Source organism: Physella acuta, unplaced genomic scaffold (genome assembly GCF_028476545.2).
Source record: "Physella acuta isolate Inbredline_101_S28 unplaced genomic scaffold, ASM2847654v3 ptg000131l, whole genome shotgun sequence".
Lineage (NCBI taxonomy): Eukaryota > Metazoa > Mollusca > Gastropoda > Physidae > Physella > Physella acuta.
Window position 1 is genome coordinate 12,859 of NW_026731650.1, and position 60,948 is coordinate 73,806.

General features: G+C 40.5%; 2 protein-coding genes across 5 annotated transcripts; one reads left to right on the forward strand and one right to left on the reverse strand.

Annotated features, from left to right (window-relative positions):
* Positions 1-7,957: 7,957 nt before the first annotated feature.
* On the forward strand, positions 7,958-33,102 carry LOC131935089 (ceramide phosphoethanolamine synthase). 4 transcript variants are annotated; one of them, XM_059291391.1, is made up of 6 exons: positions 7,958-8,203; positions 12,441-12,506; positions 29,486-30,401; positions 31,211-31,333; positions 32,204-32,284; positions 32,795-33,102. In XM_059291391.1, the coding sequence occupies exons 2-6, from the start codon at positions 12,451-12,453 to the stop codon at positions 32,816-32,818; spliced, it is 1,200 nt and encodes a 399-aa protein (XP_059147374.1). In that variant the 5' UTR covers positions 7,958-8,203; positions 12,441-12,450; the 3' UTR covers positions 32,819-33,102. The 4 variants fall into 4 exon arrangements, with proteins under 4 accessions (XP_059147374.1, XP_059147376.1, XP_059147375.1 ...); XM_059291393.1 differs by lacking the exons at positions 7,958-8,203; positions 12,441-12,506 and adding an exon at positions 17,117-17,515; XM_059291392.1 differs by lacking the exons at positions 7,958-8,203; positions 12,441-12,506 and adding an exon at positions 24,879-25,181.
* A 5,980-nt stretch (positions 33,103-39,082) lies between these two features.
* On the reverse strand, positions 39,083-56,997 carry LOC131935056 (ceramide phosphoethanolamine synthase-like). The gene is made up of 5 exons (XM_059291341.1): positions 56,893-56,997; positions 52,254-53,145; positions 41,872-41,994; positions 41,263-41,343; positions 39,083-40,446 (listed from the first exon to the last, which is right to left on the reverse strand). Exons 1-5 carry the CDS (start codon positions 56,931-56,933, stop codon positions 40,423-40,425), a joined length of 1,161 nt encoding a protein of 386 aa, XP_059147324.1. The 5' UTR covers positions 56,934-56,997; the 3' UTR covers positions 39,083-40,422.
* Between the last annotated feature and the right edge of the window lie 3,951 nt (positions 56,998-60,948).

Sequence of the window (60,948 nt, forward strand, 5' to 3'; positions counted from 1 at the left end):
CTCGACAGCTCGTATCTCAAAATCATGTATGTTGGGGCACTGGTATGTTGGGGAACTCGTATGTTTGGGCACTCGTATGTTGGGGCACTCGTATGTTAAGGCACGCAAATGTTGGGGCACTCGTATGTTAGGGCACTCGTATGTTGGGGCACTCGCATGTTAAGCCACGCAAATGTTGGGGCACTCGTATGTTAGGGCACTCGTATGTTGGGGCACTCGTATGTCGGGGCACTCGTATGTCGGGGCACTCGTATGTTGGGGCACTCGTATGTCGGGGCACTCGTATGTTGGGGCACTTGTATTTTGGGACACTCGTATGTTGGGGGACTCGTATTTTGGGGCACTCGTATGTTGGGGCACTCGTATGTTGGGACACTTGTATGTTGGGGCACTTGCATGATAGGGCATTCGTATGTTAGGGTGCAAGTATATTGGGGCACTCGTATGTTGGGGGACTCGTATGTTGGGACACTAGTATGTTGGGGCATCGTGTGTTGAGGTGTAAAAACCCTTTTTTTCCTAAGGACTATAAATGAATGACATATAAACCAAACCTCTCCCTGCCAGAGAACTTCCCAAACTTCCCATTGGCTCCCCTGAAAATCAATAGCCAACATCTGGTGTTTGAGTTGAAAGTGGTACAAACGATGTTCGATAACTCTCGCTTTACTCAGTTCAAGCAGGTTACGTCAACATTTTAAAAAAAATTGCGACTGTAGTTACCATCTCCAACATATAGAACATTTCTAGAAATTCCCTCCCTTCGAGAACGACGATAAAATTAATATAGTATTTTTTAAATGTTACGATTTTAAAAGAAAGAATGGCAATCACACGACTTAAGAGAAAATAGCGTATTATGTGTATAGGGTAGTCTATGATAATGTATGGACTGAAAATCCCGGGGGGGGGGGGGGGGCAGAGGCGTAGCGACCCTTCCCGGCGCCCGGGGACAAACTTTCGATTTGCACCCCCCCTCGAACTTTTCATTTTGCACCCCCCCTCTCAAACTTTCGATTGCACCCCCCCCCCTCTCAAACTTTCGATTTGCACCCCCCCCTCGAGCTTTTCATTTGCGACCCCCCCTCGAACTTTTCATTTGCACCCCACCCCCTCAAACTTTCAATTTGGCGCCCCCCTCAGGTCGGCGCCCGGGGACATGCCCCCCCGCCCCCCCTCGCTACGCCTCTTGGGGGGGGGGGGGGGTTCCAGCAAAACCGTGCTGCAGTAATAGTCATATTGACATTAAGAGTTTTTAAAAACAATGTGTTAGCATTTATCCTTTTTACCATCTCCATCACTTCATAACTATACGGTAAATAAAATTCACTTTGAAGGGGAAAAATTCACAAGGAAAATTTCAATCGAGAGTTAGGGCCCCTTTGAAAATTTCCCGGGCCTCATGGCAGAGGCGTAGCGAGGGGGGGGCGGGGGGAGGGGACATATGTCCCCGGGAGCCGACCTTAGGGGGGCGCCAAATTGAAAGTTTGAGGGGGGTGCAAATGAAAAGTTCGAGGGGGGGTGCAAATCGAAAGTTTGTCCCCGGGCGCCGGGAAGGGTCGCTACGCCTCTGCCTCTTGGACACAGCCAGTCCGCCCCTGTCTATGAACGTGGGTGAATATTAAACTAAAAGAAAAAAATCTGTAGTATGAGCTAGCTGCTAAGTATATACAGTCCGATCCCATCCCTTTTCTGATTTCTATGGCGAGACGATGTCGCAATCGGGCTGGCGTTCAGTAAACAAAGTTTATAAGGTCAAACATTTAAAGCGATCATGAGCCATTAGAACGGTTGTTAAGGGAAGGGATGGGGGTTAAAGCTGTATCTTCAGTAGCGTCACAGGGCGGGGGCAGAGGGTGCGGACCACAGCGGAGTGACATCATCCAATCATGTGACAACCTACACGAAAAGTGGCTAAATTTTAATATGAAGGTCTGCTTTTTATTCAAGTTAGTTTAATAACTTATTGAAGTTATATCAATTATAAGAAACACTTCAAACAGGGCGACCCCCGACATACTGTCCGCAGACTCGTGGGTAGGGAAGGTTAGTTATTTATGAGTCTCAAGCAATACAAAATACTAAAGTGTGACAAATTTGTATGTGATGTCATGTGCGAGCGGAGATTATGGAATGTATCACGTCAGTTGCGGGTTAGCAAATTATGTCGTTATTGTCAATGTATATTTCATCCCCCCTCCCCCCACCTCTAGCTGGTCCCTGAAGGAACAATCCCCTGCACATCTTGCTTTGATACCGTGAAGAAGCTGGCATTAATACATCAACGGCGGAGAGGGGTTGTACCCTGAGCTACTGCACAGGGGTCGTCCATAAATGACGTCACACTCGGAGGGGGGAGGGGGGGTAATTTTGTGACGATGTGTGATGAGGGGACAGAGTTTCTTCCAGGCATCTTTCCACCCCCCGAAGAAAGTCTACCGCCCCCACGAACGAAATGAAATTTATATAGAAAATATATACTTTTAACAGTGTCCGCCCCCCGAAAAAAGTCTACCGCCCCCCCCCCCCGAAAATTTCAAGTGCCTCCCCAGAGAAAAAAGTCTGGAAGAAACACTGTGTGGGGGAGGGGGTTCAGATGGTGCGACGTCACACTTTTTTCATTATAAAAAAAGAAATGTTGGAAAACGAATTTTAGACGTTATTTCGCGTTTTAGAAAACCGTTTTAATAAATTGTAGTAGAAATTGATTAAAATACTCTATTTTGTGAGAGTTCAGACAAGAGTTTGGAAAAATATCGATGTTTTAAAAAAAAATTCAACTGCAATTTTGAGGGGGGGGGGGTTGTAGGCTGAGGTGTGAGGTTATTTTAGAGGGGGGGGGGGTCTGGCTTTTTGTGACGACGTGTGACGGAGGGGAGGGGGAGGTAAAAATCGTCCAAAAAAGCGTGATGTCATTTATGGATGACCCCCACAGGTTTTTAAAATGTGACGTCATCTTTGGTGTGATGACGCAAGATTACGTCAGACATGTTTAGCAGATATAGGTTAGCAGAAACAGACTATAGGCCTAGTTGGTTGGTTAGAGAGGCCAATGGGCGCACAGGGCTGACCGGTCACGTGGGACGGTCAGCTGACCACTGAGGCGTGGGGCAGTAGAGCGATAGGCCAGGAGTTGTTAGGTAGCGGTCAGAGACGGCCGAGAATGTAGATAGTTAGTAGATCATGATTAGCTAGCGAGGTAGAAGGTGTTAGATTGTAGAATGTAGAGAACAGTTAGTGTTAGGATTGGTCATGGGAGTGCGTAGTTAGTGGTATAATGAACAGTCAGATAGAAGTAGTACAGTGTAGATCAGTTAGGTAGAAACTTGAACATATATATCATTTTAATAAAGAACAATTATAGTTGAACTTGAACTGTGTGTTATTGGATCCATTCGTTACCGCATCTTAAAAATCCCCACCCTCACATCTGGTGGAGCTCGGGACGAACCGCGGATCGAGGACGGGAAAGAAAGTATATCGGTTTACTCATGACGGAGTAAGACTTATGTATTGCTTTCTCTAACTCATCACAAAGCGGACTTCTTCAGTCGGAACGAGTTCGGAACACAAGGGAACAGTCTACATTTTAAAAAAGATAAGTACCTTCCAACAATTTTTTTAAACGTTTGGGTTTATACCCGTGCTGGATAGTTTGTGCCAGCGGTTTGTCTGCCTTACACATTCTATTGTTACGCACTGTTGCCTTAGTTATTTTGACTTTCCTCAACACACACACATACACATACACAACCATGGAGGCAGAGTTTCAATGCTATAAACAGGGCATACCATTAGACAAAACAGGAGAAGAAGTTGAAACATTTGTAGAGAATAAGTTAGGAAACAAGATAGTCAAGATAGTAAAACATGTCAAGAACAAAAGCAGAGTTAGCGTTAGAATTAGTGAAATGGAAAGTACAGCACATAGATAACACGCAACTGCCCAAGAACATCAACCCCATGACCAGGAATTGGACCCGGACCGCCCCCATAAATGATTTTGAACAACGGACATAAAAGTGAAGTCAAGTCGAGTATTTTTGTGTTAATCTAAGTAGTCGAAAAAATCGGCATGAAGTCGATAAAAGTTTAAGTTGAAGTCAGTGTAGTCAACCTGAAGTCAATTGTGTTATTGAAGTCAGTGAAGTATAAGTCAGAACTGAAGTCAAAGAAGTTATTTGAAGTCAGTCAATAAGTTGAGTCGTAGTCGAGGTCATAGTGACGTAGTTGAAGTCATGTTGCAGTCAAAGAAAAGTCTTTGAAGTTATATTAAAGTCGTTGAAGTCAAAGTGAAGTCTTTGAAGTCATATTGAAGTTGTTGAAGTCAAAGTGAAGTCTTTGAAGTCATGTTGAAGTCGTTGAAGTCAAGGAAAAGTCTTTGAAGTCAAAGTGAAGACGTTTAAGTCGTCGAAGTTTAAGTCGGTCAGTGAAGTCTTTAAGTTGAATTGAAGTGAAGTCGTCGAGGTCAAGTTAGTCTTCAAAGTGAAGTTAGTCGTCAAGTTGAAGTAACTGAAGTCTAAAGTGAAGTCAGTCGTTAAATTGAAGTCAGTCGAGTTACTGAAGTCAGTTAAAGTGAAATAAGTCAAGTTACTGAAGTCAAAAGTGAAGTCAGTCATTAAGTCAAGCCAGCCAGTTTTTGTCAAAAGTCAGATAGTGAGAGCTGCTCCACTATATGATTACGTGTTCAAATGTTATTTGAAACGGCACGATTATTTATATACACTTACATGTCTATTCTTTTTGTGTGAAGCTATTTCTAAGCTCTAGTAGTGTTTACGTCTATTGAGTTTATTAGGCTTTACAGATTGTTGTTAGATTAGAGTGTACTGATTTTTTATTTGGTTATGTTGTAATGTTATTTTTATATGTTGTTATGCCGCCAGACAAATGTTCAGCACGTTAAATTTGGGATTGATGTTTTTTTAATGGAAGGTACCTCTGTCTGAATACTTGTCTGCGCGGGCACTAAGATAGTCACGTAAAACCATTGCTCATGGTCTCGTAATACAATTTCAGACCCACCAGCGCTATTCAGAATGAGACGAGATGAAGCCGACACTTCAAAGAGTGCCGCCACCTGAAACCCTGATTACGTTGAATTACCTGGACAGCGAACAGCCCTGCCGAACGGAGAATTGCCCTGGTCAAGACAACGGACGCATCGCCACCGCTTCGCCCCCGCACTGGAGTTGAATAACAGACCGCCAGCTACGTACACCTACGGCACATACAAAGGGTAGAAGACCCTTCGTCCAAGTTCCCAGCGTCGGAACGTTACGTCATTGTTCGCCACCGCATCAGACAGCTCCAGTTCATCGTATAACCACTCTACGTGGACGTCTCAACCAGCGTTGAGATTGTTGCGTCATCACATTGACCAACGAAGTTGCGCATACACCCGCCTCACGGGAATTTACATCAAAACTCGCCACAACCCACCCACCACAGAAGAACGCCAACAATTACATAACTTACACATACACTTACACTGCTCGCTGAGCCGTTCAACCAGATACACATTCTACTAAGATTAGCTCAAGGCCAGTACACGACAACCTAGCCAGAACTGAGTTACACATGATTGGATTCACACATTCCATAACATAGACATACATTAGCAAGCAGAGACACCAGTCACACCACAAGATTTCAGGAACTAGAACAATGACATTTCTTTCAAGAACACAGACACAAGAGTTGATGTTTTTGTAAACTGTGCTGTCCCATTTTTTATATGATTGATGTTAGGGATAGAATAGAGTAGTAAGATAGTTAGTTGTTGATGTATAAGATTAGTAGCAGACGCTGAAAAATATAATTTGTCAGCTACAGAAAGGGAGGGAGATATGTGATGACGCAAGATTACGTCAGACATGTTTAGCAGATATAGGTTAGCAGAAACAGACTATAGGCCTAGTTGGTTGGTTAGAGAGGCCAATGGGCGCACAGGGCTGACCGGTCACGTGGGACGGTCAGCTGACCACTGAGGCGTGGGGCAGTAGAGCGATAGGCCAGGAGTTGTTAGGTAGCGGTCAGAGACGGCCGAGAATGTAGATAGTTAGTAGATCATGATTAGCTAGCGAGGTAGAAGGTGTTAGATTGTAGAATGTAGAGAACAGTTAGTGTTAGGATTGGTCATGGGAGTGCGTAGTTAGTGGTATAATGAACAGTCAGATAGAAGTAGTACAGTGTAGATCAGTTAGGTAGAAACTTGAACATATATATCATTTTAATAAAGAACAATTATAGTTGAACTTGAACTGTGTGTTATTGGATCCATTCGTTACCGCATCTTAAAAATCCCCACCCTCACATTTGGTGAAGGGGAATGTTGCATGAAGAAAAAAAATGTATCTAACAAATAAATCAAACCTTTGTCGAGTTTTTTTTTACATCAACCTAACGAAAAACACTACCTACGCGGACTGGGGATGGGGGAGTGATGGTGTTACCCCCCCCCCACTTGAAATTTTCGGGGGGGGGGCGGTAGACTTTTTTCGGGGGGTGGGGGGGGGGACACTGTAAAAAGTATATATTTTCTATATAATTTTCATTTCGTTCGGGGGGGGGGGCGGTAAATGCCTGGAAGAAACTCTGCCCCCACTAAAAATGTAAAATATTCACCCGGTCTTAGAAATAGGTTATATAAGTTGTTTCAATGTTACACAATGTTTCCTTAGACCAGGGTTTTTGTCAGGCACCTCTTGTGTGTGTGTCGGGGGGGGGGGGGGGGGGGGGGGGGTAGCAGTCGAAGCACTCGACCTGACGAAAAATTTAAATAATACTATATTTACATACAAAATATATACTTTTTAGTAAATATTTCAACCGTTGTCCTCCGCTTCCACCCTCACGGATATTTGAACCCCCTCCCCCTTCCGAAAAAAATGTCTGAAAGAAACCCTGTCGAAGATGCAATTGTGCCAGTTATCGTCCGTGTCTCCAAGTTACGCCATGGCTGCTCTCAACGTGTGACCTAGTTAACCAACCATGCCAGATCCGTCCCTTGATTACAGGGACGCAACCACCTGTGACCGAGTGTAATCACCCACATCCCCTTTACAACTGGTGACAGTTCACAGCAGTTTACACTCGGCAAAGTTTCGTGTAAATTTTTTTTTTAAAAGTCAGACAAGAGTATTTATACTGTGTAAAAAAAATATGAGTCGGACAAGGGTCGGGAGTCCTGGCTCTTTAGTCGGGGCCAATTTGTCACTGACCGTTTTGACGCCGCACCCTATGGGGCAGAAGAAAAGGGCAGCCATTTAATTATTTAACTGTTAAAGTTATATTTGTACTTTTTTGTAATTAAATCATTTGAGGTTATTTTAATATAAGATGCATATAAATATTCAATTGCACTCAATTATGTTGTTTTCAATGCTTAATTTTTACCCCCTCCCCCCCCCCCCACCCCACGCTTTAAAAAAAAACCGTTTGTGTATGTTATTTGTAATTTAATAATTAGACTAGGTTTATTTGACCGAGTTTTCTTTTTAGAATATTTTTATTATAAGAGTAAGTGAGTGGTTGCGCAATGTCTGCATTCCAAATAACTTAAATAATAATTTTAAAAAAAAGTGTTAACGAACACTTTCAGAGTTTGGGTCAGCTTGACTTAGCCTATAGATTCTAGAACTAAATAGATCTAGATCTCTATGGCTTAAAGGCCTACCGGCCTACACAAGCAAGAACATTTTCAAGTTTGTTATTCGATCTGTTTTCTAGATAAAGATCTAGATTTACTTATAGATTCTATAGGTTTATTTTCATGCTAAAAATGTTTAACAAGTCTACATTTCTAGACCTACACGGGGTTCTAGATAGAAATCTATTATTGTAGGTGGTTTTTACTGGCATTTAGTTTTACCACTTGTGTGATAATTCATTATTTTTAGCATCAACACTCAAATCAAGAAAGAGACAACATATTAAAAACTGTGCATATTTAGGCCCAAGACTAGATCTACATAGATCTAGATCTAGGCCTGGTACATTATTTTAAAAATGACAAATTCAAACATCTTTCTTTGGAGTTATTCTCTGTACCCTCACATCCTTGTTTATTTGATGTGTTGACGGCGGTGGACCATCGTAGACTCACTGTGTGTGACTGCAGGCAGCAGAGGCGGAAGTTGTAAATTTGTCCTCTTCTTCGCCAGATGTGAGAGGCAGATGTGGTATTAAAACATTCGAAAAGGTAAGATTTAAAATACTATTCTTGATCTATATTATTAGGCCCTACTAGCAAACCGATGAACACAATTCTAGACTAAATGAGTGATCTCTAGATCTTGCCACCAATAAATCGGATTTAATTTGCATTACGAGTTGTAGTGGAATCTGAAGGACTTTCTTTCCTGTGTCAGTGGTGTGTTCTAAGTTCAATGTTGTGCACTGTCTGTAGGCTAGTCAGTGTTGTAGTGTGTCGATTGTGTTTTTTCGCAAATTGTCTTCAATGATTACAGTGTAGTGCAGTATATTGAAGTTAGATCTTAGAAATCTAGTGAGTATAATCTAATATTAATAAGATCTAGATCTAGATCTAGTAACTAAAAAAAAAAAAAGTAGGCCTACAATTATTAAAAATATTAGGGCCTAGGCCTACCTTCTGTAATTAAGTAATAATCACTGATCAGTGAATCAGTAGGCCTACAGACAGTGTAACTAATAACTAGAAACTTCAAACTAGATCTAGATTCTAGATCTAGAATCTAGATCTAGCCCTAGATCTAGATTTTCTAGATCTAGACTAGATCTAGGAAATCTATTTATATTTTATTAATTTTATAAGTAGTTAGTAGTAGTTAGTAATAGTAGTTAGTAGTAAGTTAAGATTACTAAGTTAAATAGTTTTGTAGTTATTACTATTAGTTAGTAGATAAGTAGACTAGTTAGTTAGATGAAGACAGTGCCACTTAGATCTAGATTCTAGACTAGATCTACTAGGTAGTGCAGGCTTGTCTTTATAGAGTCTATATAAATAATACTAGATTTTTTTTCTATAGGGCCTAGATCTATATTCCTATATTATTTAGCCATTTGGATCTGATTTACTTTAAGTAGTCTAAGTCTCCACGCAATCTTGCAGCTAAAGTTTTAGAAATCTGGATTGTGCCTAATAATAATACTAACAACCTAACAGTAACATTATTATTATACTTTAGACCTTATTAAGCACATCAAGTAAATAACTCTAGGTATCATAAACATGTATAAAAACACATGAAGGTGGAATAATGGCTTATTTCAATTTAAAAGTCCACTACTTTCATAACTCATTTTCTGAAATTTTAATTGAGTACGAGTAGCAACTACGACCAATTTAGTAAACTAGTAGGCCTAAACATTTTCCAGATATTTTTAGTTCCCTTCACTGTTCTCCATTCTTTAGGAAGGGTGACTGGGGACATGTAGACAGGCTACCGTGATAAAATGTTAATTGTTGTTATCAGCTGTTTCTAGTATTGATAAACTTGCAGATGTGTTTAACAAACAACATTCACTTTTTTTTACTTCACACGAGTTTATTTTAAAATATTTTATATAGATTTAAATGTTCTAAAAATACCAATTGTATTCTCTCATATTCTCTCGTTTTCTCTCATATTTGTTACCAGTTTATGAAGCCATGTGGTTAGCATCATCTTTTCCCTTTTGTGCCCAAGACACATTGGGCCGTCTTGTGGTTATTTCCCCTTAGAATTATTAATAAAACTCCAGAAGGGAAAACAATCATTTTTACTTTCTCGTATATACGTAGTATAGAGAAAGTATTGTAATCGTGCAAAAAAAAAAATCGAGATTTTTACAAATCTCGACGTTTTACACCTCACTCATACGGAAAAACATAATTTTGCAATCTTGTCCATATGTCTGTGTGTGTGTGTGTGTCTGTGTGTGTGTCCGTGTGTAAACACGATAACTTGAGTACCGTTACAGCTAGGTTGATGAAATTTCATATATAAGTATTATATCAAAATCGTAGATCCGTATCAACTTTTGAGCGATTTCCGACAACCGGAAGTGGTACTTTTTCTACTTTGAATTTTTCAAAAGCCTATAACTTGAGTACCATTTCAGATAGATAAATGAAATTTCACATGTAAGTAAAAGATCTAATTCTCTACCTTCTGTTAAATTTTGAGTAATTTCCGTTGACCGGAAGTAGTAATTTACGCTACTTCCGATTTCTCAAAAAACTAATGTAAATTTATTAAGTACTAATACTATTGCGCACTATTATACACACCTTTATTAGGCGTTCGCTTGGTGCGAAATTGTTTTTTACTGAGATTCTATTCTATTTTTAAAAGTTTCAGTATTTAAAATGGATTAAAAATCATAACTATATCCCCAGTTACCATCCCCTGTTGTTTTATATAAGAATATTCGAGAAAGTTTAGGGGAGATCACTACCGGTTTATTATACAAATAAAAGTGCCCAAAAGACAACAAAAGAGCATTACGTTAATTTTTTTGGTGATACTGCTTCATTATAATAATATATTTTTTTTAAACCACTGACAACAGTTTACAGTTTTATGACTAATATTACTTAATAAAAGTTAATTATGGTTGTTTAAACTGTTACCAATTTTAGACTGCTGATATTTTTTTTAATCTGCTTCATTAAAAGTCGAAGCCTATATTTTGTCATTTTCCAGAGCAGAAATTTAGTTAGCATTAGAAATTTAATTACCGTAACTTAAGAGCAATTGGTAATATTTCTGCAGTGTTGACATAGCAGACTTAGCTTAATTACCTGGCTAATTAACACAGCATTATTGTCAATTATGTGCACAACTGATCTAAATTTTCACTGGCTAATTACACATTAATTAAAAGTTTTCTGCTGCTTGCATAAACCAGTGTGAGTCACTGCTCTGTTTTGTGTCTGGGTGTCAGATGTGTTAAAAGCTGGCTGGCTGTGAAATAAGGGTGTGTTGTAGTACATGACAGATATACTGGAACCCTTGTTATAGTGATGTCTAGGTAAACTTGAACCCTTTTTATTGTGATGCATAGATATACTTGAACCCTTGTTACATTGATACCTAGATTTACCGGAACCCTTGTTATGTATAGTGATATATCTAAGTGACCTCTATTGACAGTGACATACATTTCATTGTCACCACTCTTGAATAGTGACATCATTGTCACCACTCTTGAATAGTGACCTCATTGTCACCACTATTAAATAGTGACCTCATTGTCACCACTCTTGAATTATGACATCATTTTCACCACTATTGAATAGTGACATTCTTAAGGTGATATATCACCAGTTAATGTGTTGTGTCACTATAGTGAGCAGTGTCACCATTTACTCCAGACCTGATTAGTCACCAGACACCCACTGTCTTATAAAAAATTCCACACGAAAAACAAAACCACCAAAGATAGGTACACCACCAGTTCATTGGTATTGATCTGATTCAATTGATTAGTACTCGATATGTACACAGCATGCTCCGGGTACAAAGTCCACCAAGTCGAGGTCAGTAGTGTGTGGGGGAGGGACATTAGGTATGTGACCCTTGCTATCACGTGTCGGGTCGCGAATAGATGCATGTCGGTGATTACCGACGGCCCGTGGTCACACGGTAATTGGACGGTGTTGTGGGTGCAGCAGATGCTTTACCACACTTGAGAAAACTGTTGACGGTACTGTGTTATCACTGACTAAGTAGGTCAGGAGTTTTGACTCAGTGTCCTACCGTGTGATGGTGACTCACGCGCCCAACGCAGTGTAGGGTTTTTTCTTGGGCTAATTTTATACCGATGTTTGGGTTTTCTTGGGCTAATTTTATACCGATGTTTGTTTTTTTTTGGGCTAATTTTATACCGATGTTTGTGTGTGTTTTTTTGGGCTAATTTTATACGGTTTTCTAGGGCTAATTGTATACCGATGTTTGGTTTTTCGTGGGCTAATTTTATAGTATACACGTTGTTGTTTTTTTCATTGGGCTAATTTTATACCGATGTTTGTTTTTTTTTTGGACTAATTAGGCACATCGTTATGTTAAAAAATGTAGTGTAGCATGCATTGTAGCATGACATTTCAATGTGTTTTTGTAACTTAAGTTGTTTTACCTTGGGCTAATTTTAAGCTTTGTTAACCTGTGACAATGTTCGATTTTTCCTAGACTTATTATACTTTTTGTCTGTCCACATATAACAATTATATGTTTTTCCTGAGTCAACTTTGAAACACTGTCTCTGTCTGAGCTAATACGTAATGTTTGTCCACTATTTGAGACTACGGCATGCTTTGTCTCACTAGGCTAACGTTTATAGTGTTACGTTTTAGCGTAAGAATTTTGTGACCTAAGACTTTTGTCTTCCCCAGAGTTGCCCCTATGCCTGACCTAAGACTTTTGTCTTCCCCAGAGTTGCCCCTATGCCTGACCTAAGACTTTTGTCTTCCCCAGAGTTGCCCCTATGCCTGACCTAAGACTAGCAGTGGTGACGTCGGAGGACCAGTCGCAGCCCACACAGTAAGTCAAACATATGTTGCTGTCGCTTTACTCTCTGTCTTTGGGTGGTTGGGAGAAGGGTGGCTGGTCATGACTGAAATACCGACATGACGTGTTCGGGCTCCGGTCATGACTGAAATACCGACATGACGTGTTCGGGCTCCGGTCATCACTGAAATACCGACATGACGTGGACTCCGGTCATGACTAAAATACCTACATGACGTGTTCGGGCTCCGGTCATCACTGAAATACCGACATGACGTGTTCGGGCTCCGGTCATGACTGAAATACCGACATGACGACACGTGGACTCCGGTCATGACTGAAATACCGACATGACATGTTCGGGCTCCGGTCATGACTGAAATACCGACATGACGACACGTGGACTCCGGTCATGACTGAAATACCGACATGACGTGTTCGGGCTCCGGTCATGACTGAAATACCGACATGACGACACGTGGACTCCGGTCATGACTGAAATACCGACATGACGTGTTCGGGCTCCGGTCATGACTGAAATACCTACATGACGTGTTCGGGCTACGGTCATGACTGAAATACCGACATGACGTGTTCGGGGTTATCTTTGTGTTCGTATCGCTACCCTGGCCCTTTTCCTAATCTTCATCTTTTTATTTCTTTGTTCCCATGAATCCATTTGGATTTTCTCCAGGTAATTCCAAATTAACTGAAACCCTTGTTATCGTGTTGCCAAAGTATACTAGTGCTTAAACCCTAACCTGTGTTATGGTGGCGCCTCAATATACCTGTAGTATACTAGTACTTAAACTCCAACCCAAAAAAGACATCGATAAGAAGAATAACTCCATATTATACCATTGAGCCAATCTAGTGCTATGTTAATCTGTAGCTCTGGTATTGTTATTTGTCCTTTTAAAACCCCATCAGAACTTCGGAAGAGGACATTAGTCTAGAACTTAAAAAAACAAACGTTTTAGTTAGGACTTGGAAAAACAGCCAACAGCTGCCTCATTAAAGCTCAAAGCAGAAGTCGCAGACAGGAAGTCGTGACACTCGTCTGATCGGTGGTTTCACCTTCGCCTGCTGGGTAATTGACTTGTCCGTTATGCTAATTTGTCCACTGGGGGGGAAGTTGAATCTTGCAGGAGAAACATTACCGACACCATCACCTCGTTACTTTAGCAGCCAGACCCCGCTTCATTATCTAGTCTTTGTTTCAGTTCGTTACTTAAACCATTCGTGTATGCGCTAACACACCATTTAGGAACGGCTTAACGGTCACCTTGCCGCCACTTGCTCCAAAACTGTCTATACATACACTCTTTACAACAACGACTTGTACATAATGTGTATGAAATGTATATATTATATATCACTGGGAAACGAATTATGGAAATTATAAGACGGGGTGTGTGGAAAAAAATGTGTTATAACATACCGTGTTTTAAAAAAAATCTTTTTAACTTTGTTTGCTTTACTTGTTCAATGCGTAAACACGTAGGGGAAATTAATTGGAACAGCGATGATTTCAGTTTTCCCGTATTTACAAGGATTAGATTAAAAACAAGAAGTATAACTTGGTTTTGTTTTCACAACTTACCTTTAATAAACACACATAAACGTACACAGCCACGCCCCCTTGATTTTAAATCTACATCCTGGATTACGTCCCCTTGTATGAAAAGTGTGTCTATAACCTTCCTTCTAGGCCTAACGGTAAACAATAACGTGTTTGTCTACCTTCTGGGTTGTGCCCCTTATCAACTTGCTAGCGGAATTCATTTGACAGGAAGGTTATTCTTTATTTCTTGGCTTACAATCGCCGATTCGCACACTTTTTAAAATATAATCATTGTAGTGTTTTTCCACATTTCTGATGTCCAGTGCTATACGTGTACATTGTGTAAGTTTGTATGATGTTAATAGCGTGTTGTTTTGTTAAGAGGTGTTAGATTTGTATTGAATAAATATTACGTTTATCAGTCGCAAAGCAAACGTGTTTCATGGTACAAGTGGTGGCCGGAAGTTTTATCTGAATGGGAGCGATGTTAATCTGGGCAGTGAATCTGATTGGTGGAAACTGGTCTAAACACGGCGGGCCAATGTAAATATGTCGCGGTCTGACGATAATTGGCTGCTGTCACCCCACCCCACCCCAACCTCACCATACTCCCACCACACCTAACACCCTCACCCAACCCCACTTCATGCAACCCTCAACCACCCCCACCACCCCCACCGCAACCTCCTCTTCCATCCCATTTAATCCCATCTTCTGCCTTAACCTCACCCTGCCCCCACTTCACTGAATACTCTCCACCCACCTTACTTAAACCCCTCACCCACCCCTTCTCACGTAACCCCCTCCTCCACCTTACCCAATTTCCTCTTCTCCCCCGACCTCCCCTTCTCCCCCAACCTCCCCCACCTCATACAGCCCACCACCTTCTCGCCCTACTCCCCAACCTGATTCACATGTTGCCTAATACTATCAGTATGGCACTACTCGCTGGCTGCTTCCACTAGTTTGTTTATACCTAGGTTCGATGTTGTCAAAATCTGGCACCAGTACCTTCAAATGTCACTGAGTGCATTACACGTGCGTGATCAGAGTGAGCAGTTAGTGATGGTTCAGCGTGCTAGTTCACCAGTGGCGGGGCGGTTCACTGGATGCTGTTGTAATCCCGGCAGTCGTCCCATACATCTTGGCCTGGTAACTTCCCCCCCCCCCCCCCCTCCTTTCTTATCTCGTGCTCCCCCTTTCTGGTCTCGTGCTCATGAATCACGTGTTAGAAGTGTTTCTCCTTTTCTCTTTTATATAAGGCATGGTGGTTGGTGATGTTACTGTAAATTTGAATTAGTTCCGTTATAACACGTTCCCGGCAAATATTGCACTGTTCCATGTTCTAATAATATTCAATTGTCCCATGTTCCCAACAAATATTCCATTGTTCCATGTTCCCCATAAATATTCCATTGTTCCATGTTCCCAACAAACGTCCTATTGTATCTAACCTAACCAGTTGGCCCATGTCCCGTGTGTGTCTGATGACCAGATAGGAGGTCAGCACATCAAGCTGGTAGGATGTGATAAGCAAATCACGGAACTCCGGCTTCTTTATAGCAAGGTTCTAAACTGGGTCTAGATATTTGAAGAAGTCTTACCGGTTCATAGTTTGTAGTCATGTCGTAACTTCTGTCGCACATATAACTGCAGCCATAACTTGTCACGCATATTTGCACTCTTAACTTGTCACCCCTGACTGCAGCCATATATCTTGTCGCACATAACTGCAGCCATATATCTTGCCGCACATGACTGCAGCCATATATCTTGTCGCACATGACTGCAGCCATATATCTTGTCAATACAAAACTGCAGCCATATATCTTGTCGCACATAACTGCAGCCATATCTTGTCGCACATAACTGCAGCCATATATCTTGTCAATACAAAACTGCAGCCATATATCTTGTCGCACATAACTGCAGCCATATCTTGTCGCACATAACTGCAGCCATATATCTTGTCGCACATAACTGCAGCCATATATCTTGTCATACATGACTGCACTCTTAACTTGTCACCCATGACTGCAGCCATATATCTTGTCACACATGACTGCAGCCATATACCTTGTCGCCCATGACTGCAGCCATATACCTTGTCGCCCATGACTGCAGCCATATATCTTGTCAATACAAAACTGCAGCCATATATCTTGTCACCCATGACTGCAGCCATATCTAAGTTGTCCGGTGCAGTCAGTTATCGATCCTCTAACCAGCAGAGATCAGACCAGGAGAGCTAAGAAAACAACGAACAATTACGCATGTAATCTCGCTCCCTTACACACCACGTCCTTCGATGGCTAAGTTCAAACCTTATCAGCACAACAAAACAAAAGCTTGTTTGTAGTAGTGATTGGTTCTCAATCAGACCTTATTGATTCGTGTTCAAATTCTACCAACATGGTCAGTTATTGCGCATGTCGTGAAGTAGTTGGTTCGAATGTTTGTTTTGACGAGTGATCTATTCTGGCCTGGCTATAAATAAACCTCCATAGGTCGCCGGGTCTTATCTGGTTGAACATAATCTCGTCTTTTTATCTTTCCGATAATGGTCTGTTCAACTTTGAAAAAATCCCAAGTGGATTATTGATCAGCGGGGACGATACGACGGCGTAAGTCGTTCAAACCACCTGAACCAGTGCTACTGGTGGTTGTCGTCAGGTAGCCAGTGTTTTAGCTAGACAGGTAGCTAGTGTTTTAGCTAGACAGGTAGCCAGTGTTTTAGCTAGTCAGGTAGCCAGTGTTTTAGCTAGACAGGTAGCCAGTGTTTTAGCTAGACAGGTAGCCAGTGTTTTAGCTAGACAGGTAGCCAGTGTTTTAGCTAGACAGGTAGCCAGTGTTTTAGCTAGACAGGTAGCCAGTGTTTTAGCTAGACAGGTAGCCATTGTTTTAGCTAGACAGGTAGCCAGTGCTTTAGCTAGACAGGTAGCCATTGTTTTAGCTAGACAGGTAGCCAGTGTTTTAGCTAGACAGGTAGCCATTGTTTTAGCTATACGTGTAGCCAATTAGGTAGGCAGTGTCTTAGCTAGTCAGGTAGCCAGTACTTTAGCTAGGCAGGTAGGCAATTTTTTGTTTAGACAGGTAGCCAGTGTTTTAACCAGTTAAGTAGCCCCATTAATGGGTATTGATAAAGTGATTTGAATTCAAGGGCTACTGGTCACGTGTTCCACCTGGAAGACTGGCTCGTGACTTTGTTTACATCAACGTCTTGTGGTCGCTGGAGCGTGGCACGGCCGGGTACTGGATTTAGCTGGCCCGGTGTGTCGCCCTGCCAGGTCTAACTGTCGTACCTCAGCAGACGTTCAGGTTACCGCAGTCAGAGGCTGACCGTGACGGTCACAGGAGTCACATTGTGTGTGGGGACACGGTGTGTAGGGAACAATGTGTGTAAGGATGGTGTGTGTCGGTAGAGAGGGATAGCAGCTGAGTTTCACGCTTGACCTAGTGCCACGATGAGCCAACCAAGGTACACATTTTTTTTTCTATCAACATACATACCCCACATTTTTTTCTACAGCGGCCTAGATACAAATCCTACATTTTTATCTCTATCAACCTACATGCATACCCCAAATTTTATCTACATCAGCTTACATACCCCACATTTTTACCTACATCAGCTTACATACCCCACATTTTTATCTACTTCAGCTTACATACCCCACATTTTTTACCTACATCAGCTTACTACATACCCCACATTTTTACCTACATCAGCTTACATACCCCACATTTTTACCTACATCAGCTTACATACCCCACATTTTTACCTACATCAGCTTACATACCCCACATTTTTATCTACATCAGCTTACATACCCCACATTTTTATCTACATCAGCTTACATACCCCACATTTTTATCTACATCAGCTTACATACCCCACATTTTTATCTACATCAGCTTACATACCCCACATTTTTACCTACATCAGCTTACATACCCCACATTTTTACCTACATCAGCTTACATACCCCACATTTTTACCTACATCAGCTTACATACCCCACATTTTTATCTACATCAGCTTACATACCCCACACCCCACATTTTTATCTACATCAGCTTACATACCCCACATTTTTACCCACATGAGCTTTACATACCCCACATTATTTTCTCACCTCAACGAACAGTGGGTCGAATCAATTTTTATGCTAGGGGTGCACTTTTTGGGCCCAGGGTCAACAGTTTACTGGCATATACACACAAAAAGCAAACGTCAGACTGCGCTACCCAACCCCCACTATTCACAACCCCTGGCCCGAGCTGCCCCAACCCCTCCCGCGGCTCCCCAACCGAGATCCCCAGTGACCCCACATTGCCCCCCCCCCCCCAGTGACCCCACATTGCCCCCACCCCACAATTTGACGCCTGGTGTCCTGTATCTTGAAATGATCAAGTCTGGTGCTGGCTATTGATTGGTCCACCCAGTGTATGCCCCCAAAACTTGGTTTTGACAATATGACATAGATATCTAGTCCTAAACAATAGCTCGTGGTATCCACCGTGTTTATGGCCGAGACGTGGTCAGCCTTTTATCTGGCTGTTTATTTTTACTAGCCTTGTCTGTTTGTAGTTTTAGTTGTTAGGTTTACTGGTATATTCCAACCACCACTGGTAGGTTTAGTTGGTAGGTTTAGTTGTTAGGTTTACTGGTATATTCCAACCACCGCTGGTAGGTTTAGTTGGTAGGTTTAGTTGTTAGGTTTACTGGTATATTCCAGCCACCACTGGTAGGTTTAGTTGGTAGGTTTAGTTGTTAGGTTTACTGGTATATTCCAACCACCGCTGGTAGGCTTAGTTGGTAGGTTTTACTGGTATATTCCAACCACCGCTGGTAGGTTTTACTATTATATTCCAACCTCGGCTGTTTATAAACAACGGGGCAAGTGTTTACGTGGGTAGAATTTCTTGTGCTGGGTCAGTGCCAAATCACAGATAGCGGTACCTTTGACCCGGTGGGCGGTTGTATGGGTGGTTGTATGGGTGGTTGTATGGGTGGTTGTATGGTTGGTTGTATGGGGTGCTTGTATGAGTGGTTGTATGGGGTGCTTGTATGGGTTGGTTGTATGGGTGGTTGTATGGGTTGGTTGTATGGGTTGGTTGTATGGGTTGGTTGTATGGGTGGTTGTATGGGTTGGTTGTATGGGTGGTTGTATGGGTTGGTTGTATGGGTTGGTTGTATGGGGTGCTTGTATGAGTGGTTGTATGGGTTGGTTGTATGGGTTGGTTGTATGGGTGGTTGTATGGGTGGTTGTATGGGTTGGTTGTATGGGGTGCTTGTATGGGGTGCTTGTATGGGTGGTTGTATGGGTTGGTTGTATGGGTTGGTTGTATGGGTTGGTTGTATGGGGTGCTTGTATGAGTGGTTGTATGGGTTGGTTGTATGGGTTGGTTGTATGGGGTGGTTGTATGGGGTGCTTGTATGGGTTGGTTGTATGGGTTGGTTGTATGGGGTGCTTGTATGGGTGGTTGTATGGGTTGGTTGTATGGGGTGCTTGTATGGGGTGCTTGTATGGGTTGGTTGTATGGGTTGGTTGTATGGTTGGTTGTATGGGGTGCTTGTATGAGTGGTTGTATGGGTTGGTTGTATGGGGTGCTTGTATGAGTGGTTGTATGAGTGGTTGTATGGGGTGCTTGTATGGGGTGGTTGTATGGGTTGGTTGTATGGGTGGTTGTATGGGTTGGTTGTATGGGGTGCTTGTATGAGTGGTTGTATGGGTTGGTTGTATGGGGTGCTTGTATGGGTTGGTTGTATGGGTTGGTTGTATGGGTTGGTTGTATGGGGTGCTTGTATGGGGTGCTTGTATGAGTGGTTGTATGGGTTGGTTGTATGGGTTGGTTGTATGAGTGGTTGTATGAGTGGTTGTATGGGTTGGTTGTATGAGCGGTTGTATGAGTGGTTGTATGGGTGGTTGTATGAGTGGTTGTATGGGGTGGTTGTATGAGTGGTTGTATGGGGTGGTTGTATGGGTGGTTGTATGAGTGGTTGTATGGGTGCTTGTATGGGTGGTTGTATGAGTGGTTGTATGGGGTGCTTGTATGAGTGGTTGTATGGGGTGGTTGTATGAGTGGTTGTATGGGTTGGTTGTATGGGTTGGTTGTATGGGTGGTTGTATGGGTTGGTTGTATGGGTTGGTTGTATGAGCGGTTGTATGGGTTGGTTGTATGGGTGGTTGTATGGGGTGCTTGTATGAGTGGTTGTATGAGTGGTTGTATGAGTGGTTGTATGAGTGGTTGTATGGGGTGCTTGTATGAGTGGTTGTATGAGTGGTTGTATGAGTGGTTGTATGAGTGGTTGTATGGGGTGCTTGTATGGGGTGCTTGTATGAGTGGTTGTATGAGTGGTTGTATGAGTGGTTGTATGGGTGGTTGTATGGGGTGCTTGTATGGGGTGCTTGTATGGGTGGTTGTATGAGGTGGTTGTATGGTTGGTTGTATGAGTGGTTGTATGAGTGGTTGTATGAGTGCTTGTATGAGTGGTTGTATGAGTGGTTGTATGGGTGCTTGTATGAGTGGTTGTATGAGTGGTTGTATGGGTGCTTGTATGAGTGGTTGTATGGGGTGCTTGTATGAGTGGTTGTATGAGTGGTTGTATGGGTGCTTGTATGAGTGGTTGTATGAGTGGTTGTATGGGTGGTTGTATGGGGTGCTTGTATGAGTGGTTGTATGGGGTGGTCGTATGGGGTGGTTATATGGGTTGGTTGTATGGGTGCTTGTTGAGACGGTTTATAGTGGTATTACTTTGATCTAGTCTAGTTGCCGATAGATTAACGGTTATTATAAGATTATGATACTTCGGTGTCTAGTCAACTATCGGTATTTAGTCCAACTTTTCTTAGTGATGTCCAAAAGAAATGTTTGGTAGACTGTCGGTATCTAGTCCAGCTTCTCTTAGTGATGTCCTTATGTGGTCGACTGTCGGTATTTAGTCCAGCTTCTTGCTGTGTTACGTTAGCTTGAAGGTCGCAGCGACCCTTGCATGCGTAAATCGTAATTAGCTGTGTTAATTATTAATTAGTCTGTTTGATCTTTATTCCATACGCTAGACTTTGATGTCTGGGATTTCTTTTTAGTTTGTTTCCAATTTTACTTGATGTGGTGTTAAAAGATGAACTGCTCCGTAGTCCTGCAACACACCACAACACGTGCTACATAACCCTGCTCCAGATCCTTAGTCCTGCTCCTGCTCAATAGCCCCTGCTCCGGATACATAGTCCTGCTCCTGCCACATAGTCCTGCTCCTGCTACATAGTCCTGCTCCTGCTCCATAGTCCTGCTCCTGCTCCATAGCTCTGCTCCATAGTCCTGCTCCATAGACCCTGCTCCATAGCCCTGCTCCATAGTCCTGCTCCTGGTACATAGCCCTGCCTCAACAAATGGAACGGTCTATAGCACGATAGAGTGAAGATCGTGTCTAATTTGTGTGGGGTGTAAGCTTGTGTTAGAGGCGTGGAACAACTCGTATTTGTGGGTGGGGCTTGGAGAGGTTTTGGTTTTTTTATACCAGGGGTAGGGGTGAAGACCGACTCAAATGACATGACGTCATCGGAACAGTCTCGTGCACTAGATTGTCGACTATGGAACCCTCTCCATCACCACCCAGCGTGAGTAAAAAAAAAGATTAGTTCTCACACCAGCATAGCCGGTGGTGGAGGCTGATATTAACACTTGTAAATAATGCAGCAACATGACGCCACTCCACTCCACGCTGCAAGATCATCAAATGTCACCGGATGACCGAATGTCACAGGATGGCCATATGGCGCAAGTGGCTAGGTGTTACAAGATAGCCAAATGTCACAAGATGGCCTAATGTCACAAGATGGCCAAATGTCACAAAAGAGCCAAATATCACAAAAGAGCCAAATGTCACAAAAGAGCCATATGTCACAAAAGAGCCATATGTCACAAAATAGCCACACGTCAAGTGTTTGAAACAAAGATGGGATAGACACAATGTAATAAAAATCTCTGGTCGCTGCTGACAACAGCGTACAGTTATAGATCACAGATGTTGTACTGTGTGAGTCAGGTACAGTTGTGTTGTCGTAACAAAAAAATAGACAATATTTAACATGAGATGTCGTCCATGAATGGCGCACCAAGCTCTAGCCACACCTACTCTCCGTGATAAAACTATTATAACCATCATCTTCTTGAAAATCTGAAATACAATTAACGTGATATTTTAAGATCCCCTCCCCCTACCCTACTCCACACCCCAACCTACGTAGCACATTATTGTTTTAAGTTGGCTGACAACATCACAACATGCGTGGTGTTTGATATACATGACTGACAACATCACAACATGCGTGGTGTTTGATATACATGACTGACAAGATGCGTGGTGTTTGATATACATGGCTGACAAGATGCGTGATGTTTGACCTACATGACTGACAAGATGCGTTGTGTTTGACTTACATGACTGACAAGATGCGTGGTGTTTGACTTACATGACTGACAAGATGCGTGGTGTTTGACCTACATGACTGACAAGATGCGTGGTGTTTGACCTACATGACTGACAAGATGCGTGGTGTTTGACTTACATGACTGACAAGATGCGTGGTGTTTGACCTACATGACTGACAAGATGCGTGGTGTTTGACCTACATGACTGACAAGATGCGTGGTGTTTGATATACATCACTGACAACATCACACCATGCGTGGTGTTTGACCTACATGACTGACAAGATGCGTGGTGTTTGACCTACATGACTGACAAGAATATGCGTGGTGTTTGACCTACATGACTGACAACAAAGCTAGCCTGACATACAAATGGTCAGCTGCATTGACCAGCACCCTGAAAGATCGCTAGAGCTTATATCTAATCAGCCAACCGGTGGAGCTATTTGCTCGAATGACGCCACCTCCCCACCCCTCCCCTGGCATCACATAGATTGCCTGTTACTTATATTGATAGATCTCTCGCCGTGGGCTAATTCTAGTCGGGAACCAAATGTTACATCACTTGATTGTCAATGCGTGCCGAACTTACAGCCGCTACTCGTTTAAAGCCGTTACACACTTCATTCCAAGCCGTTACACACAACACACCAAACCATACACAGAACACACCAAGCCGTTACACACAACACACCAAGCCGTTACACACAACACACCAAGTCGTTACACACAACACACCAAGCCGGTACACACAACACACCAAGCCCTTACACACAACACACCAAGCCCTTACACACAACACACCAAGCCCTTACACACAACACACCAAACTATCACACACAACACACCAAGCCCCTACACAGAACACACCAAGCCCTTACACACAACACACCAAGCCCTTACACACAACACACCAAGCCCTTACACACAACACACCAAGCCCTTACACACACCAAGCCCTTACACACAACACACCAAACTATCACACACAACACACCAAGCCCTTACACACAACACACCAAGCCCTTACACACAACACACCAAGCCCTTACACACAACACACCAAGCCGTTACACACAACACACCAAACTATCACACACAACACACCAAGCCCTTACACAGCGCAGTACTAGGACCTCACTTAGCTGTCACCTAGTAAGCTGTCACCAACTTGTGACGCTGCTGACAGATTCAATTGGGATGGTATTTAATGATCACACCTGTTAACTGAATTCCTTCTCATTGTTATCGGAAATATCGATCAGTTTAAATAGGTTGTTTTTTATTTTGTTCTTTAAGATAGGACAGCTTGTTGATTGAATGTTCTGAACTACTGTAATATCTACATATACCGTTCTCCACACGGATCCACCACACCAACCTCACCAGGCCAATCTCACCTGACGGTCCACGGGGCAGGTGAAGTAGAGTTCACCTGTTTCAATGAGCACGCCATATGAAGGTATGGTGTGGTCAGCACTATGTCCAGTCCCCTTTACTTTCCCTAACGTGGGTCTGGTACTCATTAGAGCTGGGTGGACTTAAGGGATACGAACCCGGGATTCGAACTCGTGAATTTTCGTCACCACATCGTCTCACCACCAGTAGCTGTCTTTCCATAGCTGGCATTGTCTGACAGGACAGTCGCTGTCTGTCCAAGCCTTGCCTACACCCAAAGAAAACAGTGTACTTGTCCCACCGTAATGCCAGGAGATACAATCTTGAGACTGATCTATGATGACGCAATCAAGTCACGGTGTATCGCCTTATCTTATCAGGTGGGCTAGGTGCTGGTTTTCAAATGCCGCGCCACCGATGGCTGATTGTAAATTGTAACCCAGCACTTTCTACACACGCTCATAAAAAATTGATGCAGGTACCTCTAACTCTAAGCCAACTTAGATTGGCATTCACTTGTTTGTGGTTTTGTTATGGCATTCGCTTTTTTGTGTGGTTTTGTTATGGTGTCCATGACGAAATCACATACAGATTTCACATAACTTGTTGTATGTGTACTTTTTGCTTGTATGGGTCTATCGTTATCACTGTTGACGCTATCAGTGAACATTCAGTGAGCTGTTTTCTTGGCTTATCTGTTGATCCAATATTGTCGCTCACTCCCAGCCAATCAGAGACAAGGTTCTATAGCAGGTGGGCACCCTGTGTTGACTGTTTGTTTAACTTCCTGTGGGCGAAACTTTGATTTTTAAACTGTTGATTTTCAACCCTCGATGAACTGCCATGCCGCTGACTCAGTCTTGGTTGACTTGTAATGCTGTTGGTGCCGTCATTGTTGCACCTATCGATGTGGTGTATTGACTGCTCGTCTGCCGCTTATGTAAACAACTCCTGCTACGACAGCGGTGTCGAACCTCACGACCACGGGAGCGGCACTGTTACACCTATCGCGGTTCGCCGGTGGCCGTCACGGTTCGTTGAACACCGTCGCCTGGTGACCTCTCCCCCCTTGAACTTTCCCCACCGGTCGGTATTCGGTCGTCTGTGTCTGAACGGCTCCCTCATACGACAGCGTGCTAGACATGGCCTGCACAGCATACACCAACATAGACTAGCGGTATCTGCTACATAGACCAGTCGTACCTGTTCCTGATCACCGACCTAATTGATACGGCTGTGCTATCTATCTGACCCGTGTTGCCGTGTGTTGTGGTCAGGATGACGGAGAAGGCGGGACCAGCGGCTGGGACGTAAGTAGAGTTGTTTCAATTAGCCAATCTATCGATCCAGATCTCGTCTCGTGGTTAACGTTAGCGATGTTACCGCTGGCAGGTTAATGGCTGGGTTATAGACAACCCACACACAATCTGGTGCGGGCAGGTGTGTGTGGGGGATGTGTAGTCACTATCTACACACATGCTCAGTTAAATATTTAGACGTTACTGGGTTCATTTCGATTAGAAGTACCCATATATCTATTTTGAGGAGTACTGAGTTACGATAACGATTTGTTCTGTTAAATTAAGCGTACGGCTTAGTCAACAGGGTTAGGTTTGCAGCTAAATTTAATGTATCTGTGATTCGATTTATTCGGACTCGTAGACCTGACTAGTGACAAAAAGCCGTGGTTGTCTCTCTGAAGACTGCCCCACCCCGCATCTACAGCTCCCCATCTTGTCCCACACAACTCTGAACTTGTTGGCAACCCAACATCCGGTTGTCACACTACCCCCCCCCCCCTCCCACCTCACCTAACATGCTCTTTGCCTCACCCGATAAGCCATCCCCTCCTCCACCACCTCCCCTACCTCCCTCCCTCACTCACATTCCTGCTACAGCTAATCAGGTGACTTAAAGAATGTCTGTCAGTCCGTACACCAATTTTTGTTTATGCTCGTTACCATGGCTACAGACAACAAACTAAAGCAAAGACTTCTCTGGTCCAGGTCCTACCATAACAGGTCAGGTCATGAAACGAGGTCATGAATCAAGGTCACACCCAGCTGACTTTAGAATTATTTTTTATTTTGTTCAAGACCCCCCCCCCCTCACGGTTAGAGTAAGCTGATCGTCACCTCACTTTGACTTGTCGCTCACATAAATAATTCAAGTGCTGTGTTCGGTCACATTGACGGCCAACACTTGAGATTTCAAGCTGGAGTTTTTTTTTTGTGGTTTTGGTATGGCTGCTGTTTCTTCTTGCAAGACCCATCTGTCCAACTACACTGGTTTAGTATACACCACATCACCATATATTACCATTTTTATTGCGCAGTTAGACGGCATGCATGTTTTGTAACAGTGAAGCAACCCCCCTCCCCCTTCCAGACAGATTTAGCTCTTAACCTTTTTAAAAAAAATCGAACTTGCTTTGATATTTAAATAAAAAGTTCAAATTTTTTGTTACGATGACAATGTGAACAAATAAAATGTTAAAATTTTTTTTTTGTCAGCTGTCGGATCTAACGTGACGAGATGGATTCAGAACAGTAATTGGCTTAATTAGTAGTGTCATCAGCTGTTTCTTTCACATTTTCTTCGGGGGGTGGGTGGGGGCACTGGAAACTTTCAGGGTAGGGGTCGACAACAGCTACACTAAAGTATATATTTATATATATAAATTCTATTTGGTTTGTGGGATGCGAGTTCCCCCCCCCCCCCCCCCCCCCCCCCACCCCCGCAGAGATGCTTGAACGAAATTCTGGTTATAAATCACGTCATTTTTCTTTTCTGTTACAATTTGATTTTATGAAAACTGGACCCCTTTCTGAATGTAACCTCAGTCCACCCCCCTAATATGTGCTCCTCTATCACGCCAACATAGATCTAGAACAAAAGAGCCTCCATTCCATCGTAACATTGATGGTCCAGCCAATAGGAGCATGGCTTACAAATGACGCCAGTAAATTATTCATGGAGTGGCTGCCACGCTTGTCCGCTGGTGTAAAGAAAGGTTGCCGATGTTTTCTCCCCAACATCATCTCTGTCATCCGCCCTTTTTTTTTAGGCAAACTTCTTCGCTGAAAGCTTGTCCATAACTCTACATTGGTTTCTTTCAGACATTTTTCTCGAAAAGGATGGGGGGGGGGGGGGGGTGCAGAAACTGGTAAAATGATATATTTATAAATTAAATATTTTTTCCTTTTTTTTTGTGTGTGGGGGGGGGGGGGCAATGCCCCCTCCCCCCAGCGCCCGTAGAGATGCCTAAAAGGAAGAGTGATCTCTACTGAAAGCTGTTTCCAATTTCCATTCTGAGATGAATTTGTGTGTGTATCTCGACGGGACATGGTTTCTAAATGTTTTGGGACTCCCGTTCTGTATGGTAATCAAGTCTCTGTTGGCTGGCTCTGTGGGAAGTGGTTTTTAGTCGCCGGCCTTTCTAACTAGAGATTTACTGTTTGATGGGTGGGGGTCTTGGGGGGTGTGGGGGGGGGGGTCTTTGGGTGGGGAGGGTGTGGCGCCTAATGTTTGATGTGGGGGTCTTGGGATGGGGAGGTTGTGGCGCCAAAGGTTTGATGTGGGGGTCTTGGGGTGGGGAGGGTGTGGCGCCTAATGTTTGATGTGGGGGTCTTTGGGGGGTGGTCTTTGGGTGGGGAGGGTGTGGCGCCTAATGTTTGATGTGGGGGTCTTGGGGTGGGGAGGGTGTGGCGCCTAATGTTTGATGTGGGTGTCTTGGGGGGGGGTGCCAATGTTTGGGGGGGGGGGGAGATGAGTGCCGCTTAATGTTGGTCAGATTTCGGGTATTCGGATGGGTTGGGTATCAGTTTAACGTTACCGTTGCTGATATAAGCGACACCGTGGAGCGGCATGGCCAAGTGCTAGAGCGCAGTTGTCAACACGTTAGTCAGCGTGGAAAACACGAACGTTTCTTGGAACAACTACGTTTGGGGCGCTTTGTGTGACGGCCACCTTTACTTACCTGCTATCGATTTTACCATAGTGAGACTAACATCAACACATGCCTTTGTTAGCGCGATCTCTCATACTGTTGGGTACGGGTTGAGTGTGGCCTTATGCCAACATTGCCTAATCCTACTGGCACTCAAGAAAACAGTCCTTCACCTGCTATATAGTCCCCCTCCCACCCGTTAAACAGCCCCCCTCCCCCCCGTGTCCCTCCACCCGCTAGTCTTCCTACCCGTAGTCCCCTCCTCCCTTCCCACCTGTTGTAGAGTCCGCTCCCCCCCGTCCCCCCCACCCGCCCTTGTGCTAAAATGAACGTGTCTTTCCAGATTTTCTGCCGATCGATACTTGATTGATATCTGTAAACCACGTGACACTATCGATTGGTTATTTTCAATCTGCAGCTAATTTGGTCGTGAAGTAATTCGGTTAAGATTTCAGGTGTAACGGCCCTACACGTATAATCAAGTTTTACTGGTGTAACGGTCCCTACACACATAGTCAGGTTCCAACAAGTTAGACCGTAATCAGGTTTTTAAATACCAGCAGCATCGGTTTTGTTTGGTGACGTCTTGAGGTAGCCAAATGTCTTTTTTTTGGGGGACAAGCTCTAGGCGCCCTCCTCCGGTACAGCCATCCCAACTCGATTATATGAAACTATTTAAAATGTCAGAGAGACACCCCCCCCCCCCCACCCACTGTCAAGGCTGTAGGAGAACTGAACAGCTTTAAGCTGGTAGAGCACACATCGCGGTATGTATGTATGACACCTTATACTTACAGCTCAGTCGCAGTACTATCCCCCCTCCCCACCCAGCACTTTAAGATAACCCCAATATATCAATGGCCGTACTTTTGTAATGTAAATACAATTCCATTGATGTGTTTATACTCGCGCACGATAATTGTTAGCGTATCACAGCCCCCACGCTTATTTTTTTAATCTATTATTCTTTGACCCGTTTTTGTGTTTATTTTTTGTTGATTTATCGGAGGCTTTTTGTTTATCAATGATCATTTAATGAAACAGTCGAGCTGTATGTTACATAACGAGATTAGAAAGTTTTAAGTTTTTTGGTTATTAGAGCAACCGCACATCTCTCAGCAGACGGCTCGGTGTGTCCCGATTCAGTTATCGAAGGGAAATTAAAATTTGCCGGCGAGCAGGGCTAGAGAAATGAGATGATGTAACTAGATCTAGTGGCCACTTGAACCTCCCCTGTAAGACCGTTGGTGCAGTTTTTGGTATTGATTTTCTGTTAGTCGTGTCATGAAGCCCTCCGGTTGTACAGGTCTGTCTTGTTTTTATCCCCGTGTCCAGTTAGTACCTTCACACACAGCTGTTGATATTAGCACTACAATACCTGATGTGCTGTCGTGTGTGCTACAATTCAATGCTTTGTTGGATTATGTTAATTCATTTCAAGGATGCAAATTGTGCCAGTACTTGATTAATTAATTCATAATTATATCAAATTTCTGTTTTAAATAGTAGATTTAGTCAGACCCTTTTAGCTGAGTTAGTGTAGATTTAAAATATTATCAGCTGCACTATGTATTTTTGTGTGTGTGTGTAAAAGACAATCTATTTTAAACTTTCTAAGAAGTTTAATCAACATTATGATTTAATGCTAACACTGTCTATTTCCAGGCTAAAAAACGCACATGCCTTCTGCCCCTGCCCCCAGCTGACAGCCTACTGGACCCCACCCCCGTCCTGGCCTCGTCGAATCTGCTGCTGTGAAACCTTATCAAAGATGTCTTTTCTAGGGCTGAGTGTGTTCCGGGACGCCAAGACGACCTGCATCTTTGTGGGGCTCATCCTGATCACCTACTACTTCATCATGGACATCATCCTCTTCATGAGGTTCAGGAACGTCGACATTGTAGCCGACTCCAAGCCCGGGGCGCCAGACGAACTCTACTCCCCCTTCACACACTTGTCTGTCAAGGCTTTGATGAATGACCACACCAGCCAGTACATCATCAGCCCCAGCGCCGAGTACTTCGACACCCTGACGCAGTTCTCAACCCGCTTCAGCTTCATCACCCCCAACATCATCTCCTTCACCCACCTCTTCCTGGGGCTCCTGTCTGGGAAGTTTGTGGCCTCAGAGAACCTGCATGACCGCAGGGTGGGCGTGGTCATCTTCCAGATCAGGTCCTGGCTGGACGCCTTTGATGGCGTGGTCTTCCGTTCTCAGTCCGGCACCCACCTACAGTTCCAGTCAGTGCGTGCCACTACAGGATATTACGTGGACACTACGTGCGACGCACTAGGGGGTGTGTTCCTGTGTTTTGGGATTTTATTCTACTTATGGAAGCGGTTTGACCCCGTCAAGCAGGACCTGCCGACCTGGAGTAAAGCGCAGGAGGCAGCGTCCAAGACTGGGCTAGTGTCCAACGGCCATAGCGTGGCCCCCAGGGAAACGTACAGTATAAAGTACCTGTTCTGGAAAGTGTTCTGTTACGGCCTGTGTCTGGCCTGTGCTGGCAAGTTCTGGGACTTGGTTGTGGGGGATTTCAAGGAGATCTTCCAGACACCATTGAAGGATCCTAAAATGTCTGTAAGTTTAAAGGGAATGCTGGAAATTTAAAAAAACAATTTGAGCCCTTTTAACTTTAAATAGTTGTTTTAAATTTTTTTAAATGAAAGAGCTTTCAGCTCAGTTTAAAAGCTATTGCAGATAATTGATAATCACCATCTTTTCCCGTTTGTGCCCAAGACACATGGGCAGATGAAGTAGAGTTCATCTGTTTCAATGACCGCTGCATACAAAGGGATAATGGGGTCATCACTATGCCCAGCCATCTGTTTCCCTTCCATGAGTTAGGTAGCCATCGGAGCTGTATGGACTCAAGGACGTTCTAATGATTTTGAACCTGGATTTTTCAACTTGAGACTATCGATAGCTAAGCCATGCCTATTATTAATTAATAATACACTTAACACTCATCAAACATTCAATTGAATACATTAATTTTAATTTCTTAAATGTCTTCCATGAGTGTAGTACTTGTACACATTTAAACTGTTAATCAACAATTTTATATCTTAAACAAAGTAAGTTATTAATAAATTAATGAATTACAAAGGAATGTATTCTATTAGAAATGTTGGTCAGTATTTGTAGACTCGTACTATATTACTGAGCAAAAACAGTTTTGGCATGAAAATTCGACCTGTGCGATATTACTTAACAGACACATCAGACACATTTAGTTGATGTATTGGTGAGCTAATCAACATACACACAATAATCAAATTTTATTGATGTATTGGAGAGCTAATCAACATACACACAATAATCAAATTTTGTTGATGTATTGGTGAGCTAATCAACATACACACAATAACACTTGCTTTCAATTTCAGATGTTGCAATTTGAACTTTGTCACTCAACAACTACAGTTGTGCTGTTTTATTTATGGAGGATTCTAGAAGGACAAGCGCTGCTACAGTATATACTCATTCCCATCATTATAGATAAGATATGGGTACGTCTTTGAACTTTTTTTTCTTCATTTGTGAAGAATCAGCTGATAAACTTGTGGCCTTGTTTATTTTCTCATTGTAGTTATAAGTACACTAGTGACATTTTTTAATCTAATCACGTTTTTGATTATAAAACACTGTGCTATATTTGAATACTTTAATGGCGCAATACATTTCTAAAAACACATTTTATTTATAGTAAAAAATAATTTTTGTTCCTCTCTACTCAGACAGGTCACTAGAAGAGTATGGGAATCTGTGTTTTAAGTTAATTTCAGTTTTCTGTTGTTTTAAAGTTCATATGCTGTCTACATTTTGTAGATACTGATTACATTTTGTGAATTTTTTCTACATTTTGTGGACACTGTCTACATTTTGTGGACACTGTCTACATTTAGTGGACACTGTCTACATTTTGTCCAAAGTTTTAATTTTCTTTGGTTTTTGAATAAATTGAAAGTTACAGTATTTAAAAAATAAACTGTCAATGTACCAACTTAAAATTGTTCAAAATAAGAGACATCTTTTTGTTAAGTCATCACTTAAAAAACTATTGTGATAGATTGATTAACCCACATATTGATAACATTACAATAAAATATGTTCACACCTGCAACAAAAGGTGCATTATAATGTAGTTTAAAAAAAAAAAACACGAGTATGTTACACAAAAGTAAGAAATATTTTTATTGCTTGGTCATAATTCTTATCTATTAATAAGAGACCTGTTGCTAAAATTATGAACAAAAAAACAAGTAGCTTTATAGACCAACAAACAGTTAGAAATATCAGTGTATTATTGTATAGTCGGTTCTTTTAAAAAAAAGCTTGTTTTAATGTGTTAGTAATTAAAATTGTGTTTGTTTGTGCAGGAGTTTTTAAACTACACCCAGTATATTCTCCTGTCAGTGATAGTTGGTCTCTACATCGTCAGCTTGCTCTACATTAGACACGTGAGTAATGGCACATTCAAACATGCTGTTCTATGTTCTGCTTCTGTCACTTTCTCCTGTTGTATCACTTTCAACTGTTGTGTCACTTTCAACTGTTGTGTCACTTTCTCCTGTTGTGTCACTTTCTCCTGTTGTATCACTTTCTCCTGTTGTATCACTTTGTCCTGTTGTATCACTTTGTCCTGTTGTATCACTTTCTCCTGTTGTATCACTTTCTCCTGTTGTATCACTTTCTCCTGTTGTATCACTTTCTCCTGTTGTATCACTTTCAACTGTTGTATCACTTTCAACTGTTGTATCACTTTCAACTGTTGTATCACTTTCTCCTGTTGTATCACTTTCTGTTGTATCACTTTCTCCTGTTGTATCACTTTCTCCTGTTGTATCACTTTCTCCAATTGTATCACTTTCTCCAATTGTATCACTGTATGTAATTGTTCAGCGTGGCCCTTCCTGCACTGTTGAGCTGTGTAAAAAAAAAATCTAATGAAATTGTGTCTCCCATTTCAGCTGCGGACAGTTTTAAATCTCTGAACTGAGTTGTGCCTCAACACCACGCCTTACGGACTACCTGGTGAGTGGATATTTTTCACCTACTGCAGTGGACATTCAAATCTGGATACAGACACCATTGACGCCTAATCTGGTTACACCATCTTCCAACTCCTAGCTTGGAATGGCACTCCACCATGATAAAAACATTTTACCAGCTGCTACAGAAATTATTTCAAACATTTGTTCTAGGATTGTCTTACTCCAGTCTACAGTACAGGAAATGGAAAAAGAAAGAGTGGAAGCTTACAGATTCATAATATCATACCTTCACTGTTAAATGACTTTTTTGTTCTAGATGTTTTCCCTGAAGGGTGTGTTTGTTTTCAAAGATTTTGATGTTCCTGTAAGGAGCTTTAAACAAGATTTTCAGCTATGCTGAAGTGCTAAGTGAATGTGTTCCTATCATTGTGTGTAATGTAATCATTAAAATACCATGAGCCGTAGAGATGGAGGCCATTACTTGTAGAACATGTGTTGAAGTTGATTCCCTCCCTTATCCACTGTCATGTTTAGTTGAGTGACACCACCATCAGTTTTTTTTTATTTTTCTGGCAGGTCAAGTTTTTTTTTTCTGCTGTGTGTCTGAGTATGGTTAAACTATGGTTCAACATCTGCTGAGTCTTTAAACAATAGCTGGTCAGCTAAAAACAAAAATACTAGCTATAATTGACCTTTGACTTGATATCCCCGCCCCTATCTTTGAAATAAAAGCTGCATAATTGGTAGATAACTTAGCCAGGTGTTGTCTGGCATCATATAAATTAGCTGTAGTTTTACTGCCACTAATGTTGTCACATAAATTAGCTGTAGTTTTACTGCCACTAATGTTGTCACATAAATTAGCTGTAGTTTTACTGCCACTAATGGTGTCACATATATTAGCCGTAGTTTTACTGCCACTAATGGTGTCACATATATTAGCTGTAGTTTTACTGCCACTAATGGTGTCACATAAATTAGCTGTAGTTTTACTGCCACTAATAGTGTAAGAAGGCTTTGTCTTGTGCCAAAAGAAACATGAAACATCAGCATAATGTCCAGCTAATCTAGTTGAGTAAAGGAACTTAGTCATACCCTAGTGGTGGCTTGCTGCTTGTCTTGTGCTCAACAAAGTTGGAATCTGTTCAAAATATTTTTTTTTAAACTAAAATTTGTGCTAGTTTTATTAGGTTTTTATTTTTACCAGTGTTTCAAGGCTTCAATTTATCTCCTACAAAACTTAGACTGTTTTGTGTTCAGCAGTTCTAGCAGTCATTTTCTACTTAAGTTCAAGCTTTTTGCTGTCCTGTCTGCTGGTTACTTAGCAACAAGCTAATTATTGCGATGTTTGATGCATAATGTTTGGGGTTAAGAGTCTGATTATTTAAATCTTGTGTGTCTGATATTGAGTGTAAGTTTTGTGTGTGAAACTGAGTGCCTTACTACAAATAAAAAGAGCAACTCATGTAGAATTCAAACCTGTTAGTTGGGGGGTGTAATAATAACAGCAAAAACTAAAACTATTTTAAAAATAAATTCTAGTTCACTAAATTTAAAGGCCATTATAACAACCCCCGTTATTTTACAAATTTTTGTTTTACTTTTTCAGTATATATTATAGCTTAAAAACGTCAAATTTTGTTGAGCTTTACATCAGAACTACCTAGCGTGCTAGATTAAGTTGATCCAAAATGTTGCATAATTAAATGGCTGGTCCTTGGTTTTTTCTTACAGCTGCTTTTGTTATATATCTATCACAGCTGCTTGGGTTATATAACTATCACAGCTGCTTTTGTTATATACCTATCACAGCTGCTTGGGTTATATTCTATATCAAGTATGCAATGTGATGTATGTGTACATGTAATTTTGTATTAGGTCATACAAGTTGTATCTCTGTGTGACAAACAGCATATTTTTTAAAACATATTTTACAACCTGTAATCAACTCTTTTGTTTTTTGTAAGCAGCTACTGTAAACATGTTTTCTCTAATCCCTGATACTAACATTTTTTTCTTCAATCTTGTGAGCTGTGGTGACTTCAATCATTCCTAGGTGTAAATTGTCTTCAGCTAAGGACTCTAGCTTCAACAAGTGTGAATCCTATCTTTGGGTATTTTTGTGAATTTTACAAAAAAATTGAATGTACATGTCGTTCAAATCATTTTAACCTTAAAGTGGTTGGTTTATTTTTTTAATCAGTTTTTGGGTGCCGTAGAATTTCTTAGTGTCAATGTTTTTTTGTAACTTGACACATTTGTGTTCGTTAAGGTAAATTTTAAATTTAGATTCTTTTGTTTTCTATTAATTTTTTGTAGTCAGTAATATGTCAGTTTAGTTTTTCAATTTTTTGTATATTATGTCAGTTACATGAAAGTTTAGATTTTCTATTTTTTACAATGTACAATAGCCATGTGATAGCCATAAATAGATTTGTAGAGTTTGTGTCTAGGCCAGACTTGACCTCTGACATGTAAATAGTTTAGTTTGAGATGTTTATTTTTTCTGTTGCACTAACCAACAGCCATACAGTGAAAGTTGAGTAGCCTGTAGGTCCTATGATGAGTTGAGGTTTTCCTTGAGACACCAGTCAGTGACCCACATCACTGTTTGGGGTAGTGCTGGTCAACCCATCCAGCTCCTTGTACACCTGAGCTGCTAAATAGTTCTTTACATGAGCTTCTACTTACACCATACAAATAGACCTCTGGGGTAGGTAACTCTGCCATAGCTGGATCTAATTCTTTAAGTTACTTCCCTTTAAAATACTCAAGTGGGAATTTTTGCTGAGGTTGTCTTTCCTTATTTTGTTATAATTAGCAGTTTTACCATGTGATGCGTGAGTGTACGGGTTTTGTGTACAAATGGCGTACATTTTAATTCCTGAATCTGGTTTGTATACAAATTTAAAGCTGCATATAAATATATATACATATATATTTCATTTTGGTGTTTCAAAAATATTGCCTTATCTATATTTAAATATGATTGAATGTGTATTCCATCCAACATTGGTTGGCCTTTCATTTGTAGCTCAACATCTGTCACAGCCAGTGGCGTAGCGAGGTTGGGTGTCACCCGGTGCAGCACTTAATGGTGTCACTCCCTAGAGGTGTAGCGACAAACTTTGAATTTTTTATTTGCCCCGCATCCCCCCTCAAACTTTCGATATGCACCTCTTAAAAGACTATTTAACACTCGAATTAATCACTTAAGTGGAATTATCATTTTTCTCTATATATTTTGCAATTTTTTGCCTTGGTGTCACCCCCCTAAATGGTGTCACCCGGTGTGGTCCACATCCCCCGCCCCCCTCGCTACGCCTCTGGTCACATCTAACCATCCAACAACTGTCACAGCTAACCGCCCCATTCAACAACTGTCACAGCTAACCACCCCATCCAACAACTGTCACAGCTAACCACCCCATCCAACAACTGTCACAGCTAACCACCCCATCCAACAACTGTCACAGCTAACCACCCCATCCAACAACTGTCACAGCTAACCACCCCATCCAACAACTGTCACAGCTAACCGCCCCATCCAACAACCATCACAGCTAACCGCCCAATGCAACAACCATCACAGCTAACCACCCCGTCCAACAACTGTCACAGCTAACCGCCCCATCCAACAATTGTCACAGCTAACCGCCCCATCCAACAACTGTCACAGCTAACCGCCCCATCCAACAACTGTCACAGCTAACCGCCCCATCCAACAACTGTCACAGCTAACCGCCCCATCCAACAACTGTCACAGCTAACCGCCCCATCCAACAACTGTCACAGCTAACCGCCCCATGCAACAACCATCACAGCTAACCGCCCCATGTACTCACAGCTAACCGCCCCATCCAACAACCATCACAGCTAACCGCCCCATGCAACAACCATCACAGCTAACCGCCCCATCCAGCAACTGTCACAGCTAATATCATCATCCATCTGTCACAGCTAACCATCCAATCCAGTAACATTGCTGTATGTGTGTGACCTTGAACCATTTGACCTGTGACCTTCTGACATCTGACCTAGCAATAGTTAAGGTCACAGACTTGCTGTTCCTCATGTAATAAACCAGGTTGATCACATCTTTGTTTTGTTGTTATGTCAAAGTCAAGTACATGACTTAATTACATGACTTAATGGCAAACTGATCATACATTCAGTCAAATACATGACTTAATGGCAAACTGATCAAACATTCAGTCAAGTACATGACTTCAGTGGCAAACTGATCAAACATTCAGTCAAGTACATGACTTTAGTACATTCAGTCAAGTACATGACTTCAGTGGCAAACTGATCATACATTAAGTCAAGTACATGACTTAATTACATGACTTAATGGCAAACTGATCAAACATCCAGTCAATTACATGACTTCAGTGGCAAACTGATCAAACATTAAGTCAAGTACATGACTTAATGGCAAACTGATCAAACATTCAGTCAAGTACATGACTTAATGGCAAACTGATCAAACATTCAGTCAAGTACATGACTTAATGGCAAACTGATCATACATCCAGTCAAATACATGACAGCAACTGTAAGTACAGATTTCGACCAAAGAAGGTAGCCTATACTATAACAAAAGAAAACAATTAGTATAAGTTTCGAAACATTAACATTTTCAGGTATCTATAATGCAAGTAATTTATTTAAATGATTCATTTCATTAACAAGAAATTAATTGTCATTACCATTCAACAAATACATTTGGTTCTGTAAGTCGTTTGGTAGATTACACCACAGTGAACATAAGGTTTAAGGTTAGAGTAATACCTAGACCATCTCTGTTAAGATCTAGTTGGTGGTTTTTAAAAAAAATACATTTGACTATAATTACCTAATTAATAAAATAGGCAAATTTAAATTATTTAAAAAAAAAAACCCAAGTCAACAGTAAAGACAGACACACTACATACAATATCTACCAGTCTCTTCTATCCATTACGTGTTTGACATGGTTATAAAAAATAAGTTAACATGAATCATACATAGCTATTACTCTTATGATACCAAAGTTAGCTGCAGACGTCTTGAAATACTGCAGAAAAACTTTATTATGGGTGGTCCATAAATGATGTCCCACTCCTAGAGGGGGGGGGGTCGAACTTTTATGAGGAGGGGTAAGAAACCATTGCTTAATTTTTTTTTAAATTTAAAAAGGGAAACAGAATTTAACCAGGTATTTCAATTTTCAAAATACTGTTTATAATAAATCGATGAAAATCAATTTATCTAATACGGTTTCAGTTTGCTAAAATAAATTAGTGATTTTCGGTAAACATCATAGTTAGCTAACACCAGTTAACAATAACATCGGGTAGTAATAAATTATTAAGTTTCCCATGCAAAGGGAAAGAACCAAATTAATTTTCATAAAATTAGTGTAGCCTGGTTACATCCCCTTAAGCATGTAAAACAAAATTTAATAACGGCAGCTGAAGTTTGACTTTGCTTTAGGGAGAAGCCTGGCCTCTCTTTACATTGATGGGAGAAGGTAAAATTCGGCCAAATAGCTTGACGTCGTTTATGTACGATTCCTTGAAGTTATGAACCCACGACCCGAAAAATATATTTGAAAAACCATAATGGAAGATCATATAGGGGACATAAGTCCGTCATATTGAGACATCGTCGCAAACTGCTCCCACAATAAATATATTAAAAAAAAAAACAGCAATAATTTTAAAAACATACATTTTCATAATTAATAGCTTTTTTAATAATATAATTATAATGCTTTGGGATTGGTTGTTGTTTTTTTTTAAAGATTAATGCATGTGGAGACATAGTAAAAAGATCAACGGTCGACTCAGTTAAATCTACAATGGGTACTTATCCATGGCATTATACCTCTTCTTTCTGCAGTACAATCTTATCCCTAAAAGACATTGGTCTAAAATAGACACCTTTTAATTTTCTATCACTGGTCTTAAATTGACTAATGTTTTAATTTTCTTTTATTAATCTAAAAAAAAACAACATTTAAATTTTTCATTTTCTTTCATTGGTCTCAAATCAGAGGCGTAACGACCCTTCCTGGCGCCCGGGGACAAACTTTCAATTTGGCGCCCCCCTCGAGAGCAAATTTTCGATTTGCACCCACCCCCTTAAACTTTCGATTTGCACCCCCCCCCCTCCTCAAACTATTTATAATGCAAAAATGCAGCAAAAATGACATTTTAATTTGTTTTTACAACCCATTTTAGCGCCCCCTAAGGTACCCCCCTGCGCCCCCCCCCCCATCGCTACGCCTCTGTCTCAAATAGACATATTTTAATATATTTTCCGTTCGCGACACAAAGAAAAGCTTAACCTCGAGACCTAATGACGAGGCCATGGGTGTAGGCGTGCCATCAAGTTGTGTATAGAATAAACGGTCTTTCACATTCTTAATCGTCAAATACATCACATAAATATATCACATAAACCTGGGTTGAGATTTTGATTAGGGAGAGGTTTGTGATTGTGTGTAGCATAAAAGTTCAGATTTATGATTGTGTGTAGCATTAGAATTAAAGTTCGTTTTATTTAACATCGATACTAACAAGGTGATGATTGTATGGCTAGTTAAAAAGTACCGCAATATGCAAATACAGCTATAGGTAATACATTTTGTACAATAGACATCAATACTTAAAGAATGATAAAAAGAATGGGGTGATAATTGGTACATGACTTGTTTTGTTAAAAAACGTTAGGCACACAATTTGTTTTGTTGTTGTAGCTTGACCTACAAGTCAAGTTTGAAAAAAATCGGCTCGGTAGAAGTGGGTCAAATTTTGCTCGTACGATTCCACCCGTTGCGACTAATAGAAATAAAGTTTTAACCAAAGCTTGCAACAATATAGCATTGGCATAGTGTGGAGTAGCAATAAATACTGAGACTAGTTAACCAAAGTTAACATTGGGACTAGTTAACCAAAGTTAACATTGGGACTAGTTAACCAAAGTTAACATTGGGACTAGTTAACCAAAGTTAACATTGGGACTAGTTAACCAAAGTTAACATTGGGACTAGTTAACCAAAGTTAACAGTTGGGCTAGTTAACCAAAGTTAACATTGAGACTAGTTAACCAAAGTTAACATTGGGACTAGTTAACCAAAGTTAACATTGAGACTAGTTAACCAAAGTTAACATTGATCAAATAAAACAATGTACACCGTGATCTGAATGTCAGATTAATAAATTCATGCACTAAAATATGCATCACAACCAATAGAAAGTCAATATTACTGTAAACTCATCACATGAAAACAATATAAAACATAACGTTAGTCTATATGTCATATATCACATAGCAAATAGAATCACAATTCACTTAATGATCAGAAACATTAAACAGCGAATAGGCCTATATCAGTAACAATAGTAACATCACAAGGCGGGGTGCGTACGGCACCCGTGACACCCGACCTAGGGACGCCACTAAATAGAATCAAATAATTGGTGGAGCAAACATTCACTGGGTAGCCGTTGCTCTCCAAGATGACGAGGTTTAAATGCCAGCGTTCAAAATGTCATGATGTTCTAAATGTCATCTGGTCACTGACACTCCAATGTCATGTCGATGGTGTCCATGGATCATAAATGAAGCTGGACGCGGATCTGCATAAATTATTAAATAAATTATGTCAGTCTTCATCAAAATGAGCTACCCAAATGCTGTTAAATGGGGCATATTATATATATATATATATATATATATATATATATCAGCAAAATGATACATCTGTGGATTCAAGTTTATTCGGGCATGGCTTTAAACAAAGGCCGATTCTGCGGTCTTTGATCTCACAATGCTTCTTCAGATTTCGAACAAAAACCTAATTTTTTTGCTGCTTCAGATTTCGAACAAAAACCTAATTTATTTGCTGCTTCAGATTTCGAACAAAAACCTAATTTATTTGCTGCTTCAGATTTCGAACAAAAACCTAATTTATTTGCTGCTTCAGATTTCGAACAAAAACCTAATTTATTGGCTGCTTCAGATTTCGAACAAAAACCTAGTTTATTGGCTGCTTCAGATTTCGAACAAAAACCTAATTTATTTGCTGCTTCAGATTTCGAACAAAAACCTAATTTATTTGCTGCTTCAGATTTCGAACAAAAACCTAATTTATTTGCTGCTTCAGATTTCGAACAAAAACCTACTTTATTGGCTGCTTCAGATTTCGAACAAAAACCTAATTTATTTGCAGCTTCAGATTTCGAACAAAACCTAGTTTATTTTCTGCCTTAGATTTTGAACAAAAACCTAGTTTATTTGTTGCTTCAGACTTCGAACAAAGCCTAGTTTATTAACTGCTTCAGACTTCGAACAAAGCCTAGTTTATTAACTGCTTCAGACTTCGAACAAAAACCTAGTTTACTTGCTGCTTAGACTTCGAACAAAATATAGTTTAATGTTTCCCGTGTACTCACGTGACTTATGTACAGGACTGTGATGACGTAGAGGGGAAGGGTCAAGGCTAGCAGGATCCACTGGCTGTAGCGCAGAAAATCCTAAAACAGGAAGTAGAAAGGTCAATGATGGTCAATGTTAGGTCAATGAGATTCACATAAAACGACATTCCCCCAGAGGCGTAGCGACCCTTCCCGGCGCCCGGGGACAAACTTTTGATTTGCACCACCCCCTCTCAAACTTTCAATTTGTTTTTCCAACCCATTTTGGCGCCCCCCCCCCATTAGGTCGGCGCCCGGAAACATATGCCCCCCCCCCCTCGCTACGCCACTGCATTCCCCACACACTACGAGTTTTTACACTGTCAATATAATCAGACAGTGCACCACATACGACATACCCCACGAAGCACCTACAGAGTTTCTTCCAGGCATCTCTTCGGGGGGGCGAAGCCCCCCCGAAAATTTTTTACCGCCCCCCCGAACGAAATGAAATTTATATAATTTATATAGAAAATATATACTTTTAACAGTGTCCGCCCCCCCGAAGAAAGTTTACCGCCCCCCCCCCCGAAGATTTCAAGTGCCCCCCCCGGAGAAAAAAGTCTGGAAGAAACACTGAGCACCTACCATAACTTTATCCATATACAGGGCTATCTGCATGTAGGTCTGCACCGTTTGGCCGCTGATAAACCTCCAGAAGCAGAAGATGACCATGGTCGCCATGTTGTGGCTCAATTTGAACTGGAGAGCCTGCGCAACAATAACAAGATTTTCATTGGGTGTTTCACGTGAGGTGCTGGCAGGGATGTATTGGGGGCGTGGTTAAGGGTGTTATGTAAGGCGCCTTCCAGGATTTCGTGTGAGGTGTATTTAGGAATTTTGTGAGAGGTGTCTTTACAACACGGGTTTCCAAATTAGGAGGCCAGCCTTTCTGGGGAGGCGCGGGGTGGTAGTGGAGGCGCGAAAAGTTAAACAAATGTACAAAAAAAAAACACAGCAGATAGATCTATTACATGTATTACAGTTGTAAGCCGTACAATATTTGTTCTTTCTGGGTTTTCGTTATTGAGCGTGACTATTTTCCCCGACAATCGTGAAGACATCCGTGAACACAACTCAGCCCCCCACACCTCACCCCCCCCACCTCCACACACACCTCAGCCCCCCCCCCCCCCCACCACACACACACACACATCAGTCTTAACAACTCAATCACAACTCATTCACTGTCGCTAATGATTTCTTTTCCCGTTATTTTGTATTTGTATTAATTTTAATGACTGATATAAAAACCCATCGGAAATGAATTAGCTGGATTGGAAGTAGATCAAACTTGAGTTACAAGATTTCACGTCAAACCCACTCATAGACAATTTCAAGTAAGTAAAAGCTTGTATAGAACTAAAACAGTTGATGTCATTCTACATTGAACATTACATGTAATAGTTACTTCCCTTCTTGATATCTAAATAACAAAGGGGTATTAATTATTTCTAAACTTCTCAATGGTTTAAAACTACATAGAAATTTAAACATTTAAAAAATGAAAGAAAATTTATATTTAGTTATTATACAAAATTTACTATTTTAATTTCAGTTGTTACTTTTTTAGATCTTAAGTACCACAAATACTATTTGACTCTAGTTTAAAAAAAACTAAAACGACAAATAAGATAAAATACTTATTTTTATACAATATTGACGATTCGGTCATAGTACTGTTCCCCGACGTTTGATATCCTTATGTTATTATCCCAGTTTTGTTGTATATTGATTCATATTTTGTCATTGCTGAAATTGATTCAGTCTAGCATCAGATCCTATGTAAATTGTGGTTATTTGTTGTATTTAACCCCATATAATTGTTTCTCCTTTGGTTTTTTTTTTTTTGTAGGCTACATATCAAACTTAGCTCCATCGTATATTTGCCATTATGTAAATAATTAATACCTTATCACTTGTATGTAAATTTTGTTACAGTAAAATTCCTGATTGTGATTGCTTCTACAGACTAAGACATTCACAAACATGTTGTAATTTGTTTTATTGAAAAAAAAAGTATTTAAAAATATGTTTTTTAATTAATAACCAACAATAATACTTCACTATTTGCCATTTCTAATGTATTTGACATTGTGAAACGCATTTCTTTTCCTTGTTTGTAAATATTTAAACCATGTTGAAGTTAACATTTTAAAATGGAAAATAAAATTATTTAAAAAAAAATCTTTTGAATAATTTACCAGCAGTGCCATTTGGATGTAACTAAAAAAAACATTCCTTGATTTTAAATGATTCATGATATCCAAAGGACGAAACTATACAGATGTATAGCCAGGGGCGGAACTACAGTGCCGCCAGACCCCGCAATGCGGTGGGGCCCACGCCATTTAGGGGCCCTTAGCCGACCACAATATTTTTTTTTATTATTAACAAAATACTTATTATCTTGCATTTTTGACCTGATGGTTGTTTTGTAAAAAGATTCCTGTTGCCGCGGTTGGATTATCTTTCTTTTATAGACACCACCCACGCTCTTGTATATTCTTTTTCCCTTTGTTTTTAAAGCCGAGTCCTCTTTCTCCTACAATCAAACTTATCAAAGTTAAGCAAACGTTCAAACCACTTCCATGACATAACTCCCTTTTTTAAATAGTCAAATAGGGGTGCTCATAAGCTCCTTTTAATAGATTTGTTCAAAACAAAATAAAAAGCAATTACTTCTCTTAATTATTATTTTATAATAAATTACTTACTAAAGAATGACATTGTATATAAAGGAATGTATTTAAAATTAATAATATAAATACAAAAAAAAACATAAAATAAACATAACACGAGACACCATTACTTATACAAAGCTTTCATGTTTTATATTCTCTTGACCACCCAGATGTTATGAGGTCTTGTAGCCGAGATAAAAAGTAAAAAAAAAAAAATTCAAAATTAGCAAAAAAAAAAAAAAAACCAGACTTATGCACTTACTCATATGACATGATGTAATTTGTTTTAATTGAAAAAAAAATATTTATTTTTCAAAATCCTAACAGGCAAGCAATCAATGAGTATCCCATGTTCGTATTTTGTGTTTGTTGGCCCCCCTTCTATATATATATATATATATATATATATATATATATATATATATATATATATATATATATATATATATATATATATATATATATAAAGCAAAGTGGTCAAGTGCCCGATAGGGCACTTCCCGGCGCCGCAGGCGCGTCAAATTTGGCACGATGGTGCCTTCGGGCAATAGAACACGAAGGCCGGTGACGGTTGGCCGAAAAGTCTACGGAGAAGGGGTCAAAACTGACCTCGACTGACCGGCGCCTTATATGGGCTATATTACGAAAAAAAAATTCCTCCGACGACCCCCCTTGAAATTTTGTGAGGTGGTAGGAGAACACCTTGGGGTGTCACAAAAAACTCGCCATGTCCGGGAAAAATCGGGAAATGGGTCAAAACTGACCAGTCGTATTTCCCTATATAATCTTTGTATTTTATGGGAAAAACAGAGGGTCATTTCAAAACGGATTTTAGGGCACTTACCCTGTTTACATCTGGCTAATTTTTGACATGTTTATAGGTAAATGGCTTGACCGTAGGGCTGACCTGTCGGTCTTACTCAAAGCCCTCGACGAGGGCTAAAAAGTGACCGCGAGTGAAATTCTCTTTATATGAGCTCTATTACGAAAAAAAATTTCCTCCGACGACCCCCCTTGATATTTTGTGAGGTGGTAGGAGAACGCCTTGGGGTGTCACAAAAAACTCGCCATGTCCGGGAAAAATCGGGAAATGGGTCAAAACTGACCAGTCGTATTTCCCTATATAATCTTTGTATTTTATGGGGAAAACAGAGGGTCATTTCAAAACGGATTTTAAGGCACTTACCCTATTTACATCTGGCTAAGTTTTGGCATGCTTATAGGTAAATGGCTTGGCCGTAGGGCGGACCTGTCGGTTTGACTCAAAGCACTCGACGAGGGCTAAAAAGTGACCGCGAGTGAAATTCTCTTTATATGAGCTCTATTACGAAAAAAAATTTCCTCCGACGACCCCCCTTGAAATTTTGTGAGGTGGTAGGAGAACACCTTGGGGTGTCACAAAAAACTCGGCATATCTGGGAAAACTTCGTAAAGGGGTCAAAACTGACCAGTTGTATTTCCCTATATAATCTTTGTATTTTATGGGAAAAACAGAGGGTCATTTCAAAACGGATTTTAGGGCACTTACCCTCTTTACATCTGGCTAATTTTTGGCATGTTTATAGGAAAATGGCTTGACCGTAGGGCAGACCTGTCGGTCTCACTCAAAGCCCTCGACGAGGGCTAAAAAGTGACCGCGAGTGAAATTCTCTTTATATGAGCTCTATTACGAAAAAAAATTTCCTCCGACGACCCCCCTTGATATTTTGTGAGGTGGTAGGAGAACGCCTTAGGGTGTCACAAAAAACTCGGCATATCTGGGAAAACTTCGTAAAGGGGTCAAAACTGACCAGTTGTATTTCCCTATATAATCTTTGTATTTTATGGGAAAAACAGAGGGTCATTTCAACGCAGACTTTAGGGTACTAAAGCTCAGTATATCTGGCTAATTTTTTGCATGCTCCTAGGTCAATGGCTTGACCTTTAGGGAAAACTGTCGGTTACACTCAAAGCCCTCGAAGAGGGCTAAAAAGTGACCGCGAGTGAAATTCTCTTTATATGAGCTCTATTACGAAAAAAATTTTCCTCCGACGACCCCCCTTGATATTTTGTGAGGTGGTAGAAGAACACCTAGGAGTGTCACAAAAAACTCGGCATATCTGGGAAAACTTCGTAAAGCGGTCAAAACTGACCAGTTGTATTTCCCTATATAATCTTTGTATTTTATGGGAAAAACAGAGGGTCATTTCAACGCAGACTTTAGGGTACTTAAGCTCAGTATATCTGGCTAATTTTTTGCATGCTCCTAGGTCAATGGCTTGACCTTTAGGGAAAACTGTCGGTTACACTCAAAGCCCTCGACGAGGGCTAAAAAGTGACCGCGAGTGAAATTCTCTTTATATGAGCTCTATTACGAAAAAAAATTTCCTCCGACGACCCCCCTTGAAATTTTGTGAGGTGGTAGGAGAACACCTTGGGGTGTCACAAAAAACTCGGCATATCTGGGAAAACTTCGTAAAGGGGTCAAAACTGACCAGTTGTATTTCCCTATATAATCTTTGTATTTTATGGGAAAAACAGAGGGTCATTTCAACGCAGACTTTAGGGTACTTAAGCTCAGTATATCTGGCTAATTTTTTGCATGCTCCTAGGTCAATGGCTTGACCTTTAGGGAAAACTGTCGGTTACACTCAAAGCCCTCGACGAGGGCTAAAAAGTGACCGCGAGTGAAATTCTCTTTATATGAGCTCTATTACGAAAAAAAATTTCCTCCGACGACCCCCCTTGAAATTTTGTGAGGTGGTAGGAGAACACCTTGGGGTGTCACAAAAAACTCGGCATATCTGGGAAAACTTCGTAAAGGGGTCAAAACTGACCAGTTGTATTTCCCTATATAATCTTTGTATTTTATGGGAAAAACAGAGGGTCATTTCAAAACGGATTTTAGGGCACTTACCCTCTTTACATCTGGCTAATTTTTGGCATGTTTATAGGAAAATGGCTTGACCGTAGGGCAGACCTGTCGGTCTCACTCAAAGCCCTCGACGAGGGCTAAAAAGTGACCGCGAGTGAAATTCTCTTTATATGAGCTCTATTACGAAAAAAAATTTCCTCCGACGACCCCCCTTGATATTTTGTGAGGTGGTAGGAGAACGCCTTAGGGTGTCACAAAAAACTCGGCATATCTGGGAAAACTTCGTAAAGGGGTCAAAACTGACCAGTTGTATTTCCCTATATAATCTTTGTATTTTATGGGAAAAACAGAGGGTCATTTCAACGCAGACTTTAGGGTACTAAAGCTCAGTATATCTGGCTAATTTTTTGCATGCTCCTAGGTAAATGGCTTGACCTTTAGGGAAAACTGTCGGTTACACTCAAAGCCCTCGACGAGGGCTAAAAAGTGACCGCGAGTGAAATTCTCTTTATATGAGCTCTATTACGAAAAAAAATTTCCTCCGACGACCCCCCTTGATATTTTGTGAGGTGGTAGAAGAACACCTAGGGGTTTCATAAAAAACTCGGCAATTCTGGGAAAACTTCGTAAAGCGGTCAAAACTGACCAGTTGTATTTCCCTATATAATCTTTGTATTTTATGGGAAAAACAGAGGGTCATTTCAACGCAGACTTTAGGGTACTTAAGCTCAGTATATCTGGCTAATTTTTTGCATGTTCCTAGGACAATGGCTTGACCTTTAGGGAAAACTGTCGGTTACACTCAAAGCCCTCGACGAGGGCTAAAAAGTGACCGCGAGTGAAATTCTCTTTATATGAGCTCTATTACGAAAAAAAATTTCCTCCGACGACCCCCCTTGATATTTTGTGAGGTGGTAGAAGAACACCTAGGGGTGTCACAAAAAACTCGGCATATCTGGGAAAACTTCGTAAAGCGGTCAAAACTGACCAGTTGTATTTCCCTATATAATCTTTGTATTTTATGGGAAAAACAGAGGGTCATTTCAACGCAGACTTTAGGGTACTTAAGCTCAGTATATCTGGCTAATTTTTTGCATGCTCCTAGGTAAATGGCTTGACCTTTAGGGAAAACTGTCGGTTACACTCAAAGCCCTCGACGGGGGCTAAAAAGTGACCGCGAGTGCAATTCTCTTTATATGAGCTCTATTACGAAAAAAATTTTCCTCCGACGACCCCCATTGATATTTTGTGAGGTGGTAGAAGAACACCTAGGGGTTTCATAAAAAACTCGGCAATTCTGGGAAAACTTCGTAAAGCGGTCAAAACTGACCAGTTGTATTTCCCTATATAATCTTTGTATTTTATGGGAAAAACAGAGGGTCATTTCAACGCAGACTTTAGGGTACTTAAGCTCAGTATATCTGGCTAATTTTTTGCATGTTCCTAGGACAATGGCTTGACCTTTAGGGAAAACTGTCGGTTACACTCAAAGCCCTCGACGAGGGCTAAAAAGTGACCGCGAGTGAAATTCTCTTTATATGAGCTCTATTACGAAAAAAAATTTCCTCCGACGACCCCCCTTGATATTTTGTGAGGTGGTAGAAGAACACCTAGGGGTGTCACAAAAAACTCGGCATATCTGGGAAAACTTCGTAAAGCGGTCAAAACTGACCAGTTGTATTTCCCTATATAATCTTTGTATTTTATGGGAAAAACAGAGGGTCATTTCAACGCAGACTTTAGGGTACTTAAGCTCAGTATATCTGGCTAATTTTTTGCATGTTCCTAGGACAATGGCTTGACCTTTAGGGAAAACTGTCGGTTACACTCAAAGCCCTCGACGAGGGCTAAAAAGTGACCGCGAGTGAAATTCTCTTTATATGAGCTCTATTACGAAAAAAAATTTCCTCCGACGACCCCCATTGATATTTTGTGAGGTGGTAGAAGAACACCTAGGGGTGTCACAAAAAACTCGGCATATCTGGGAAAACTTCGTAAAGCGGTCAAAACTGACCAGTTGTATTTCCCTATATAATCTTTGTATTTTATGGGAAAAACAGAGGGTCATTTCAACGCAGACTTTAGGGTACTTAAGCTCAGTATATCTGGCTAATTTTTTGCATGCTCCTAGGTAAATGGCTTGACCTTTAGGGAAAACTGTCGGTTACACTCAAAGCCCTCGACGAGGGCTAAAAAGTGACCGCGAGTGAAATTCTCTTTATATGAGCTCTATTACGAAAAAAATTTTCCTCCGACGACCCCCATTGATATTTTGTGAGGTGGTAGAAGAACACCTAGGGGTTTCATAAAAAACTCGGCAATTCTGGGAAAACTTCGTAAAGCGGTCAAAACTGACCAGTTGTATTTCCCTATATAATCTTTGTATTTTATGGGAAAAACAGAGGGTCATTTCAACGCAGACTTTAGGGTACTTAAGCTCAGTATATCTGGCTAATTTTTTGCATGTTCCTAGGACAATGGCTTGACCTTTAGGGAAAACTGTCGGTTACACTCAAAGCCCTCGACGAGGGCTAAAAAGTGACCGCGAGTGAAATTCTCTTTATATGAGCTCTATTACGAAAAAAAATTTCCTCCGACGACCCCCCTTGATATTTTGTGAGGTGGTAGAAGAACACCTAGGGGTGTCACAAAAAACTCGGCATATCTGGGAAAACTTCGTAAAGCGGTCAAAACTGACCAGTTGTATTTCCCTATATAATCTTTGTATTTTATGGGAAAAACAGAGGGTCATTTCAACGCAGACTTTAGGGTACTTAAGCTCAGTATATCTGGCTAATTTTTTGCATGTTCCTAGGACAATGGCTTGACCTTTAGGGAAAACTGTCGGTTACACTCAAAGCCCTCGACGAGGGCTAAAAAGTGACCGCGAGTGAAATTCTCTTTATATGAGCTCTATTACGAAAAAAAATTTCCTCCGACGACCCCCCTTGATATTTTGTGAGGTGGTAGAAGAACACCTAGGGGTGTCACAAAAAACTCGGCATATCTGGGAAAACTTCGTAAAGCGGTCAAAACTGACCAGTTGTATTTCCCTATATAATCTTTGTATTTTATGGGAAAAACAGAGGGTCATTTCAACGCAGACTTTAGGGTACTTAAGCTCAGTATATCTGGCTAATTTTTTGCATGCTCCTAGGTCAATGGCTTGACCTTTAGGGAAAACTGTCGGTTACACTCAAAGCCCTCGAAGAGGGCTAAAAAGTGACCGCGAGTGAAATTCTCTTTATATGAGCTCTATTATGAAAAAAAATTTCCTCCGACGACCCCCCTTGATATTTTGTGAGGTGGTAGAAGAACACCTAGGGGTTTCATAAAAAACTCGGCAATTCTGGGAAAACTTCGTAAAGCGGTCAAAACTGACCAGTTGTATTTCCCTATATAATCTTTGTATTTTATGGGAAAAACAGGGAAATTTTAACACAATTTTTAGGTTACTTAATGTCTGTACATCATGCTAAGTTTTTGCATACACTACTATAGATGACTAGGCCGTATGGAAAAACTGTTGGTCAGACTCAAAGCCCTCGACGAGGGCTAAAAGATGATCTTGAGTGAAATTCTCCTTATATGAGATATAAATCTATATATATATAAATAAATTGACGAACTATCCCCTTAATATTATGTGACGTCGTAGACCGACCATGGAGGGTAACAAAAAAACTTTATTCCCGTCGGAAACAGCCATTATAGTCGTTAAATAAGTTCATATAACGTAATTTCTTATATAAGCAAACAATATAAGTAAACAATGACATACGTCATACGTTCAGTTTTCAAGGGAGGTAACGTTTTTAAAATTATTATTTTTCAAATAATTGTATACTATTTTAAACAGAAACAGAAAATGACGAAGTATAGCAATTGTTTTAGTACAAAATTAAGTTGTTAATTTAGTTAAGTATGCTAATTAAATTAATTAATTAATTTCAAAAGGCAATGTAATATAAACTATGAGATATACTGTTCATGAAACCTGTGTAGTTCTAATTCCATTTTAGTTATACATTGCGTACTTTCCAAAAATTCTCATCGAATGTGCATGTAAATGACTAACAAAAACATTTTTTCTAAAGTTAGCATTACTGTTTAAATTAAACTTATTAAAGCACTCCACACCCAATCCATCGCTAAATAATTAAGTATTCAAATTCTCAAATGCCTTTTAAAAACCTAAGCGAAGCTAGGCAGTATGCCTAGTATATATATATAGGAGGGCCTACAATTTTTTTTTGCGGGGTGGCCCTTTTTTTCTAGTTCCGCCACTGTGTATAGCATATATAGGGATCTATTGTCATGTGTGTAGGCCTACAAGTGAGGAATTTAGAAGCAGCTATTTTCAGGGATATAATAATACGAAATGAAAATATTTAGAAGGAAAAAAAAATAGAAGTAAATAAAGTTGTCAAATATTGATGTTCAAGTTGTGCTGGACAAGTATATATATATATATATATATATATATATATATATATATATATATATATATATATATATATATATATATATATTTATATATATATATTTTTTTAAATTTATTTATTTATATATATATATGTATATATATATATATATATATATATATATATATATATATATATATATATATATATATATATATATATATATATATATATATATTTATATATATATTTTTTTTTAAATTTATTTACTTATATATATATGTATATATATATATATATATATATATATATATATATATATATATATATATATATATATATATATATATATATATATGTGTGTGTGTGTGTGTGTAATGGGCACCAGCAGCAAGTGCACGTGGTGCAGATATTTAAAGCTGATTATCTGGTGTTAATTGACGGTTCGTGATACTTAGACTAACCCAGTGCCATTTGTTGTCATTAGTACTGATTACAACGGCAACCTAGTCAGTGTCATTAACACAGTGACGTCACTCTCGCGGTTCGTTGATTCCGGTGATTGTATCCCGACATAATTTATAAACATTGAGGTCAATGACCTTTTGTTTTATAGTAGGGTCATAGGTGGCAGGCAGGTTAGGTTGGATGTGTGTGTGGGGGGGGGGGGGTTAGTTTTTGTTTGTTTACATGTTGCCTGTCTGACACAAGCCTACAACTCTAAGAGGTGTTAACCCTTTCTTTACGAATGTTCAAGTAGACAAACGATGGTGTGGAGAAAGTAAAAAAAATCGGCCCAAAATCTGGACGACAATTATGGACGACACTTTAATTCAAATATTTAAACGAAAAAAAAACTACCGGTTGCCTCAGTATTTTCCTTTATGACTATCAAAAACGTGAATATATAATATTCCTAAATGCGATGTACGCACATGCCCAATAAAAGGGAGATAATGTTATCGTCGGAAATGCGCGTCGTTTGACAAAGGTTATCCGTCTACTTACCGAGAGTGAAGGATCCGTTAATTCCGTCTGGAAAACTTCCGTGAACTCTTTGACCGTCCGGTCCCAGCAGACGCCTGCCACTGCCAGACACACGCCGTAGCTCAGCACCTTACAAAACAAAACTCTACAGCTGTACACGGCTGTCGGCTGTCCGCCAATCGGCTGCAGCTCTTCAGTACAGCTCTCCGGGTCTTTAGTCCAGGTGGGCATCATGGCTGAGGAAGACCGAGGTCCGTAACGTTTTAGAAGGTAGAAGAAGACGCCGAAGGAGAGGAAGAACCCACCGAGGGTGTCGAAGAATCCGTCGATGAAGTACCCGGATGATGAGTACACGGAGTTGTATTGTAGGTGGACGCCGGATTGAGCGCGGAACACGGTGCCGTCAAAGGAGTCTAGCCAGGTGCGGAAGAAGAAGATGAGTACACCGATCTGGCGGTCTTGGAGATGCTCGGAGGAAATGAACTTGCCGGCGATGAACGCGCAGAGGAGGTGAGTGACGGAGAGGAGGTTGGGGGTGATGAAAGGGAAGAGGGAGGAGAAGCCGGTGAGCACGTTGAGGTACTCAGCTACAGGCGTCATGAAGTAGTGCCGGACGTGGTCGCTGAGCACGGCCTTGACCGACAGGTGAGTAAACGGGCTGTAGATTTCCCCAGGCGCCCCCGGTCTTGAGTCGAGAACGAGGCTGGTGAACCGGAAGCGGGCAAACAGGAAGACGTCCATGACGAGGAAGTAGGTCAGGAAGATGGCGGAGATGAGTACCCAGCATCCTCGGGTCAGGCTGAAGGCGACGTGCTTGTTCTCACACAGGACTCGTCTAGGCCAGGTGGGAGGGGGGGTCCAGTAGGCGGTCAGCGGGGAGCATGGACACGTGACCAGCGCCCGGCCCTCTGATCTGTGGAGGTCAGCACAGCGTTAAGATTTGCAATGAACTTATATATATATATATATATATATATATATATATATATATATATATATATATATATATATATATATATATATATATATATATATACACGAGAAAAATGGCCCGTTGAGGAAGGATACAACGGACGCTAGGCTGATAGTGCTGTCTCTTTTCTCTAAACTAAAACCACCCCACCCCCCCACACACACCACCCCCCCCCCCCCACCACCACCCCCCAGTAGGCGGTCAGCGTGGAGCACGGACACGTGACCAGCGCCCGACTCTCTGATCTGTGGAGGTCAGCACAGCGTTAAGATTGACAATGAACTTATATATATATATATATATATATATATATATATATATATATATATATATATATATATATATTCCATAAATTATTAAACATTATATACACTATATCTATCTGTATATATCTATGTATATGCTTATATATACCATAGTATAAAAACATAATCATACAGTTACATTTCGCGAATAGTATAATACTTAATTAATAATTAAATATAAAAATATTTTATTTAAGGTTTACAATTGCATATTTTGGTTTAATTAACACAGCTGTCATTGTGTCAATTATTGCGTTCATCAATCTTAATTTTATATTTATTTTATTTTAGTTGTAAAATTGTTTATTATCCAGAAACTTTAATTAAGATACATGATTTCCACATTTGAGTCCAGATATGAACTATATAAGAAATAAATTGCTTTATGAGGCTACAGCAATCTATAAATAGCCCCGTCGTGTGCTGTCCTCTGTCAACACTGCGTCACAACACTACGTCACAACAGACACAATCAATCAATCAATCGATCGATACGCTGGCTAATCAATACGGTGATCACTGACCGGAACAGGGCCGCTCGCCTTATGATGAGCAGCACGTTCATTCAACACTCACGATCAAATTAGCTCACGCTAAGGGGAAAAAAAAATCTCTGAAAAGTTAACTCCCTTTCATCTCCACAACAAGTTATCTCCCATCGAACTTGGCGAAATGAACTCCCGTGTAGAAGACTGTTTAGAGTTATCTCCCCAACAAACTATGGTGTTTGTGGTTCTCCTACCACGACTAATATGCGTGAAGGTTTCACTATTGTCATCGTATTAGTCACCCCCCCCCACCCCAGCACATAGAGCTACAATCTGTGCACATCACAAGATATGACTTATTGCTTTTTATACAACAATAAAAGATAAATGGCATTCATTAAGTCCAAGTAATTAGTCGCTTTTTGTCATTGGAGATTTTTCAAGTGCGGAGACATGGGCGTGTCAACATAACTGAGAGGGTGGGGGAAAATAAGGGGTCAACCACCTTTTATATTTTGTCTGAGATATTTTATCCTGAGATATTTTTCATGAGATATGTTGTCTGAAATAATTTGTCTGGGATATTTTGTCTGAAATAATTTGTCTGAAATATTTTGTCTCAGATATTTTGTCTGGGATATTTTTCATGAGATATTTTGTCTGAGATATTTTGTCTGAGATATTTTATCCTGGGATATTTTTTCCTGAGATATTTTGTTTAGATTTTTGTCTGAGATATTTTGTCTGAGATATTTCGTGAACCCATTTATTCAGGTTCTATGATCGGAATTCTTGTACAAGGGAAGCATGTAAGAAAAGTTGACTTTGTTTATTCAATAATAAAAAGTGGAAAAGATGGAATGACCTACTGAAAGATGACCTACTTATGTGATGACACATTTAGAGGTGACCTACTTATGGTATGGCCTACTTAGGGTATGGCCAACTTAGGGATGACCTACTGATGGTATGACCTATTGATGAAATTACCTACTTAATGTAAGACCTTCTTAGGTCAAATGGGTGTCCACCAAACATCTAGTTTAATATACTGTTTACACACATATTTTTACAACGATTAAAAAAATATTACTTATGGAGAGTAGAGGGTTAACAGGTCATGATTTTAGGGACGGGAGAGGGTTAACAGCTGAGGATTTAGACCGTCTCTCACCAAAGTGTCTCAGGGATGTGCACGAGCTCAAAATAAAATGGCGGAACACCATATATGGGCATATGGCTATCTAAATAAAGGAGGCAGCGTAGTCGGATAGTCGAGCTCACGACTACTAACCAGAATAGCCCGAGTTTGGATCCTAGGCTCGAGTCTGTAGACCGTGCCTGAGTCCACGTTAGAGAAACAAAGGCTGCTGGGTATAGGGCTGGTAAGTAGGTCACCAACCAGTTCTACGGCTCAATAAAACCTGCATGAACCATATAACTGGTTGGTGACCTACTTACCAGCCCTATAGTGTTGGCCACGCTTTACGCTAAGGTCATTGAAACAGATGAACTCTACTTGATCTGCCCCAAATGTCTTGGACAGGTACGGGGAAAAATGATAAGAAGATGATCTAAATGACTAACAAAGAAACAAAACGCCACAAATCTCCCCCCCCCCCCAACCCTCCACATCACGTGGTACAATTAAAAACGACAACCCTAACGCGAGTCAAATTTTTTTTTCGCTTGATTGCCCATCTTCGACTTGTTATTAGCAGGAAATAATTAATTAAGTCTCCGGGCGATTAATTAACGACGGTTAATCAAAGAGTTCCAGGAGGAGATAAGTCAATCAACAAACTATTTTAATTGGCGCGAATGTGGGGTAGAAGTGGAGCGGGGGGGGGGGGGGGGAGTCAGCTACATCAGGAAAACAGGAAGTGAAGCCGTGAGGTTTTGACTGGCTGGTTACATTCCCCGTCTGTAACTACATACTAGTTACATCACAATAACACACCATGTATATATATATATATATATATATATATATATATATATATATATATATATATATATATATATATATATATAAAACTTAATAAATATTGGGTAACCTTAATTTTCTTTTCAAAACGTCTCATCCTTAAATTTAATTTAATAGCATGCGTTACATTTTCTTTAGACACATCGAGATTGTCCTATATGTGAGATTGTTTTTTTTTTCGCTTTTCGTTAGACATCGAATTCGTTTAGAATAATTTTTTGGTAGGAATAATATTTTGGTAGGAATAATATTTTGGTTGGAATAATATTTTTAAAAGCAACTGTTTTTGGTGTGTTTATCTTGCAGAAGTGCATCCTGTTTTTTGATTGGTTCTAAATGTCACGTGCCCTACTTGCGAGTCAACATCACGTGATCTGTTTACTGCCAGACGTAAAGGCGAGTACCCGGCGGCATCTTTGATTAGATCGATATCGATCTCAGACGATCTTCATCTGAATCGATCGATTTTCCCAGCAGCCCAAACTAAACACTGCGTCACATTTTTTTAATCAGCTGATTGTTTATGTCGTCATTCCCCCCCCCCCCCCCCCCCGCTCCCCCACCGCCCACACCATCAGATTCAAAACAAAAACATCCTGAAACTGTCCGTGTTATTCTACACACAGTTGGTTTTGTCTAGAGCAGGGGTTCCCCATCTAAGGGATCGCAACCCCCAGTAGACGACCCCCCCCCCAATCTTTCATTAGGCGACTACAGAAGGCACTTGTTACTTGAGTTTGTTTATTTCGACATACTTTCAACCCCCCTCCCCTCTCCCCCCCCCCCCCCCCCTCTATAGCCAGCGGCTGAAACTGAAATGTTGACAGAAAGTAGAAAAAAACTGGTAAAACTTTCCCTGACGTTTCAAACGATCGTTGTCATGGCAACAACAAAAAAAAATTCAAACCTGATCAAAGTTTTCTCCTTCACCTCAACCAAGCTCGCCATCTTGAATCAGCTGCTGGCCACAGCTTCCATCTGGTCTACGGCTCTGGGAGCTGGGGTGTCCGGCTCTGGGAGCTGGGGTGTCCGGCTCTAGGGAGCGGGGGTGTCCGGCTCTGGGAGATAGGGTGTCCGGCTCTGGGAGCTGTGGTGTCCGGCTCTAGGAGCTGGGGTGTCCGGCTATCAGATGTGGTGTCCGGCTCTGGGAGCTGGGTTGTCCGGCTCTAGGGAGCGGGGGTGTCCGACTCTGGGAGCTGGGGTGTCCGGCTCTGGGAGCTGTGGTGTCCGGCTCTCAGATGGGGTGTCCGGCTCTGTAGAGCTGTGGTGTCCGGCTCTAGGGAGCTGGGGTGTCAGGCTCTGGGAGCTGTGGTGTCCGGCTCTCAGACACACAGCTGTGTACAGCTCGTGATTCTGTCAATGTATCTAGGTCAAGTCAGCCTGTCAACAACACATGACAAGACATAATTAATTAATACATAATTAATTAATACATAATTAATTAATACATAATTAATTAATACATAATTAATTAATACATAATTAATTAAGTCTTGTACTAGTGGACACCATAAACAGTGTGACGTCTTCAACATAGGTCTTCATCAGAGAATTATCCGCGGACAAAGTCACGTGATAATCAAAAGAACAACAACAGTAAATACGAAAACCAAATTATAAATCATTCACGGATGAAGTTCCAAGGTCGAAACAACTATTTGAAAAATACATAATTATGAGGCTTATATATTTTAAATTTGAAAATAATTCTCTATAACTTCAGTGGATGTTTTTGAAATATTGGCTCTTTATCTCAGGGGCGTAGCGAGGGGGGGGGGCGGGGGGTGCGGACCGCACCGGGTGACACCATTTAGGGGGGTGACACCAAGGCAAAAAATAGCAAAATATATAGAGAAAAACTCGAGGGGGGGTGCAAATCGAAAGTTTGAGGGGGGGGGGGGGTGCAAATCGAAAACTCGAGGGGGGGGGGTGCAAATCGAAAGTTTGAGGGGAGGGTGCAACTCGAAAATTTGAAAGTTTGTCCCTGGGAAGGGTCTCTATGCCTCTGGGGGGGGGGGGGTGACACCATTAAGTGCCGCACCGGGTGACACCCGACCTCGCTACGCCACTGCTTTATCTAGGTTCTCAGTTCTTGTTTCAAAAATTTTAGTTCGTTGTCAAGATTTTTAAAAGACGTTTAAAGAAAAAATTATAATTTATTTTCGATTGGCCAGATTTTTAAACTTTAGAATTTATGTCTGGCAAAACCAATTAAATTACAGTCAAACTTCTAAACCGTGACCTTAAAAACTGTTAGCGACTCGAATTTAAAAGTTCAGACCTTGAATGGAAAAAAAAATTGAAATATTTCCAGCCAACCAACCTGAACACAAATCATAAACATCTGTGTAAAAACGACAAGCTCAGCGTGAAAAAAATATCCATTAAAGTATAAATTATTGATTAACTAGAGTGACCTCCCGGAGGTCCGCTTACAATGTTTGCCAGCTGAGCAAAATAACGTGCGTGAAAGGATTCTAAACACTAATGGCTTTCTGCAGTCATATTGATGCTCTGGTAGCGATCTAGGCTCAAGTCAACTTGATGAAGTCATGCTGACTTTTTATATCCCGACCCGGCGGCGCAGGTAGCTCTAGGTTGGTGTCACGTTTTGTCCCAGTTGTGTACGATATTTATATGTATGTGTATGTAGTGGCGGCCCCTAGCAGAGGTCTCAGTAAGTAAATCAATAGTGAATATAAACCACATTGATTTATAATTTGAACATCGTTCTTGTGCACTTGATTGCAATTTAACGTTGTACATAATTTTACACATATAAACCTTTATAAAACACCTCCCCCCCCCCACATATACATGCATGCTCACACAGACGAATGCTCAGTCAAACAAACTTACGTACTTACACACTCATACACATAAACAGACACAGTCTATCATACAAGCATACACATACAAAATATAAACGTATTACTTAGGCTAGAAACTAAAAATGTTGTATTCTATAGCCTAAAACATATTATCATATTTTAGGCCCTCTAAGCATTTAAGATACACATTATATTTAGAAGATAGGACATTTTTAAAATATATATATATATATATATATCTTTATATATAAATCATATATATGTATCATATATATATATATATATATATATATATATATATATATATATATATATATATATATATATATATATATATATATATATATAGTTGTTTTTCCCCTGATAGATGTATACCCCTGTACCCAGTTATCCACGCCCCTGCTGACCTCTGCTGACCTAAAAAAACTTGCTGTACACAATCACCAAAGGTAGGTCACCCTTGTCTTGTAGGAATCAATTGATCCTTTGGTTTAATGGCACTCTTTTATGATCACTTCTGTCGTACGATCGGCGGGTAGTACAAGCAATAGAGAAATTTATGGCTGGGGTGGGGGGGGGGTGGGTTATGTCTCCACCTGTCTTGACAAGTCACGTACATGCGCGGTACAACATATATGTCACGCTCTGATTCCCCTAACACTGATCCCCCCACACTCAAATTCCCGGCACATATATCCCTCACAGAAACAATTTCTCACTCCAAGTCTAGCTATCAGATTAGTATCAAACTTATAATTGAGTAGAAGCTCTGACTACAATGCATGTTTCTATTACGACATAATTTTGTCGTTCTATGTTGAAATATGGGAGACAATCTCTAGTAAGCATGTGTTTTAGTGAATAGCTTGACTGTGTTCTAGGGCTTCATCTTCTCTGAGTCTGTTTTCGTATTTCAATTCTAAAGTACGAAAATAAGTAGAATTGAAAAATACTAAAATAATATCAATTATAACAAGTACTAATATTAAATAAACAGAAATCTTTTCAAAACAGTTATCGTCTTTTACTATAAAGCTGGTTGAAACTGTTTGTGGTTGTTTATTTATATGTGTTTAAACGTATGTATTTATATGTTGCTTATGTTTCGTATGTTTATATATATATATATATATATATATATATATATATATATATATATATATATATATATATATATATATATATTTATTTATTTATTTATATATATATATATATATATATATATATATATATATATATATATATATATATATATATATAAAGATATATATATATAAAGATATATATCTATATATATAATTCTCTTCTGGGATCAGTTAGAAAACAAGCTGCAAGCGCCTCCTTGCAGTCCCCTCTCTTTCTCTCTATCACTATCACTACCACCCCCACCCCACCCCCACATTGTCTGGTGAGCGGTGTTCACTCTGTTTACATTTTACAATCATAGAGACGGGTTTGGTGACGGCTATTAGGGGCAGATAATTTAGTTTGAAACGATTTTAAACTTAGAGGAGGTAACCAAGAGGAGGCTGCTTTCACGTGGGGTGGGGGGGGGGGGGTTAGTGTTTTTAAGCAAATATTATTAGTGGCAGCATTGGTACTGTCGAATTCACAAATTATAAATTACTGAAAAGTAGAAAAAAAAAAACAACTAAATAGCGGCGTATGATACGCAGCGGGTCGGCTCGTATATATATATAATGTGTGTGTGTGCCTATGAGCATGTGTTTAAATATATGTGTTTATATGTTGTTATTCTATGTATTGTTTGTGTACTTATATTTCAGTGCTTTATTTATCAGTGTGCCTAGAGTACTAATGATTTCTATAATTATTTGATCAATATCTGACGGCTTGCACTTTGTGCTTTGTTAAATAGTGCACACACCAAGACTAGGGACACTTTAAAATTGAAAAGCGAAAGAGAAATCAATCAGTGGCTGGTACTGTTTCACGTTACACACGCGTTTGAAATCAGAACTTAACAGTAGGGGGCTCGCTGTGGTATTCAACTTGACGTTATGGGGCTCGCTGCCACCTTTATCTCAACAGTGGGGGGCTCGCTACAATCTTTACCGTAACAGTGTCCGGCTTCTAAGACATACTTTCAAATCATATTTTACGTGGTCAGT

What these genes read in the sequence shown, in the direction of transcription:
- LOC131935089 (XM_059291391.1), top strand. Translation starts at nt 12,451, where the DNA reads ATGCCTGACCTAAGACTAGCAGTGGTGACGTCGGAGGACCAGTCGCAG. An exon ending in TGAAGGATCCTAAAATGTCT is followed by an intron (nt 30,402 to 31,210) that starts GTAAGTTTAAAG and finishes TTTCAATTTCAG; the next exon opens with ATGTTGCAATTTGAACTTTG. An exon ending in TCATTATAGATAAGATATGG is followed by an intron (nt 31,334 to 32,203) that starts GTACGTCTTTGA and finishes TTGTTTGTGCAG; the next exon opens with GAGTTTTTAAACTACACCCA.
- LOC131935056 (XM_059291341.1), bottom strand. Translation starts at nt 56,933, where the DNA reads ATGGCGAGCTTGGTTGAGGTGAAGGAGAAAACTTTGATCAG. An exon ending in TAACGGATCCTTCACTCTCG is followed by an intron (nt 41,995 to 52,253) that starts GTAAGTAGACGG and finishes ATTGTTGCGCAG; the next exon opens with GCTCTCCAGTTCAAATTGAG. An exon ending in CAGTCCTGTACATAAGTCAC is followed by an intron (nt 40,447 to 41,262) that starts GTGAGTACACGG and finishes TAATTTATGCAG; the next exon opens with ATCCGCGTCCAGCTTCATTT.